At 42.0% G+C, this 69,274-nt stretch overlaps 2 protein-coding genes and 4 long non-coding RNA genes across 6 annotated transcripts; 1 reads left to right on the forward strand and 5 right to left on the reverse strand.

The window, feature by feature from the left end:
* Positions 1-3,593: 3,593 nt before the first annotated feature.
* Positions 3,594-4,019, forward strand: LOC117490988. The gene is made up of 3 exons (XR_004556721.1): positions 3,594-3,615; positions 3,807-3,876; positions 3,961-4,019. It is a non-coding gene; the product is annotated as an uncharacterized LOC117490988 (long non-coding RNA).
* Positions 4,020-5,903: 1,884 nt separating this feature from the next.
* On the reverse strand, positions 5,904-6,804 carry LOC117490950. The gene is made up of 2 exons (XM_034140735.1): positions 6,592-6,804; positions 5,904-6,488 (listed from the first exon to the last, which is right to left on the reverse strand). The coding sequence occupies exons 1-2, from the start codon at positions 6,736-6,738 to the stop codon at positions 5,904-5,906; spliced, it is 732 nt and encodes a 243-aa protein (XP_033996626.1). The 5' UTR covers positions 6,739-6,804.
* Positions 6,805-8,140: 1,336 nt separating this feature from the next.
* Positions 8,141-13,682, reverse strand: LOC117490951. Its single transcript, XM_034140736.1, has 8 exons — positions 13,658-13,682; positions 12,972-13,249; positions 12,425-12,873; positions 12,008-12,332; positions 11,600-11,845; positions 10,851-11,412; positions 9,483-9,643; positions 8,141-8,998 (listed from the first exon to the last, which is right to left on the reverse strand). Exons 1-8 carry the CDS (start codon positions 13,680-13,682, stop codon positions 8,141-8,143), a joined length of 2,904 nt encoding a protein of 967 aa, XP_033996627.1.
* A 6,190-nt stretch (positions 13,683-19,872) lies between these two features.
* On the reverse strand, positions 19,873-21,318 carry LOC117490989. Its single transcript, XR_004556722.1, has 2 exons — positions 21,128-21,318; positions 19,873-20,178 (listed from the first exon to the last, which is right to left on the reverse strand). It is a non-coding gene; the product is annotated as an uncharacterized LOC117490989 (long non-coding RNA).
* A 9,550-nt stretch (positions 21,319-30,868) lies between these two features.
* On the reverse strand, positions 30,869-33,653 carry LOC117490998. The gene is made up of 3 exons (XR_004556724.1): positions 32,933-33,653; positions 32,788-32,853; positions 30,869-32,703 (listed from the first exon to the last, which is right to left on the reverse strand). It is a non-coding gene; the product is annotated as an uncharacterized LOC117490998 (long non-coding RNA).
* A 2,033-nt stretch (positions 33,654-35,686) lies between these two features.
* On the reverse strand, positions 35,687-37,722 carry LOC117490975. Its single transcript, XR_004556717.1, has 3 exons — positions 37,519-37,722; positions 37,257-37,324; positions 35,687-36,868 (listed from the first exon to the last, which is right to left on the reverse strand). It is a non-coding gene; the product is annotated as an uncharacterized LOC117490975 (long non-coding RNA).
* Positions 37,723-69,274: the final 31,552 nt, after the last annotated feature.

Genomic DNA, 69,274 nt, shown 5'->3' on the forward strand with positions numbered 1-69,274 from the left:
GACTGGTCATTAGGGGCAGGTGGGGCACAGCCCCACCTAGTGTCAGCAGAAAGTATTACAAATAATGATTACAAAAATGCAAAAAAAAAAAATAAAAAATATATAAAATATATTTTAAGATCATGTTTAATCATCTGATTCGTCTGCACATTTCTGTTTTAGTCTGTGTTCTTCTAATTAGTGTGTCTACAGTCACAGTGTGTGCCTATTGAGCTGTTTAGAGCCATGTGGGACAAAACCTGATTATGCCCCTTCCTCTCGCTGTGAAGTCAACGGTGACAGTAAAAACTTCACTGCGCATGCTCAGAGTATTTTGTAATGTAATGTGTGTGTCAAAAAAATAATGACCAGAGGGGCACGGAGCTACCATCCCCACCATACGTCATCTCAAATCATTCAGAGCTGATTGGCTGTAAGTACGTGTGCCGCGAAAAGTGTGCTGTGTGAAGAGGAGACGAGAGAGCTGCAGTGACGCGTCCTAAAACCAGGAAGTAAGCACAAAAAAGCAATGAATTTCTCCAGAGGATTTTAGAAAATAGCTCGAAATAAGATCTGTGGGAAACGTACCTGTTAGATAAATGCACGTTTTGATTAGCCGGATAACATCCACATGTCTACCCTACTTTTATAATTTTTTTATCATAAATCTATGGATTAGATTTATGATAGACTTTTGAAACTACAAGAAGATAAGGAGGACTTTTACAAAAAAGTAATAGAAATGTTTGTCCAGAAGGATAGGAAAATGGACTTCATCTTCAAGTCAAGGTAAGACCGCCATTTTATTGAAAATGGGATCTTACTAAGAGAGAACAATTCAATATTTAAATGATAAAATTACATTTTTTGGGTATCCTTTTGTTGAACTGTCTGTTTAAAATTAATCGAAGCATCAGACAAAAAAAGCTTTTGAAAATAATATTATATTTTGGTTTAGGTCAAAATATAATTTGTAAACCTGAAGAGTCAGTGCCAGTGCCTCACCAGCCATGAACCTCACTGCACGTCACTGCAGAAGCTTATATATAGACATCTAAGTTTTTGTGCCCCACCACTTTTGTACATATAAAAACGCCACTGCGAATGGTGCATATAAATGTTAACGTCATAAACGTTAGCGCACAGTAATAAGCATTACATGACAAGTATTTACGGATTCAAACGGCCGGAAAACTCCCGTGTGTTTCTGGCTTAGCGGCAACTTTTTACCAATGCAAATATGCGCGAACGTTAAAAGACAACACATTGGCATTCATCTACTTTTATACTACATTATAAGGGACTGTCTTGTTAAGAGTAATAGCAGAGTTTTCTTACCTTTTCAAAAGCCGGTCTGAGTACTAGAACTAAGTCGGACAACCAATGGGTGGACCACAAGATGAAAACCAAAATGCCATAGAAATGAACGGGAGGGGCGGGACTCTAAGTAAGACTAAGTGAGAGTGATCAGGCCTGCCGCATTCATCATACAGTGATCCCCAGTGGATCTTCTGGGTTGAGAAGGTCTCAGTTGGGGGGCCGGAGCCTGTCATCCAATCAGATCAGAGCCCCTTAGATCGATTAAAGCCAGTGTACCAACCACCCAGATCCCCCCACCCCAAATACTCTTTGACACCCCCTGCATGCTTGATATGAAGGTAAAGAGATGTTATGAACTTGTCAAAGCAAGGAATAAGCAGTCAGAGATATTCAAGTTTAAAAATACCTGTTCATTTATTTATTTACAAGTTTTACAAATTAAAATTAGGACATCTCAGTCATTGAGCACCTCTCCCTCCAAGGACATTATGACTAATTACTCGTTTATGTATTATGTGTATTTTCAATGCAGTGTTTTTATATGTATTGTTCAAACTATTTAAATAAAGTTTTCTAAAAAAGCAAAAGGACATCTCCTTCCTTTTTGAAACCTGCTGAACTTCAATTGAAGTGCAACAACAGCAGAGGAAGACAGCACGAGTGTTGGAAACTACAGGAAGTAAATCCAAACAGATATTTAAGTTTGAACTCTTTATTTGAAAAATATATTTACATTATATACAGCATCTTATCGCATCTCTTGGTAGAGGGCGCTTGCCAGGGCCAGGCAGGGGCTCCTCTGCTCGGGCTCCTCTCCTTCGGCTCGGCAATTTCCTTCTCTGGAAGAAGGGCCTCCTCTGCCGCCCGGGGGGGCCTGCAGCACATGGATCCCAGCGGTGAGGATGATGTTCTCCTGGGCCGATGTCCACCTCTTGTGCCTGCAGAGTGAACACAGAGGATTAATAAGAGATGTTGTCGGGGCCTCAGAAGATTGTCCTGTGCGAATGAACAGACTCACCACTGAGAGAGGGTCTGCTGGTTCACCCCAAACAGCTGGAGGGTCGTACCTGGCTACGAGCGCTGGACTTCTGGAGACCACACATCTGATCCGGTCGTACTCCAGAATCACCAGAGCCCAGCGGCTCAGGTGGTGCCCCCACTTCATTCTGCTGCTGGGGTTCAGCTGGCAGAGGAGGATGAAGATGGCCTCCACCAACCGGCTGGTGTCGGGCCACGTGGCGGCGGCCTGTTCCCACCATGCAGCTGGAACCAGAGGAGAGAGGTGAGTGGATATAAAACCTGTAAGAGAGCATACACTGCAGGGGGCGCTTCACCTACCGTTTCATGCTCTCCAACTCGGGGACGGCCTCTTTGTTGGCTGTGGAGGTCTTTGACTTCTTGAACCCCCCCCTTGTCAGCTGGGCCCTGTAGCGTGACGGATATCACTACACGGCTCTTATCCACATCCAGGAGGTTCTCCCAAGACCCACGAGCACCTCCAACTCCTCCTGGGTGATGGCTTCCCTTTCCGCAGAGCTCCACCAGACCCTGGGCCAGCTGATCAACCTGCTGGTTGCCGGGGGCTCCAACAGTACCAACAGTGGCCTGATGTGAAGGCCCAGGAAGAGGTGGAGGATGCTGCAGCAGCTGACGAGCGGACCGCGGAGCAGGAGGAGGAGGAGTTGCTGTGCACAGCAGTAAAACACCACTTGACATACCAAATAGATGTTATTATATAAATCTTAATAACTACACGAAAGCAAAGACTTACCTAAAGCAGCCTCCCCCAACAGATGGTCCAATCAGAGTACTAGAACTAAGTGGGACAACCAATGGGTGGACAACAAGAGGAAACCAGAATGCCATAGAAATGAACGGGAGGGGCGGGACTCTAAGTGAGATTTAAAGTGGACCTATCATGCTATATTTAAATGATATATTGTAGGGCCACACCTATATAAGGTATATTTATACGTTTCTTTTTTCAAAATACCAAACAGATCATGCATTTTAGCCATGCTTCATTTCGCTCTATTTGCTGTTCTCCAGGCCTGTTTTTGCAAGGGGCTGATTCTGTGACTTAGCTTGAGCTGCAGCTGACCACGCCCCCCTGCAGAAGAGGGGGGCGACGGCCCCAGCACGAGCGTCATGTTCCCATGATTGTTTTGAAAACTAGACGAGAAGAAACATGTCCTCCCTGAGAAATGCATGCGTTCAAGCGTATTTTGATGAGTATGATCCAGAATCGGTCATTGAAGGAGACGAGGTTTCGGTGGAAGTGCAAATATCTCGGTTGCAGCAGGACCTTTCTGAATGGTTAGTTGACACACTTTTGTCCCTATTTATTTTACGTTAACTCTGTTTGTTGTTACGATGCTTGCTACTTATTCCGTTCATATTTTGGCTAATTAGCAAGAATGAAATGTGTAGTTTGTAACGCAAAAACAGCGGTAGACTACATATATCATACAATAAACATTTATTCATTTATTGACTTCTTTATACAGGTGTACATGTGGAAATTGCGCCACAATGCCTTCGGAACCTGAGAATGTGTGCTGCATTGAGATACCACAGGTAACATTTGTGATAGCTTCACTAAGTTCTCTGTTTAGAGAATACATTTTTCACATGTCATTCAATATATGTTTATCTCACTAGGTGTCAAGACGGATGCAGGAACTTGAGGACTCGGTGCGTTGTATGGTGGACCATCCTGGATTAGAGCCTGTATGCCTAAATGTGTTCTCCCTGCAGAATGCATTGAATATATACAGAGCTGAATATGGGAGACTACAGATGAGGCAAATACAGCAGTGAGTGGTTTGTTTCTTTTGACTGAATTTGTAAAACGTATGCTAATATTGTTCATGAAAATAAATACTGGTGTATATGGTTTTATGCAATCTTTCATTTCATTCTGTCATTGTACATGGCGTTACTATTATGATATACTACACAGCAATGGCATAACATACCCATTTGTTGATGACAAAAAAAGTCCACACACAACCTTATGCTTTTGAAATCAGCATATACTTTACCCATCCAACATGAATAATCATGACACATTTGATATAAACTGTCGGAACTTTATTGTTAAAAGCAAAGGTTCTTTGAACCCATAAAAATAAAGTAAATGTACTTGTATTTTACATAAATGACATAGGCTTTTCACTAAATATTATTTGAAATGATTTCAGGCGTCACATGTATCTAGCCTACAGAACTTTTGTGAGCTGGTGTTGGGGCTTCCTTGGACGCAGGATCAGAGTGGTGATTCCGGCCTGCGTTGTCCTCAGGATTCGCAGGGAGTTTCCTGATCCGCAAAATGTCTATGTTGGGTTCAGACAGTCAAATTGAACCGTGTAGCATAACCTGCGATGACCTCCTCCCTGTCAGGTCGCTCATATTGGGAACACAGGTCCTCTGGGATGGGTATCTTCAAAAGCTCCTGTATGAATGGTGCAGGGTCCACAAAGACTTGGTCGAAGATGAGGTCCATCAAGTTGGCAACGTAGCCTGTGCAATATTAAAAAAAGCAAAACAAATATTTGGTTTAGATTTGTGTATGCATGTGAAAAAACTGAGTGTACTCTTTTACTTCTGCCATTGTTGTTGTAACGCTACAGTTTTTTTGAAAGAGATTTGAAATGTGAAATATCCAATGTAAGGTGTACATTTTGTTGTGTAAATAGTTGTATAATAAATATTTTAAACACTTACGGAATGTGGGGTCAGTCTTTATGGGTTTTGCTCTGCATTCTCCCTTCCTGGCCTTGGGAACTGCAGTTTATACAGAGGGTTTCCAGTGGATGTAGTGGCTTGTGCACGATCAGCGTTTTCATTGTAGCGCAGGGCTGCCAGGTAGTCTTTAATTTCCGTAATGAGAAAAAAAAATGTAAATAATAGCAAAGGATGTACAAATTGTCACTAATTATAAGTAACTATGGTTTATTTTACCTGCACAACATTCCAAGAAATGGAAACACAACATTCTTTGGAGCAACCCCCGAGGATACTGCCCATTCTTCTCTGCGAAAGCAGGGGGGCAAGGAGAGGAAAGGGGGCCCCGCTCCGCGGTTCGATCCCCAGCTGTGGCGGAGATGAGGAAGAGCTCCCCTCTCAGCCATGAGAGCCAGCACTGACTGACACATAGTGACTCTGAAACAGGGGTTTTTGGTAAATGATGATCATTGTAATAAACTACAAAGACTACGGTATACTATCTGTAAAGTGCTGTGAGATAACATCTGAATCAATAAAACTGATTTGATTAAAGAAAGGTTTGTACTACAGAGCTGTATTATGATGCACGTTATATTTATATTTATATATATATATATATATATATATATATATATATATATATGTGTGTGTGTATCATCCCATCATCTCTACTGTGCTTATTTATGTACCATGTTGTGTTTTATTGACCCGTGTTGCAGTGAAATATCAGACGTTGTGTAATGAATTCTAAATAAAGTTTCCACACAAAGTTCAGTTCAGAGTTTTATTTTAAAATAGATTGAAATAAATAAAGACAAAAGACAATTAAAGAAAAAAGTGGCATCATTCCCCCCCTCGGTCCCTTTTGAGTCTTTTCATCTCCACCCGCCATTACTCCACAGTTCTCCCACCGGCAGCCGCGCAGTGAGACACACCTGCAATGCGAGTGTGGCCAGTGTCGATCCTCTTGGCCTGGCCACACTTGCTGCAGGTGTATTGACCTGTCTGCTGGCGGGCTTTGCTCCAGGGCGACGGCCCACCCCTTGCAGCATCAGCCTCCGCCGCCTTCCTCTTCCTGTAGGCCGTTGTCCTGGGCACACGAAGAGGAGGAGGCTGAGCAGCAGGGGCAGCCGTGAGAGGGCCAGCCGGGAGCAGTAATCGAAGAGGAGGAGGAGGAGGGGGGGGAGGAGGAGGGGCAGCCATGAGAGGGACACACCTGGGTGAGTCAGACGGATCACTCGACCGGGCTGCTGTGCCGGTGGAGGGGGTATCTGGCTGGAAGACGGTCGGGGTATCTGGCTGGAAGACGGTCGGGTCCTCCACGTCTTCCTCGATACCCTCGTCCACCTCCTCCAGCGACTGGATGGCAGCAGCCTCGTCCGGAATGTCGGGGTCCAAGCTGACGTCCTCAAGCACTTTGCCTGTCTGCCTGTACAGGAACTCCACCCCGATGAGCTCCCCTGTCACGCGGCAAAAGACAGGAAGCAAAGGATTTGCAAAATGCTCCTTTTCCTCACAGTTCTGATGTCTGAATAAAGTGAATAGGGTTTTCACATCACCCACCTGTGTACTCGACAGGCTTGGTGAAGTCCTTAACCAGCTGACGGCCAAGCACCCTTTGGCTCTTCTGGTTAAGGACGTGCTTGAGGTGGCCACTGTAGGAGTGCAGAGGCTCCACCTCTCCCGCAGCTGCCGCTGCACGGTCCTCATTCCACCTCACCAGTCCATCGACCAGTCCATCGACCAGGAACGCCTGGAAGTGCTTGGCACTCGCCTGCGTCCAGGGGCGGACTGGGACACAAATTCAGCCCGGGATGTTCAGACGCACCGGCCCACGCACCGGCCCACGCACCGGCCCACACACCGGCCCGCCGCCCACGCATGCGGGCCACCCTTGTAGCCTACAGATAAATTATACATCTACTATGCTCATATATACTGTTATGGCTAGATTCCCCAGAGTCAAGCCATAACATAAAAGAGATGGACAACAAGAGTAAGGTGCAAAATGAAACCTTCCTTTATTTAAGGTTTCTTAAAAATGTCCGTGTCATGTGTGAAGTGTGTCAAAGTGGATATGTAGGAGTCAGTAACGTGTGAATGTACGGGATTAAGGACAAGTACAGCAAATGGGTATAGTCAAAAATGGTTGCCTGTGCCTGGCTGTAAACAAAAAGAAGTGCCAATGCACAAGCAGCTCAGATATTCAATCAATGCCATGTGGTCTAACCAACAAATGATTCTAATAGTCATTATGAGAGCACTTGTCCAGTATTAAATAACCAACTTCAAGGAATACAACAGGCACATACCCTCTCAGAAACCCCAAAACAAAGAGACTGTTCTACCTTACATCACCAGCAGGTGTCGCAGCAGCTCACTTGTCTCTGCGACCCTGTCAATCACTCCATCAGTGTCCAGAGCCATCAGAATCTCCTTCTCTGTGCACATGAGCATGAATGCCTCCATATGCTCCTGGGTCAGGGTGGTCCTCAGTCGATTCTTCACATATTTCAGTGTGGAGAAGGTCCTCTCACAGGCAACTTGACTGAATGACAGTGTTAGGAGGAACTTGTAGCCCAATCCAATGACATGATAGGCATCAGTCAGCAAGTTGTACTGTGACAAGACATGATGCACACAAATAGCACAGTTTTTGCAGTAGTTGCAACTGTTCTCTAGCTCCAGGTCTTCTTCTCTTCCATCCTCCCCTTCGGTTGTCCTGACATTGTATGCATCCAAATGGGGCATCTTAAGTCTTTCCCAACAGTTGGCTAGGCTTGACAGCTCAGCCTGCAGTATTCCAGCAGTGGCTCTTTCATCATACTTCTGCAAGCATTCGCTCAGCTTTTGCAATGCTTCTGTTGGAAGGCCCATTTCCTTTATTTTAGGGAAATTCCGAGGATCAAGACATGCAAAGTCTGCGCAGAGTGGTCCATTTGCAGCATAGCGACTCTGAATGCTCTCTGTGACTGTGTCCAGAATTACATTGTGGACCTTGATCCTGTAGTCTGCCTCAGCGTCTGACACAGGCTCATCTTCAGCCAACTCACCTGGCATGGCCTTCTTTCTCCTGACCCGTTTCTCTGGGAGCACAGCTTGGACCACAACTTCAGTCCTCCTTCTCCTGCAGCTTGGCATTGGCCCACTCCACAAATGCATCTGCTGCTCTTTTCACCTCATCAAAACCCCTGACACACTTGTTGAGGCTCTCTTGGGTCCCTATTACTAACCGATGGGCAGTCAGTAAGTCCATGCCGCTGGTTTGGAGATACTTGGAGAGGGGTGACGTGATTTCAAATATTCGGAGAAAGATCTGAGCGGTCAGTATTGTCTCGAACCTTAGGAGAGACTCTGTGTACCCCCTGGCTTTTGCTCTGACATGTGGCTTCATGGAGTCATCTTCTTCAATCCTTGTTAATGTTGACACCAAGTCAATAAACAAGGCACGATTGCCAAAACACCCAAATATCTTGCTCAGAGCCTGATCCTTGGCCCACCACCTTGTCTCCCCGATTGGAGACAGCCGTCTGTGTCGTGTGTCTTCACTCACTTCCTCCCACATGTTCATACGCTTGTATGACTCTCTGATGAATACAGCAACATCATTCAGAAGTGAGAAGAGCGATGCACTGGCTATCACAACACCTGTGGTGTCTCCTAGCACAAGGTTCAGGACGTGTGCGTAGCACCAGATGTGCACTTGGTTGGGAGACTCTGCGGAGAGCAAGGTGGAGAACCCCTTGTATTGGCCCTGCATGTTTGCCGCTCCATCGGTTGAGTTTCCCACACAATTCCGAAGATCAATGTCCACCTTTGCCAGAGTTTTCTTCAGTAGCTCTACAAAATATTGTCCAGTTGATGACTCACAGTCAACCACAGCTATGAGCCTCTCGTGGACCACATCTGTCACATACCTGAGGATAACAGCACACTGGTCTGTAGATGTAACATCCTGTGTGGTGTCGATCTGCACAGAAAACATGCCTGCCACCCTTACTTCCCTAGATATGGTTTCTTGGATTAAGTGGCTGATGACATTGATCACTTTGTTCACTGTAGTTTTTGAGAGCAGAGTGACAAAGGACCCTCTGCCTTTAGACCCAGTCTCATGCAGCTTCTTGCTTTTTTCAACACATTGGGTGACATGTTCCTGCAGGCAGACATCGTATTTGGTTTTTCTCGTGCTCTTCTATTCTTTGATGTACATGCTTCCAAGATGTCATTCCTCCTTTGATGAATGAGCTGTCATTTGCAGATGGCTTTGCATACGCTAAACATACTGTACAGTAGAGTGAGTTGGATTTCTCACAATATGTAAGCCACTTTCTATTGATTCCATCTTTATTGTTGTAGATATTTTTAACTGTTTGTTTTGGGGGTTGTTGAGGGTGGTATGCGAAAAATGTATTTATATCTTTAGCCTGAGGCCGGGCAAAGTAATCAAAGCTCACTTCATCAGTCTGCATCTCCCTGTCTTTTGGTTCTCCTGTGCTGGACCCTGCAGCTGTCTCACTTTCCTCAGGGTCAACTGTACTTGACCCTGCAGCTGTCTCCCTTTCCTCAGGATGAACTGTACTTGACCCTGCAGCTGTCTCACTTTCCTCAGGGTCAACTGCATAAGAAGAACATCAGCAATCAATTAAATTACCAATATTATATCAATATCATGCACAGTAATGTCAATCACTAAAATGAATGCAATAGTGAATTGGCCACAAATCTCTGTGTCCTTATTATTTAATATTAATATTATTAAATATTAATATTATTTAATATAATTATTTAAAATTATAATATTAATATTATATAATTTAACTTGGAATATCATGAGCATATGACTCTATCCTAATGCATCTAACCTTATGCACAATATAATAGTCTGGCCAGCCCTGCAGCCCATTCTAGGTTCTGATAGGCTCTCTAGGTTGGCATTCTAGCTTCTGACTGGCTGTCCAGGTTGTCAATCACAGCCGTGGGCATTTTATACTAGTCGTAACATTGCTAAACTTTTTTCATGACGGTTTTCTCAGTTAACTAATGCTATTGCTAACAGTAACATACATTAACACAGCCCTGCACACTGCACACTGCACCTGCTGTCATTATATGCCGGGTCTGTGGTTCATCATCTTCCTTCTCATTCTCCTCCTCATTACTGCGACAGGGAGCGGGAGCCCTTCTACTAAACAGCTCTGTGATTTTCGAAAATTGTCCAGCTTCTTCCTGTAGCAATTTTCGTTTTTTCATTCTGGCTTTTTCAGCCCCACCCTTTCTTTTTTTACTGTTCTCCATCTTTTCTTTCTCAATTTTGCTAGCTAACTTACTGATCAATCATCAAACGAAGCTAGGGAGCTTGTCTGATGAGTGCGGACCTCTGACGCGGGCCTCGCCCTCTTTCCAATTGGAAGAGACGACTCATCTCTCCCGGCCCAGCCCCTTCAGTTCATTCAGCCTACTTTCAAAAACATAAGATTGACAAGTTTGACAACCTATCAATAGCCCCGTTTACATGGAATGTTTTTCCGGTCGTATCCGATCACTAAATAAAGCGATCCACGTTCACTCGTGGGCCAAGCATTAAGCTGATTACAATTTCACCGGTACCGAAGTGGGCCGATCGGAGTGGGGCAGTGGGCCGCGTCGAGTGGTCCGACCGGCCCACTTCGGTACCGGGCTACCGGCCCATCGGGATTCGTCCCGAACGTCCCGATGGCCAGTCCGCCCCTGCCTGCGTCCCTGAGGAAGCAGGTATCAGATCAGAAATGAATTGACATTTGCGTGAAATGTGAATACATGATAGACTTTATCACAAGCTGTACCTGGGATGAACCGGTTGAGGTGGAGGCGGAAGGACTCCAAAGATGTGGAGCCCCTCGCGCAGCGATAGACCGGCAGGATGACTCCGCCCTTTGTCAGCCTGCCGGTCTGCGTGTACAGCTGCACGCCAGGTGGGTCCTGTATGCAGCTGAGGTGGGGCCTCTGCGTACTCCATATGTCCTGGATGCGGAGAGGGTCAAGCAACGGGATGTCCAGGTTGTTGCGTCCTGCCGTACCGCCGAAGGTTTGGAGGAGGTCCTGGATCAGGAGCGCCGTCTCCTCCGCCCCACGCGTCCGACGACGGCAGTGGAGCCTCCACTCCTCCCTGGTGATCTTCTGGATCACCTCGGCGTCGGTCAGGCCGACCATCCCGTGCTTCCCCTCCAGCTGGGACCGCTTGGCTTCAGTGAGACGGCGGGCATCTCCGGGTTCCACCTCGAAGATGCACAGAGACAGCTGCCTCATGAAGGCGGGGTACAGCTCGTGGCTCCCTGTGGTGACACCTGCTGCGAAACGTCGCATCAGGTGCCAGATGTCCAGTCTCACCACAAGCTGTCCCCACTCCTGTGAAAAGGAAACAAAAGTCTGTCTGATTATTAGAGTACAATTTTTCTCAAATACTGTTTTTATGATGTTGTAATTATCTTGAACAACACCTAGCGTGGCTTTGGTCAATAGTCATTTAGTGTAAGATAAATAATATTGCGATAATTCTACTATGATTATCAGTACTAGTATTGACAGGCCAGACCTGAAACAAGGCAGCTGTCTTTGACATGCCGTCTCTGTTGCAGCAGTCCCGATCCACGTAGATCAGCTGGGGGGGTGGTACCTCGGCGAGTCGGTACCGCCTCATCAGTCCGGCCGCCATACTGGACAGGCCCTCGGCGCCCTCGGAGCAGGTGAGGACGCTGATGAGGACCTGCCCGTATTCGTTACCAACGTTGGTAACCCAGGCGGCCGTGTCGAAAGCGATACCGGCGAGCTTCTTCGTCACCTGGACACAAAGAGAGAAAGAGAGAAAGAGAGAGGAGAAAGAGAGAAAGAGACAGAGAGAGAGAGACAGAGACAGAGAGAGAGAGAGAGAGATTTCAAATGTGAGTGCATAAACACACGGCGGCTGTAAAAAAAAAATGAAATTGTGACCAACTATACTGACCTTCTTGGTGGAATCCATCTTAAGGATGGATCCGAAGGTGGACGTGATCCTGGCCTTGTACTCATCCAGCCGCGTCATTATGTCATAGCCGTAGACTGTCAGCAGCCAGATGGGTGAGGGCAGAGTGGGCATTTGGGGTGGTGGTGGAAACTGCCCCCTCACGCTGCACAAGGCCAGGAACTGCTCGCACACGCCGAGGTACTGGATCGCTCTCCGCATCCAGGCGTCCGAGTGCTGCTCCCGCAGGGTGTTGCACAGCTGAGTGGCACTGTTGCCCAGAGTGCGGGACTTCAGCTGTGTAACCACCCTATGGTCACAGGACAGCCTGCAGAAACACAAAACAAGCATTATATACAGCTCCGGCATCACATTCATTGCATTTATTTATATATACGGTATGTTGTCAATTCCTCTCACTTGTACGTAAGTACTGCTGGGAACTGGCAGCTGTAGGTGGGGGCCAGCTGCCTGATGATGCCCTGTGACCACCCGCCGACCTTCTTCTTGCATCGACGGCACTCCAGGTACTCAGTGGCCATGAGATACCAGCCGTCGATGTCCAGGACCCTCCGGATGGTCCTGTACAGCCCAGCCTTCACCATGGACCCGGTGCATGAAGGCTGGGGGCATGTCAGCTGCAGACGCCAGATCCGGTGTGGCATCCAGAGAAACAGCCGACATGCAAAGAAGGGGTCGGGGGACGCGGGAGGCTGGTGGTAGATCGGCCGGGATTGGGGGGGGCTCCACCACAGATTCAAGTCTGTGATGAGGCTCGGCCTCCCCCACTGGTCCCTGGTGAACAGCACCCGACCGATCCACTGCTGCTGCTCTGCAGTGAGAGCTGCCCGCCATGACTCGGGCAGCAGCTGGAGAGAGAACCAGAGGAACGTAAAGGGCACTTATATCTGAGGACATCGCTCCAGGGCAGCAGATGAGCAGCGTTTACTTTGACAGACAGTCTTACCTCATGTGGCGGAGGAGGGAGGAAGGCTGGCCCCGGCAGCTCCTCCTGTCCGGGAGTAGCAGCACCGGGGGCTGCCGTGGCTGCGGGCGGCGGTGGCGAGGAGGGAGCTGGTGACTCTGCAGGCTGGACTCCTGCTGGAGGTCGCAGGGGGTGGTGTTGTTCCTGCGTGGCCTCCAGTAGCTCCTCGTCCGTGGGCTCGACAGAGACACCAGCCCCCTTGTGTGGTGCGGAGGAGGAGGTGGCGGGAGGTGGATGGAATGAGAGAGGGGCCTGTACATCTGAGGCTTAAAGATAAATCAAACTCAACTTTATGTCAATCTCAAAATATGTTTGTACCCACAGAAAGATTGAAATACTGTTTCCCACAGTCCCGAGGTATAAAAAAGACACACAAATGTTTAATTAACATGAAAGAATTAGATGTTAGTTGTGTTGTGTTAATATTGAGCCACAGAAAACTAAAACCTAGTGGAGCACAGAAGGTTGTTTAAAGAGAGAAAGTGACGACGAGACAAAACAACGACACCAGATTTGACTTGTTGAGGGAGCGATGCAGGCAGCGAGCGGTTGGAGGGGTTACACGGGTTTACGAGGGAGAGGATGATGAGCTTACTCTACATCTACAAGCACTCGTTAGTGATGATTTGACAGGCGATTGGTCGGCGTGAAGCTTGGTGATTTGAGACTTGCAAAAGGCGGATAGTTTTTCATTAAAGCAAAATTACCTGCCAGGTCATATCCTTCTGAATACGGACATATTTATAGAGCAAAATAAAGGGAGAAGGGTCAAAAATGAAGTCAAACTTTCAGTTATCAACAACATGTTGCATGAATGCTACTTCAGTTTTTACTTACACTCCTCCATGTCAACTACCGCCCTGATCAGCTCTTCATCGGAAGGCTCCTCCGATGGCTTGGAGGGAAGAGCTGATCTGAGGGAGGCTGTAATTGCAACGTGAGTGAGAAGAAAATATACAGTGAACATGAGAAATACAAATAGGGTTAAACTGTGCATTTCATTTAGGCTGGACTTGCCTGGAAATGCAGGCTTAGGGTCAACCAGCTTATTGATCTGTGCCTGCATTTCCACGGCAGGCAGAGAACGCCGCCCGGACACGAAGGCCGCAAACGCTGAAGCAGGCCTATGAGACAGAACAACATCTAGAATGCACAGCATGAAAAACACCAACGTGTCTTCAGAAAGGTCATCCAGGTACGTCAAACTCAGACAGCTTTAAAATAAGACACGTACTTTGATGTAGTCCTCACTCTCTGGCCAGAGACTGTGCTGCTGCTGGTTCTGCTGCTGGTGGTGCTGGTGGATGGAGCAGCAGCAGCAGCAGCAGCAGCAGCAGCAGCAGCAGAACCAGCAGCAGCAGCAGGTCTCTGTCTGTCTCGGCTCTTCGTGTAGCGGACGGCGTTCTCCATCTGCTGGCGGGTGTGGGAATCTTCCTCCGGAGGTAGTTGACAAATCTACAAAAATCAGACAATTTGTCACGTGATTCTTATCAACCGAATTAGAATCCACATGTATGTATATATATATATATATATATAAATAGAGAGATAATACGACATACCGGATTTTTTTTGGGGTCTACAGAGTTGTACAGGCCGTCCAGGGTCTCAAATTTAAAGTCCCCGAAGCCAACAAGGGCCTGTCCCTCCTGACCAGGCAGGAGGGACTTTGCCCGCGCCTCCTCAAACGCCCGGTGGAACCTGACTGCCTCCACAAAGTCAGGGTACGCTGAGGAGTAGCGGGTGAAGGCGTCCTGTAAATTCACAAATAAGGTTAAAACTGTTGTCACTCTTTTAATGGTATTGTGAATCAGACTGAAGGACTCCACCTTGTTGACCATCAGCGGAGACTGAGACCCTGTCCTCTCTCGCTCCTTCTGGTGGGAGGCGACCAGATTGACGGCGTAGCCCACGTCGTTCTCCAGGAGCCAGTGGAAGATCTTTCCCTGGTACTGGCCGAACTGGACCTTCCACCGGCTCAGGACGAGGGTGGCGTTGTCGGTGGAGCCACCCTCGGAGGAGACGTGGGCCCAGGCCTCCGCGTCCACCTCCTCTTCTTTGCCCTGTATGGGGCTTGGCCGGCTGCTCGCCGGGGGGCGAGGGCGCTGGCTTCGGCCGTGGCCTTCAAGAAGAGGGTCCCGTTAGGTGCCCTTCTAAATTCTGGGTGTTCCATCTACACAGAGTTGGACTCAGTTAGACCACTACCACAAATACAATGAAGTACTTTACTGTAGGCTACTATGAAGTAATTTTACTGTGTACTTTTTCAGTTATTCTCTGTCAAACTCCTGTGGCAGAAAATCATTTTATCTCTCTCATCTGAGCTCCGTTACACACACACAGGAGCGGGACATCCTCCTCAACCTGTCCGCCATAAATGCCTCAGAGGACAGATACCTGAACCGTAGCGTCCAGCTAGCTTAGCCGCTAGCTTAGCGATAAATACACACAGCGTTGTATTGTCCTCCCCCTGTCGGCCCTAACAGCTTCAGAGGGTGGATACCTGAGCTCCGTAGCGTCCCGCTAGCTTAGCCGCTAGCTAAAGGTAAACACACACAGCAGTTCATCAGCGGTTCACAAAGTACCGTACAAACACTACGGTTAACTCAGTATGACTAATCTCGGACATAGAAGTGCGTTTGTAACAGTGTTTAAACGCGTATTTGCTAATAATGAATGCACATTTTACTCACAGTGTCGCTTGGTTGAAGTGTCAGTGTGAAAAAACAATGGCGGACGGAGGAGCGCTTGCTGAGAATTATGGAACAAATCCGCCTCACCGATTGGACGCCAAAAGCCCCAAAAGTTTGATTCTCTCTTATGGAACATATCCGGCCTCCCTATTGGGCGAGATATGGAACTAAGCCTGGACAGCCATTGGTCAGAAATTGGAACATTGGAACAGAGAATAACAGCTCACCGGTAGCGCAAGGATGACACGCAAATTCGTGAAGCGTTCCTTATTGTTTCCTTCCTGTAGCTCTTTTCTATGATTTAATATAATTTTTTAAAGATTTGATATGATTTGGGATGATTTGGGGTGAAACAGCGCCCCCATGGCCGCATGTGGTACTGCGGCTGCAGAGCCTGCTCTGATCTCCTCTGCACTCTGCTCCTCTTCACTCCTCTGCCTTTCTTTATAACACTTAAACATTTAGTTCACTAGTTTCACTTCGAGTAGTGGATTATGCTTTTAACTTGTGGAGGAGAGACACCACCTCTGAGCTCTGTGCCTTCATGACTTCTTCTGTTTGCATCTCACATTTCTGTTATTACAATAAGCAGGATTTCATCTAACAGGAGTCATCTGTGCATGTAAACAGAGCAGCATCTGATCACAGTAAATACAGACCTGAGAGGTTTAGAAATCTGGATGCTGCACAGAGTCTAAAGTGCCACTTTAGCGGGACGTTACGGAGCTCAGGAGACCTCCGCCCTCTGATGCATTTAGGGCTGACAGGTTGAGGAGGATGTCCCGCTCCGCTGTGCATCAGAGGGCGGATACCTGAGCTCCGTAACGTCCCGCTCACATGGCTGTCTGCAGCATCCAGGGAAACACACACAGCGGAGCGGGACATCCTCCTCACCCTGTCAGCACTAAATGCATCAGAGGGCGGACTCCTGAGCACCAGCATGACCCCTTAAACACTTCCACCTCCGTGACCTGGCACAGTCCAAGTGTTTCCAAGTGTAGAGCTCGTAAAGCTCCGTTGTACTAACATCGATTACTTCATCAGCGTTTCACAAAGTACCGTACACACAGCACGGTTAGCTCAGAAGTAGGCCTATGACTAATGTCGGACATAAAAGTGCGTTTGTAACAGTTTTTACACGCGTATTTGCTAACAATTAATGCACATTTGACTCACAGTAGGATAGGCCTACTGCCCATTCTTCTCTGTGAAAGCAGGGGGGCAAGGAGAGGAAAGTGGGCCCAAAAAGTGAAAATAAAAAATAAAAAAGTGAAAGTGGGTCCGCGGTTCGATCCCCAGCTGTGGCTCCCCTCTCAGCCATGACAGCCAGCACTGACTGACACATAGTGACTCTAAAACAGGGGGTTTAAATTAAAGGGTATAAATTATAAATGTATAATCTGTGAAAAATTCACAAATTTCTCACAAACTGAGCAGCCAAAGGGTTTCTCTCCTGTGTGGATTTAGATCTCTTCTATATCTAAAAGCTTTCTTACAGACTGAGCAGCTGAATGGTTTCTTTTCAGCACTACGTCGTGGATCACTGACAGATTCTTGTCTATTTTTCAGTGAGTTTGAGCCTGAGGCAGGTTCTCTGGTCTCCTTCCAATCAGCACTGTGTTCAGAAGAGTCTCCAGTGTCGTCCTCAGTCTTTGGTTGTAAACTGCTCTCTGGATCTGAGTTCGAGGAGGAGGAGGGGCAGCCATGACAGCCAGCACTGACTGACACATAGTGACTCTGAAACAGGGGGTTTTGGTAAATGAGGATGATTGTAATAAACTACAAAGACTACGGTATACTATCTGTAAAGTGCTGTGAGATAACATCTGAATCAATAAAAAACTGATTTGATTAAAGAAAGGTTTGTACTACAGAGCTGTATTATGATGCACGTTATATATATTTATTACATGGTTTAGTTGAATACTCGATTCTGATTGGTCAATTCAGAACACGTGACACGTTGTTAATCCAGAACAGACAGACCGCTGTCAAGGATTTATGACCGTTGTTAAGGACGCTCAAATCTGCAGAAAGAAGTCCGGTCGATTGAACTGTATACAGTTTGGCTCGAACTGACAAGACAAGAGACGCTCAGAAAGAAGTTCGGTCATTTAACTGTTTTTCAAATTTAACAGTTTGAAAAGCAAGCAAACTGTCTGCTTGTCTTTAGTTTTCCGCTGTCGTGTGATAGCAACATGGAGGATTTTAACATTAATTTTAATATATTTGGAGAGCACAGTAATTTGGAGGAATGGTTAGTGGCTGATGAGTCCCCAGTGAAGAAAAGAAAAAGACAAGAGGGACAAGAAAACAGCGGAGGAGTAAGAGAGGCGAAAAGACACCGAGATTTGAATGACAGAGAAATCGACCAAATTGAAGAGGACAGGCATGAATTGAATACAAAACGGAACACATTATGGGCTATGAAACTATTTAAAGACTGGTTGATTGAAAAAAAAGAACCAACAGAGTTTGACAGCTATGGAGCAGAAACCCTGAACACGCAGCTGCGGTCCTTTTATGCAACGGTCCAGACCTCAAACGGCAAAACCTATTCAGTTGCCAGTTACTTGGGCATTAGGGCAGGGATATCAAGAAACTTTCCAAGGTTTGACATTATGAACTGCGCTACGTTTAAAGCAAGCAACGATGTTTTCACATCTGTTGTAAAAAAGCTCCGCAAAAACGGGAAAGACGTCAGCCAGCACCACCCGCCTATCTCAGCTGCGGATTTGCGGCTGCTCAGGGCTTCACAGGCGCTGTCTGTGAACACAGCCGGCGGACTGGTCCGGAAAGTGTGGATGGATGTCCAACTGCATCTTGCCAGAAGAGGCAGAGAGGGATATCGACATTTGAATCAAAACTCTTTTATTTTGAAACTTGATGATCACGGATGCGAATATATATCTCTTGCCCACAACGCCGATACCAAAAAATCATAAAGATCCAAAAGACACGAATAAAGAGAATGACAGAGGTTTTATTTTCGCCGAGCCTGAAAACCAAAATTGCCCCGTTGCCAGCTTCAAAAAGTATGTTTCCCTGTGCCCATCTGACGCCAAAGCCTTCTACCTTCACCCACTAAAAAAGGACCAACAGCTTCTCAACGGTGAATCAGTGTGGTATTCACGTGAGCCCATGGGACATAATTTCCTTGGGCAAATGCTATCCACAATAAGCCAGGCAGCCCAGCTTTCAAAGCGCTACACAAACCATAGCTTGAGAAGCACGGCTGTACAACTGCTCTCTCAGGCTGGTCTTGGATCAAAAGAGATCATGTCTGTGACTGGGCACAGGTGCGAGAGCAGCCTGAAGAGTTACTGGGCTCCAACAATAACCGAAAGGGAGAAATGGAGCAACATCCTGTCCTCCAACCCAGGAAATAGCACCACATCGGGTCAGTGCCTTTCCATGTTGTCTGTCCTTACACACACATTAGCGGTAGCGATACAACTGTGGCAATATTGTTTCCCGTTTTTTTACATGTTGGGAATTGTGCTTTCAGATGTGTCATCTGCGAAACCCCCGCAAGGAGAGAGGATCGAGGACAGAAACGTCGATCTCAATATCCCTAAAGATTTCCCATTCACCATGTCACATTGTACTATTAATGGAAACGTTCAGGTTAATGTTAATTACAGCTAAGGCTAACATGCTAACATGCACAGAGTTAGTTGCTATCGAAGCAGTTCCTGCCGTTGCAACAGCCTAGTTCAAACATCAACAACGGACTATTTTTCGTAGCGGATGAATGTCATTTTAAATCAGTTACAACTATGTTTTTAATCATTAAAAACATTTTCTAAAACAATAAAAGCATTTAAATTAATATTGGGAGTCATATCGTTACTTTGTTGAGAATGTGGCCATGTAATAAGTGGGATAATGTGCAGCGACTTGGTCATTATGGGTAAAAGAACACCTTCATGCCGATCTAGATCCCTCCGCTTCGCGTCGGGCTCCTGATCAGCCTGTCGGTGTTCTTTTACCCATAATGACCGCGTCGCTGCACATTATCCCTTACATATATATATATATATATATATATATGTATATATATGTGTGTGTGTATCATCCCATCATCTCTACTGTGCTTATTTATGCACCATGTTGTGTTTTATTGACCCGTGTTGCAGTGAAATATCAGACGTTGTGTAATGAATTCTAAATAAAGTTTCCACACAAAGTTCAGTTCAGAGTTTTATTTTAAAAATAGATTCAAATAAATAAAGATAAAAGACAATTAAATAAAAAAGTGCTATCATTCCCAGGACAGGAGGTGTTCTTCCCCTTCGCTGTCTTGAACCGCCCCTTCAGCTGCCTCTCCCGGTGTCTGGGAGGGTAGACGGCTCGGGCAGGCGTTGCCAGAGGGCCATGAGTTCGTCCACCCTCTTGTCAGAAAGCCCCTGAAGGCTCCTGGCTTCCAGCAGGGCCTTGGCCAGCTTCAGGACATGCTGGTATCCTGGCTGGCCATCAGGACCCTGCATCTCCTCCTGAGGAGAAAAGGAAGGAGGGAGGAAGAGAGAAGTGCTGCTGTGAGCAAAGAGTCTTGAATACATATTATTATTATCATTATCATTATTGATGCCCTGTGACCACCCGCCGACCTTCTTCTTGCATAGACGGCACTCCAGGTACTCAGTGGCCATGAGTTATTTTACTGTGTACTTTTTCAGTTATTCTCTGTCAAACTCCTGTGGCAGAAAATCATTTTATCTCTCATCAAATATGGCAGAAAACATTTATTATTGTACTCAGGAGGGGAGTTTGACAGAGGATTACTTTAAAAGTACACAGTAAAAGTACTTCATTGTAGGCTACTTGTGGTAGAAGTCCAACGAGTACTGAGTCCAACAGTACCAATGTCATTAAGAACTTATGGCAGAAAATCATTTTATCTCTCATCAAATATGGCAGAAAACATGCAGTTTGACAGAGGATTAAAACTGTAATCAGAGCCCTCTCATCTGAGCTCCGTTACACACACACAGGAGCGGGACATCCTCCTCAACCTGTCCGCCATAAATGCCTCAGAGGACGGATACCTGAACCGTAGCGTCCAGCTAGCTTAGCCGCTAGCTTAGCGATAAATACACACAGCGTTGTATTCTCCTCCCCCTGTCGGCCCTAAAAGCTTCAGAGTGCGGATACCTGAGCTCCGTAGCGTTCCGCTAATGTGAAACACACACACACAGCGTTAGCGGGACATTGTCCTCCCCCTGTCGGCCCTAAAAGCTTCAGAGGGCGGATAGCTGGGCTCCGTAGCGTCCCGCTAGCTTAGCCGCTAGCTAAAGGTAAACACACACAGCAGTTCATCAGCGGTTCACAAAGTACCGTACAAACACCACGGTTAACTCAGTATGACTAATCTCGGACATAGAAGTGCGTTTGTAACAGTGTTTACACGCGTATTTGCTAATAATTAATGCACATTGTACTCACAGTGTCGCTTGGTTGAAGTCAGTCAGTGTGAAAAAACAATGGCGGACGGAGGAGAGATTGCTGAGAATTATGGAACAAATCCGCCTCACCGATTGGACGCCAAAAGCCCCAAAAGTTTGATTCTCTCTTATGGAACATATCCGGCCTCCCTATTGGGCGAGATATGGAACCAAGCCTGGACAGCCATTGGTCAGAAATTGGAACATTGGAACAGAGAAGAACAGAGGATACTGCCCATTCTTCTCTATGAAAGCAGGGGGGCAAGGAGAGGAAAGGGGGCCTAAAAATTGAAAAAATAAAATAAAAAAGTGAAAGTGGGTCTGCGGTTCGATCCCCAGCTGTGGCAGAGATGAGGAAGAGCTCCCCTCTCAGCCATGACAGCCAGCACTGACTGACACATAGTGACTCTAAAACAGGGGTTTTTGGTAAATGATGATCATTGTAATAAACTACAAAGAGTACGGTATAGTATATGTAAAGTGCTGTGAGATAACATCTGAATAAATAAAACTGATTTGATTAAAGAAAGATTTGTACTCAGTGGCGAGCCGTCAGGGCCCTCTAGGCCCTCTATGAGGGCCTAAGATATTCCAAAAAATAATATTTAAAAACATTAAAAAAATATATATATATTTTAAATATATATTTTTTTAATATTATTTTTGTTATATTTTTCATTAGTTTTACCGAAAAAAAACTTGATTTAATTGTATTTAAAATAACATTTCCAAAGAAATAAATCCTTCGAATCTGCCTGTTCATTCTCTGTTTGAATGTAGGGGTTACATGAAAGAAGTTCGTCTGGCCCTCTCTGCGATTCACAGAGGGCCCGCTATGGAGCTAATTTCCTGCCATAACTCCACAAACAAACTAAACAGGTTTTACAAATGCCTTATGATTCACTAACAAACACAATGTGGTTTGCAAATACAAAACACCATCTACAAACTAATGAATTTAGTTTTGCAAAGAAAAAACATATCTATCAAACAAACACATAACATTTTTCTAATAAATCATGTTTCAGAGACAAATTCAGCTTAGGTTTTACAAGTACACAACTTTTTTTTACAAGTGCACAAATTTGTTTTACAACTACAACACTTTGTTTTACAACTACAAAACTTTTTTTTACAAGTGCACAAATTTGTTTTACAACTACAACACTTTGTTTTACAACTACAAAACTTTTTTTTACAAGTACAAAACTTTTTCTTCTCACGGCGGAATATTACTGCCAAAAGTCACGTGACTGAGTCACGTGACTTTTGGCAGTAATATTCCGCCGTGGTTGTGCTCATACACACTCACACATGCTCACTCACACATGCTCCACGGCAGCAGGGGGCACTACTGAGTCCATTGGGAAGGCGGGAGGTTGAGCAGAGCATGGAACAGCTCTTGCCAGCCTGATCATGACAGCGGTGTTTCTAGCGATCCAGCATCTGAATTTAGCGATCACAACGAAAACAGCCAAGACACATATTGAGCCCAGAAAATGAATGTTCTTAGGGCTGTAAATATAATAAGCCTTTGTCTAAAATAGACAACATTGTAACTAAGGAGATTTAAACTATACAGCGATTCTGCACTCGGTCAATCAGCTGCTCTTCATTTTCTTTCCTGCTATATTCAATGAGTGATACAAATATTTTTTACCATACGTTCTGAATAAAACTGATACTGTTGGACTCGGTACTAGTTGACTGCTACCAGAAATAAAAGGAAGTACTTTACTGTGTACTTTGTGAGTAATCCTCTGTCAGAGTCCCCTCCATAGTACATAATGCATGTTTTTTGCTATCTTTGATGAATGATAAAAGGGTCATTCCAGAATTGGAGGACAATTTAGACACCAACATTTTTGAAAAATGAACCTTTCATTTGATTATTTTTTGTTATGTATTTAGGAAAAACAGATAATAAACCATAAAAAAAAGTGATTTGCCCAGCTAAGGCATCAAATGTATATTTTCCAATGAAGAATTAACCCTGTTACTCTAATTATAGTAACAGGGTTTGAAGTAAGAAGATATGATTCTACACTGTATTGAAGTAAACATGTATTGTTTGAACTGTTTTATGTAATCACAACGGTTTGGGTAATTATATATAGAATAGGAATGTTATTCTCACTTTTAAATTCACTGGCTCAGAGATTCTGTGTTTCAATACACCAACATCCTTCTTATCATCCCTAAAAGCCAGATGCGGCTGTTAAGTCGTTAAAGACACATCGTTAAATAGGTGAGGAAGAGTTTAAATGTCTGAAGGAGGATAGTTTAGGTGAAAATATCCCCTGGGAAAGGAATGTAGAGTAAGATAAGGTAAAGATAAACATTGACTTTTGACCTTATGGAACTTTATGGTCCGAACTCTGATTGAACCAGACCAGAAGCGAATCCAGCCAGTCAGGGCACTTGGGGGAGGTGGTCAGTTTAAACAGCTCCTCCCCAGGGGCTCTCTAATTCGCTTGGGAGAAAAGTGGGAAGGAAGAATCGACAAATCTCCGCCCCAAAGACAGATAGAAATACTGATGTTTGTGTGTGTAAAAATGCTTTTTTGGTTTGGTGAGTGGCAGGTCCTGATAACTGTGTCCGTATCGCATCACAAACCTGAAGTCCAATTTCTTTTTGGTTTGATGAGTTGGCGGGTCCCGACGCATTTATCCGCATCGCATCACAAATCTGAAAGTCCGGAGTACTCGAGTACTCTGTATAACTTGTATATGTGTTTGGTTTCCTACTAGAAGTAAACTCAGATAATTTGTTATAACTTTGATTCCGGTGTTTTCAATTCCTTTCTTAATTTAATAGAGATCCAGCCTCATCCAACGAACGGCGCGTAGCAGAAGTGTTCTACTCCAACAGGTTGCAAGTAACAGGGTTGAAAATCAATGCTAATTTTAGCTTTTACCTCAGGAATTAATGCTAGCTGCACAATGTAATGCTATTGTCAAGGAATGGACACACTTTATATTATATTTATATTTATATATATTTAACAAAAGAAAGATACATTTGAAATTAATTTGTTTTTGTTTCATAATTTGAGTAACAGGGTTGCGTTTGTATGAGTGCCACACTCCTTCAAGAGTGACAAGATTGGAAATATATTACAAATAAAAGAGAGGACTTAGTTTTGGTCTACCCATGGTAGTAGCACATGGCTTGCTGATGTCCTTTCCACTGTGTCATGCGACAAACAGTTTTTTCACTTCCTCTGCCAAGCTAAAAAGGTTTCGGTAACAGGGTTGCGCGCATGTTGAGGGACACACCTTCTGTGCAAAATTACTGTTATTTAAAATGTGTTTATGATTTAACAAATTGATTTTACCATTACAAGACACATATATCAATAGAATAATACCAAAAAAGTAAATAAAAACCCTATTTTAAATGTTATAGTTGACATGCAAGTTGGTCACCAAGAAGCTGGGACAAGAGAAAAGGGCAATTTTAGGGGGTGTTCGAGAGCTATTTGATATTTTAAATAATATTTTGAAACCACTTTTTCTACAACTTTATATGCATCTTGTCTCAAGACAAGTATATTTAACACAACAAGTGCATGTCTTAGCTTTTTGGGCATGGATTATTAGATTTTTTATATGGGGGACATGAAATGTCCTCCAATTCTGGAATGACCCAAAAATAAAATGTTACCATTAGTTCTTAATGAAATTGATACGGTTTGACTTTGTATTAGTAAGCCTACTACTAACAATACATTGAAGTACTTTTACTGTGTATTTTTTTGAGAAATACTCTGTCAAAGTCCCCTCTTGAGAACAAAATCAAGCCACTTCTTCTAAGTTTGATGAGGGAAAAAAATATTTTTTGGGTGATTTAATGGGTGATGTAACATTAATGACAGACATAATATGAGGTCCTTGGCACTCTAGAGGGGTCATTTTGTGATCATGGGGCATCACCCTTACAGCATCAGGACAATATCATATGGAGTCAGATACTGGAAGTGGGCTGGAGGCGTTAACTGGGACTGATGGAAGGATGAGGCTGATGAGACTGAAGAATCTGCGAGGAACGAACTAGCGGCAGAGGAATAATTATATATTAAAAGACAGCAGCATCATAAGAGGGCAACCATGTGACAGAGTGTGTTACTTTACTGAAGGATATTTGTGAACAGCTATCCATTCCAGGCCAGACTCTAAAGACTTTCCAAGGTGTGAAAATGCTGCTGCCGGAGTACTGACTGGAAGTATTGCTGATATCATGTCTACCATCCTCTTAAAATACTCTGTCCAACAATATCAGTCTCAGGAAGAAATGTTTTTTAACGCTTATTAAAAGAAAAACATGCATTCTTGTACTCAGGAGGGGACATTGACAGAGGATTACTGGAAAAGTACACAATAAGTACTTCATAGTACTTGTGGGGGTAGTATCAGTAGTACTGAGTCCAACAGGATCAATCTCACGAAGAACTAATGGCAACAAAAAAGAATTCCCTCATCAAACTTAGCAGAAGTGGCTTGATTTTGTTCACAGGAGGGGACTTTGACAGAGTATTTCTCAAAAAATACACAGTAAAAGTACTTCAATGTATTGTTAGTAGTAGGCTTACTAATATAAAGTCAAACCGTATCAATTTCATTAAGAACTAATGGTAACATTTTATTTTTATCATTCATCAAAGATAGCAAAAAACATGCATTATGTACTATGGAGGGGACTCTGACAGAGGATTACTCACAAAGTACACAGTAAAGTACTTCATTTTATTTCTGGTTGCAGTCAACTAGTACCAAGTCCAACAGTGTCAGTTTTATTAAGAACTTGTGGTAAAAAATATTTGTATCACTCATTGAATATAGCAGGAATAAAAATGAAAAGCAGCTGATTGACCGAGTGCAGAATCGCTGTATCCAGGGGCGGACTGGGACAACAAATCAGCCCGGGACTCTCGACCGGCCCACTTCGGTACCGCCGGCCCACCTCGGTACCGCAAGTAAGCGGCCCACCTCGGTGGTGCCGCAAGTAAATACCGCGAGGAAATTGTCGACGGGGGGAAAGGGGGGGTGAGCAGTGACTTATCCGACCGGCCCACTTCAGTACCGGCCCATCGGGATTCGTCCCGAACGTCCCCTGGCTGTATATATAGTTTAAATCTCTTTAGTTACAATGTTGTCCATTTTAGACAAAGGCTTATTATATTTACAGCCCCTAATAACATTTATTTTCTGGGCTCAATATGTGTCTTGGCTGTTTTCGTTGTGATCGCTAAATTCACCTTGTTTATAATATTATCACTATAACACCTGTCATCAGACTGGCAAGAGCTGTTCCATGCTCTGCTCAACCTCCCGTCTTCCCAATGGACTCAGTAGCGCCCCCTGCTGCCGTGTAGCATGTGTGAGTGAGCATGTGTGACTGTGTATGAGCCAGCCACGGCGGAATATTACTGCCAAAAGTCACGTGACTCACTCACGTGACTTTTGGCAGTAATATTCCGCCGTGAGAAGAAAAAGTTTTGTACTTGTAAAAAAAAGTTTTGTACTTGTAAAACAAAGTGTTGTAGTTGTAAAACAAATTTGTGCACTTGTAAAAAAAAGTTTTGTAGTTGTAAAACAAAGTGTTGTAGTTGTAAAACAAATTTGTGCACTTGTAAAAAAAAGTTGTGTACTTGTAAAACCTAAGCTGAATTTGTCTTTGAAACATGATTTATTAGAAAAATGTTATGTGTTTGTTTGATAGATACGTTTTTTCTTTGCAAAACTAAATTCATTAGTTTGTAGATGGTGTTTTGTATTTGCAAACCACATTGTGTTTGTTAGTGAATCATAAGGCATTTGTAAAACCTGTTTAGTTTGTTTGTGGAGTTATGGCAGGAAATTAGCTCCATAGCCCGCTATAGTAACTGAACGAGAGAGTAATGTCAAATGACAGTACAATTGACCAATCATATCTTCCCTCTAAATGGGTGGGTTTTATTATCGCGGACATTATGACAAGTTCCGCCCGCTGTGAAACTTTTCTTGTTTCCATAGCAACAACAACTTCCTGTCAACAGCGTGAACTCGCCTTCAAAATAAAAGCATGCCAAATTACACTTAAGACATACAACGGCAACGAAAGTAACAAACACAATGCAATATCATTTTCAATGTCAAAGAACACAAATTGGGTTCACAGGTGTTGTTTTGTGTGGTAGAGGGTCGCTGTCATTGATGCGTTTTGCACCCTGGGCCGATGTTTTGATATTCCGCTGAAGTATACGCTGTGACGTAATAACTCTTTTTTTTTCTTTTTTCGAGGGAAGGGGTGGGGGTCAGAGGGCCTAGGTATAAAGCTCACGGCTCGCCACTGTTTGTACTACAGAGCTGTATTATGATGCATGTTATATTTTATATATATATGTCTGTATCATTTCATCATCTCTACTGTGCTTATTTATGCACCATGTTGTGTTTTATTGACCCGTGTTGCAGTGAAATATCAGACGTTGTGTAATGAATTATAAATAAAGTTTCCACACAAAGTTCAGTCCAGAGTTTTTATTTTAACAACAAAAATAATAACCATAATAATACAATATTTTGAAAAGAAATGTGCATAACGAGTACTTTTACTTATTGTACATTTAGCTGATAATACTTCTGTAGTTTGTTATTCTGAAATGGGTCATATTGCAGAGTACTTTCTACATTATGTACTTTAATTTATCCTGACACATTTTTACTTTTACTTAAAGGTAGGGTAGGTAAGTTTGGGAAACCGGCTCGAGATACACTTTTTGTTATATTCCATGGAATGCTCTTAACATCCCGATAGCAATGAATATCTTAAGTGCTTTGACAAAAAATCCATTAAAAAATGTCATCTGTGGAAGCCGTAGTACTGTAAAAAGTACGACCAATCATTTTAGCCGGCCCGGCTAAAATAACTGGATGGCCTACCTGCCTGTCAGCCTTCCATCTGTGCACAAACTTATCTCGTGCCCTCATTGGTCATGTGCGCATTCGCGTGTGTTGGAGGAGGGGCTCTGTAAGGAAGTGGCAGATTTTCTCCGGTTGTGTATTTTCAAATTCTAGCGATCTCGAGCCGGTTTCTCAAACTTACCTACCCTACCTTTAAGTAATATTTTAAAAACAGGGCGGTAACCCATTAAATAATATACATATACAAGCACATGACATACAACACATTGGGCAAATAGTAAAAAACAATATCATAACTCCGTTCACAGTGTTGATGGAACATTTTAATCTGAATAAATCCCTCTTCCTCTCCTATATGCAATTACAATCAAATATTAAAAACTTAACATCAAAAGGTATAAAGATAGGTTGTCATGAACACCTTGATATGAACCTAAAAAGACTTGCAAACAAGAAAGGAATGATTTCAGGTATATATAAACTTCTCCTCACCTCAACCGCCAATACTAATCTGCAGTCACAGAAAAGATGGGAGCAGGATTTAGGCATCACCCTTACACCAGTTGAGTGGGACAGAATCTGGTCGAACTCAACATCAATCTCCAAGTGTGTCCGGTTTAGAGTAATACAGTTAAAAATCCTTCACAGAGCATACATCACACCCTGTAGACTCAAAAAGATGGATCAAACACTCGCGGGCCTATGCTGGCATGGTTGTGCGGAAGTGGGTACCCTTTTACATTGTCTTTGGTCCTGTCCGGCTGTAAAATCTCTATGGGACGTAGTTGGAGATACTCTCGCTGAGATTCTGAACATAGAGATACTCTTAACTCCAGCTATGCTTGCTGGGATCCCCGCTCAATGGCATAACATCAACATTTGCAAGTAAACTTATGACGCGTTTCCACTACAGCGCGGAGCACGGTTTAAGAGGGCTGTGACGTCAGCGGCCCGTTTTTAGTTGCGTTTCCACTTGGCCTAGTACCGGCCGGCGGGTCCTAATTCACAGTTTTTCTGGCCTCATAAAATCGTGGTTCTAGGGCCAGAGACAACGAGGCTGAGTCGGGCTGAGTATGCTAAACTAGAGAGAGAATCGCTGGCAAGGGGGCTACAACTACAACAAGATGGACATATTTGACCGTGATTTAATTGTAATACACGTTTCAAAATGATGCCGAAGTAACAACATACTGATACCGGTTAGTAAAAACCATGAATTAATGCTTTGTCAAGTCTGCAGACAGACGGCAGGCGAAAAACCTTTTAAAATGCGTGTTGTCTAAATGGAGATTGGCTAAGCTAACGCAGTATATGCTCCGACCGTCCACACTCACAACAACGGCCTATACAGACATAAATAAAGCAGCGACTGTATTCACCATGACACAGGCAGTCTGTGGTTTGTACTTGTTTAACTTTTGTCTAGTTTCTGAACATATATGAGGAGCTGTGAGCTCTGAGTGCTAACAGCTAACGGCTGTGTTGTTTTTCTGGGGTTCTCATTGAAGATGACGTCACGGCTCCGCCTACACTGCGTTACTATAGATACTACCCCAGTTCCTAAACTGTAATGGAAATGCGCCATAAAGTGAGCCAGTCCTAACGAGGCCTAGCCATACCGAGCGAGGCCGAGCGAGGCCGTGTAGTGGAAATGCGCCATTATAGCCCTAGCATGCCTTTCAACTAAACGCCTCGTTCTTATGAACTGGAAAGTCAGAAAGCCCAACTGCTTCAATTTCAATAGATGGCTGGAGGACTTCCTAAACATCTGAAGTATGGAAGAAGCTGCTTTCTCCCTGTTATATTTGGTTAAGCCAGACAACAGGCTTTGGGATAAGATAAGGGCTTTCCTGGACTCAAACCATCTCGGCTGCCAACAATAAATATAATAATATTAATTAATAATATTAATAAATAAATATAAATAAAGAGAAATAAGCTATGAATAAACAGTAACGGTAATAATAATGAAAGAAGCGAAATTAAATGGGAAATGGATGAATAGGTGAATTAATCATAAAAGGAAGAGGTGTGTGTATATGTACATATGTGTGCATATATATATATATATATATGTATTTATTTATTTGACTATTTATCTATTTATTTACCTATTAAACAATGAAGTATACCTATATTATGAAGCAAATCATGTATAAATACAACGCCATATGCATACATCAAATGTAACTGACACTGTAATCCCCCTACCCCCCACCCTTCATGTTATGTCCTGTCCAACTTGTAATGTGTGTGAGCCATGTCCTTGTCCGTGTGCTTTTGTCTTTTGAAAATGTTTAATAAAATATAAATGTTGACAAATATGACATGTTTGTATTATAATTATTATTGCATTATTGTCAATGTTGTACTTGGTAAATTAAATGTCTTGATAATCAGAGCAGTGATTTGGGGTTTGGTTGTGTTGGGGATTTGTTTGAAAAATTATTTAAGCTGTTTTCAGGCATGGAAGATTAATATGTTTTTCTCTCAAGTTTTCTATTGTCAGATTGGACACATCCCAAATCGCTTGATGGTTTCAGACCTGCACTGCACACTGTAATAGTACTGGTAGAATATTTAAGCTTGGGTAAATTCATTTTTGAAAAAAACAATTGAAAGGGCAAAGTATTATATTTATTACAGGTTTCCAATTTACCCATTGAAAAAGGGTGAAAAACAAGTACATGCTCCTTTAACTGTACGCTGCAGAGATCACCTCACATAACAGAGAAAGATTAACATTATGTCCATATTAGTGTTTTTCAATGCTAAAACACATTTTTTAAAAGCAGGGCTTATTTTCTCAAAACACTAAACACAATTCACAAAACCATACACACAAAGTGCAAAACACCCAAAACTACATAAACACTTACCAAAACCAAACTTTTGCACCAAATGGCACACACTTCATTCATAGTACAAGACATTTTGTAAAACCAACTACACACCATCGTGCTCAAGCACACTGATCTTTTATGGCGTTTGATATAGAGAATTCAGCAAGTAAAGATTGTTCAAGTCGACAAAAAAATATGTGCAGAAACTTTTCAAAAGGTGGAAAGTAGAATTGCAAATTGGGTGCAGAGCTGAAAATGTGTTAAGAGTTTTGGAGATTTGAGCTGAGGTTTTGCTCTTTGAGTGTCAGTTTAAATAATGATGCTTTTTGTGTCATTTTAGTGTGCACAACTTTTTTTGATTGTTACACTTACATGTTCTTTATATAGATTTGATGTAAAAGAAACATGTTGAATCAAATAAATAAACACACTGTCATTCAGATCGATTAGTAGCCTACTTCTGTTTCTTTTGAGAGGGGGCATACTGATGACATTTGTCACAATACCAGCTTCCTTTGGGGGCAACTGTTATACCAACACGTTCAAAATGAAACCAGGTAGTTTCACAATTTGTGTTATCACATTCTATCATGGGAAGCTTTTCCTCTCCACGACAAAGGCACCATTTGGGTATCAGTGGTTGGGTATCGGTTGGCTGAGTCAGACTGGAGCGGGGTCTGGTATCAGGCACAGAGGCCTTTTTGGTGCAGTAATGGAGACTGGTGTAGTTGCACTGGAAATTCTGGTGAAGAATTGCCCACTCAACTCGAGGAGAATGACCTTCTGAAAAAATTCATGAGCTTTGGGGTATACCTTCTCCCAAAAGTCAATATCTGGGGTTATGCGTTCAAGATGAATCTTTCCATTCACCCACAGAACAAAGTCAGCATATTCAACATCACATAGAAATAACTGGGTCTGCACTTGACAAAAATAGGCATGGGTCTTCTTCAGCCTGTCCTGTCCATCACGTGATTCCAGGCATGTATGGTCTAACGGTGCAGCAACACAGTAGGGGCATTTAATTTCCAAAACACCTACACCACAGCACTTGCAGGACACAACACCATCTGGAGTAGCACCTAAATATGGAAATGTTGGCGATAACACGAGCCCAGAGTCCTGGCAAATGAAACCGCCATGTCGGTTCATAATTGCAATGTAATCTTCACGTGCTGATTTCTCGTGATTATATCCCCATTCAGTAGCTGCAGTTTTAAATGTTGTGGCTTCCGGGTAACAAATAGCTTTAATCAAGCTAAGCGATGGTTTAGTTGCACTTGTTGAACATGCTGCCTTCATACGAGATGCTGTAATCCGCCCAGCTCTGTATCGATACCAGAGTTTGGATTTGGCCTGTGTTTTAGTGGCCTTCTCAATGACATCCGCCTCCGGCTTGGTGATAGCTGCATTGATCCCTTGGCAATGTTCTGTAAGGGCTTTATGGTCCATTTCTAGGCAGTGAACGGCACTCGCTGGGAGTACTTCGGCCAGGGGCCGGGGGGGTGGTGCCACAGCTGGAACTCCGGGGACAGGACGGGCCTCCCTTCTTTGTCAGCCACAAACAGAGCCCTGCTGACCCACTCGTGCTGCTCTGCAGGGAGGGCTGCTCATCCAGGCTGCCGGCAGGAGCAGCTGCAACACACACACAGGTCACTGAGCTGCAGCTTTAAACTACACACTGATACTAGATGTTTATAACAACATTATTACAGGGGGGTAGCCCTGAGGGGTAGGAGCGACTTGTCGTAGTGGAAGTGGTGGAGTTGGCAGAGCTCTCTGCTGGTGGGCAGGACGAGGAGGAGGAGGAGGAGGAGGAGGAGGAGATGCTGTGCACAGCAGAAAAACACACTTGACATACCAAATAGATTTGATTATACAAAGCTTAATAATGACTCGAAGCACAGACTTACCTAAATCAGCCTCCACCTGAGCCGCTGCCCCCACCATCAGATGGTCGTCTTCGTCCTCTGAGGAAGCTGCAGACACAATTTAAAAAATGTTCACTCATCACACATCACCTGACTGACAGTAACACTCCACTGACATGATACACACACAGGACCACTGCCTTTCTCTTCCTCCGCTCTTTGGGGGAGATGTAGTGGAGGGGGAGACAGCTGAGGAGGTGGCAACTGCTGATGCAGCTGAGGAGGCGACAGACTGCTTCTCCTGGTCCCTTCTCTCTATGTATTCTTTAAGCTGCGCCAGTTGGGACCCGGGGCTCCAGACGGACTGCCTCCTGATCCAGTTCCTGTAACTGACATTGAGATTGAGAGGCAACAGTTAGATTAATATCACATCAAGTGTTTCTACAGTTAGTCACACATGGCCTTACGTGAATATGAAATAAGAATAAACATGTAGTAACAGTCTGAATAGAAATAAGAAAAATAACATGAGTAAAAGTTGGTTCTGATTTAAAAGATAATGCTAGCCAACACTTTTCCAACAGCTCAACATTAACCTTAACCTCAGAGGTCTGACTTTAAAAAATGAATGATACTTATTATATTATAATAATAATATTCGCCCTATGGTAGCCTTCATATACATGTTAACTTTAGTACACTACCACATAGTAAATACGAATTACATTTAAAGTTATTACAGTACTTCATTAAATAGCCAAGTGTCTATGACCGTTAACCCTCCGTCCACATCTGTGAACGGATGTGAGCATTAACTTCATGAACATTTACGTTAGTGCAAAGTAAAACAGCATAACGTGTTTGCGTCTAGTAAAGTACGGGAGAAATGCATGTTGACGTAGCCTATCAATCAATCAATCAATCAATCAATCAATAAATATCCCCGTGTCCTTGTTAAAGAAATCAGATCTGGCCCCGGTAATGGTACAAATCTCAACCTGTCGTACAATGGACAGCTTCCCCCCCCCCCCCCCCCCATCTATGTATATACTCGCATTTTAGACTCTGTTACTAACTGTATATCTGTAGACTTGGTATGTCTTAAATGTCCGGTTAGGATGTATTAGAACGAAATCTAAAATGAAAATTGTAAATAAGCCATCTGTATGTAAAAAACCAACTGTATGTAAATTGTAAATAAGCCATCTGTATCTCAAATATGTCTTATATGTCTTAAATGATATGATGAATTGGAAATGGGGGACCCTGATGTAAACAAGACGAAAGTCTTTCTCTGGTCTGCATCCCCTTAACAATTGTATGTTTTGAGCTGTACTGTACTGTACCCAATATACAAGCTGTTAATAAACTTTTCAATCAATCAATCAATCAAGCCTACTGCAAGACTGTACATGGCGGAGTGGCAACTTTTAATCACGAATGGTGCATATAAATGTTAACGTCATAAACGTTAGCGCACAGTAATAAGCATTACATGACAAGTATTTACGGATTCAAACGGCCGGAAAACTCCCGTGTGTTTCTGGCTTAGCGGCAACTTTTTACCAATGCAAATATGCGCGAACGTTAAAAGACAACACATTGGCATTCATCTACTGTTATACTACATTATAAGGGACTGTCTTGTTAAGAGTAATAGCAGAGTTTATCTTACCTTTTCAAAAGCCGGTCTGAGTACTAGAACTAAGTCGGACAACCAATGGGTGGACCACAAGATGAAAACCAAAATGCCATAGAAATGAACGGGAGGGGCGGGACTCTAAGTAAGACTAAGTGAGAGTGATCAGGCCTGCCGCATTCATCATACAGTGACCCCCAGTGGATCTTCTGGGTTGAGAAGGTCTCAGTTGGGGGCCGGAGCCTGTCATCCAATCAGATCAGAGCCCCTTAGATCGATTAAAGCCAGTGTACCAACCACCCAGATCCCCCCACCCCAAATACTCTTTGACACCCCCTGCATGCTTGATATGAAGGTAAAGAGATGTTATGAACTTGTCAAAAGCAAGGAATAAGCAGTCCAGTGGCGTCGCCTGGGGTAGGCATCCGGGGCTTTAGCCCCGGATGTTTTTTCTTTAGCCCCGGACAAATTCTCCCTCAATATAATACATTAACCGTACTTCTTTACCTATAGGACGGCAGATTTGTAATTTCCCGTGTTCAGTGAATGCAACATAGGCAAGCCAAGACACCACCAGACCAATCAGAGAGTTGCATGGAAATAAACGTGTTTTATTGGCTGACAGGTACGTACCTCTCCTCTGTGACAATGTTTAAACTTTAAACTGTCAGCCCCGGACGCGGAGATTCTGAAGATGGACATTAGACATGTTTTCAATAAAAAAGACGGCAATACTCAAGTGGTGGCTCACACAACAACCCCAGAGCCACCACCTGAGCCAGGTGAATGTATGTACATGTCAGTAAACTTACAAGTTATGCGAACATGTAAGCAAAGCATAAATTACAGCTACGTTGACGTTACTTTGAATCGCACGGGTAATCTAAACCGTTAGCAAGTAGCTATAGCGAGCCAGATATATTAAATAAACACTTTGTCATACAATATAAATGTTGTGTTTTTTAGTGTTACCTGGTGATTTCAAAGAAAGCTCTCTGGGAAATGTTGACTTACTGTTCGACAGGAAGCTAGAAGCTACCTTACAGTACACAGTTGATCCTGAGTCCTGTCAGTTAAAGTGTTTCATAGTTAGCTTAGCTAAGCATCAAACTAGCACTGAAATATATGGATGTTATGTGACAGTATTTCTGAGAAAAGTCAGTTTAAATGGTGGCCTAGTTGCCACTGCTTTACTGTCGACAGCACGTTTGAACGTATTTGCAGCAGTAAATGTGGCTGTTTGGCCACTGACGTTGCCATAACACCTGAATTTAAATGTGCAACCTCTTTTTGTGACAGATTTTTGCATGAAATTATAATTCTGATTGATATTTCCTATTGATAGCTAGTTTCTATGTGAACATTATGAGATGGACAGCCAGCTAACAAGCTTTTTATATACAAAGATTTCAGATCAAAGCTAATCCAGTAGGGCTCCTGAAAGGGGACAAGGGACACTATGCTCCCAAATATTAAGCCTCAACCCCCATCTTAAAATTGATATGATCAAAAAATCTGCATTGTCGGAGGCCTTTTTTCCTCATTATCATGTCAAATTGTACAGCTTTCCTTAGTTTTGAATGCAGAAAGATGACTATTCGAGTATTACGTGAAAATGACTATATTTAAGTGTTAAGTAAATATATTAAGTGAATTACTCAAACTGCATTTGTATAGGAATGATTCTCTCCTATTGGCAGATAACTACTAACAGTGATATCTACTGTACAAGAGGTTTCCAATGTCAATTTAACTATTTTCAATTGGTTAGTATTATATTTTGTGACAGTGTGGTGACACACATTTTAATGAAGACAAATTTGTGTATCTTGAAATTCATTTATTTGACAGAGCTGGAAACTGATTTTAAATACTTGTTTGTGTTTACCTACACAGTCATCACAGATGAGCCAAAAATAGTAGAGGATGAAGAAAGGAGAACAGGAGAAAGGGACACACAAGAAGGAGATACAACAGATAAGAACAACAATGAACAGGAACATCAGAACAGACAAGAGTCAATGGGTAACTGGGTAACTGATTTAGGGACTGCAGATACAGGGCCAAGGCAAGTGAGACATCACTGTTTTCCATCCGGCATGTTTGGCCAGCAAAAGAGATCATTTCAACCAAGTTGGTTTGATACTTTTAAATGGGTTGAATATTCTACCACTGCCAATGCAGCATTCTGCTTTAGTTGTAGACTATATGGCAAAGCAATCAAGGGATCAAAGGGACACCCTCACCACCTCAGGATACACAAACTGGAAGCGTGCATTGGATTCTTTTCGAGAACATGAAAATTCAAACATACACAAGGCTCTTCTTTCCAGTTCTCGACAGAATGCTGGAGGAGCTTCAAAACAGGTTTTCTGGAGTTGGGGAAAAAATATTAATTGGCATACAGGCATGTCACCCTCCATGGGGAGGTCGTCGACCGATTTGCGAAGGTCAAACCAAGGCGATTTAGCCTAACACTTCCACCTACAAAACAATAAAGAGTGTGAAGACAGCGAGTGATGATGGGGAGAAAAAACGAAGCAAATGAAAGGTAATGTGATGAAGGAAGCAGCAAGTGAGGAAGGAAGCAAGTGATGAGGGATTATTATTTCCTCCTTCCATCCCTTTTTTCAGTTTAATCTCATTACTAACAACTTCTAATAATTTGACATAGTTTATGATTTAATTGGAAAATCAAGTGTTTTTAAATAATAAACCTGTTTCTGATTCTGAGATTTTTTTTGACATATGGGTGTTGAGAGATGTATAGATCTCTTAATGTTGCTCTCAAAGTGCACCAGATTGATGCTTTTAACTTCAATATTTAAAAAAAATCTTCCTGGGGGAGTTCCCCCCAAAAATAGTACTTTACCTCTGCTTATGTAACTCCGGTGTAGTGTTCCCTCGGCAACAGATCACTCACAGTTGGTGATTACTTTCCTGCATTTCAATGGACAGCATATAAAAAGGACACGTGAGCTTCATTGCTTAAGAGATCCTCACATGCCATCTCCTTAAAAAAACAAGTGTCCAGTCAACAACAAAACATCAGTGATCGTATAGTGGTAGTATATTTTTCATAAGCAATGTGAAACATTAAACTTAAAAAAAACTGGTGTACAAAACTCGCATACCTGCGTTGATCTCCTGGAGTGTCTCTACTCTTTCTTCTCCACCATTAGAGATTGCAAACATTTCAGAAACAGCTAGAGGTAGGGGACAAATAACTTGTTCGCTGGGCATGTCAAAAACCTCCCTGCTTTGATCAAGACTTTAGGGAGCCTTTCAGCCCCTCTGGCAAAGGGGCTGGAAAGCAAGTTTTGCAAATGCAGTACCATCTACATCAGGGGTGGGCAATTATTTTTTACAAGGGGCCACTTCAGAAACTCGAGCTGTGTTGGGGGGCCGAATCAAAAATAAGTTGAACTTAATTCTGCTCAATATACCAATACTGAAAAGGTGTTTTACAGTATGTTAAAGATAAGAAATGAATCAGCTTTATACAAAAAGAAATTAGTGCTTTTGATTTTTGTTTTTCAGTTAATTTGACTTGTTCAGTGAGAAAAATCCAGTCTGTCTTGGGCTTGAACAAGTGCACGGAAATCTGGTTCAATGTCTGAGGTGGATATGCGAAGGACAGCTGAGAGGTGATCATCAGTGATAGAGGATCTGTATCTGGATTTGTTGAACTTCATCACTGAGAATGTCTGTTCACATATGTAGGTAGATCCAAAGAGGACCATCATCTTCTGAGCACGTCTCCTGATGTGTGGAAAGTTCTCCTCTTTCAGGGAAGCGTAAAACTCAGGCAGTGAGACTGACCTAAAGTGCTCTGACAGAAGTGTGTCAGACTGCAGGTCAATGAGTTCAAGATGAACATCACTGGGAGCATCATCCGCATGGCATGTAAATGAGGAAAAGATCATGTTCATTTCATTCTCAACTGTTTTGAAGTCTTTAAATCGCCTTGAAAACTCACCATGCAGTGCTTCTAACATGGATGAGTACCTCTGGAGGTGATCAGCTGATGGTGTGGCTTCCTTCAGTGTTGGCAAGTGCGTGAGAATGTTGTCCTCCATTTGGCTTGAGAGAAGCTGCAGCTTTCTTATGAAAGCCTTCACTGCACTGTACATGTCATGCACAAAAAGGCCCTTGCCTTGCAGTTTGACATTTAGTTCACTCATTAGTGCAGTCACATCTACAGCAAAACCAAGGTCTGGCATCCAGTCTGCATCTGAAAGCTGTGGGATGTCGTTTCCTTTCTTCACACAGAAGTCTTGAATCTCTTCTCTCAGGTCCCATACTCTTTTCAGCACTTTGCCCAGGCTGAGCCACCTGACAGCTGCATGGTAGGGTATGTCACGATGTTCAGTCTCACTTTCCTCCAAAAGTGCAACAAACTGTCTGTGATTCAATGCTCTTGCCCTGATGAAGTTAACTATTTTAGTTACAACATCAACAACATGGTTAATTTTTAACACTGACTTACACAACACTTCCTGATGTATAATACAATGCAAAAATACCTATTTCTGCTCAGGGTTAATTTCTGTCACTTTATCCTGCATTCTCTTCAATAGTCCAACATCTTTCCCTGTCAGATTTGGACAACCATCCGTTGTCACGCCTGCCAGCTTGTCCCATTTCAGTCCCAACTTTTCCACACATGCATTTACCTCCGTGAACAAATCACTCCCTGTTGTTGTACCTTTCATTGACTGCATGGCTGCCAGCTCCTCCGTGATTTTGAAGTCTGTAGTTATCCCACGTAGGAAGATGAGTAGCTGGGCAGTGTCACGTACATCGCAGCTCTCATCCAAAGCCAAGGAAAAAAAGTCAAAGTTGACCGCTCTGTTCTGCAGCTGAAGCTCCAGATTTCCCGCGATGTCCTCAATTCTCCTCGTAACAGTGCGTCGGGAGAGCGGCACTTTCTCAAATGCCTCCTTTTTCTCCGGGCATATTAGTGTCCAACAAACACTCCTTAATGAACTCTTCGTCCGAAAACGGTTAACTTTTAAGACATAACTCGTCTTGACAGCTGCATCTCTGGATGTGGAATGTTTTGTGGAAATGTGTTGTTGGCTTTGCAGCTTAGCAAGCAAAGCATCCCCGACTTTGCCCGCTCTTCCTCAGACAGGTTCTTGTATTTATCTGCGTGTTTGGTAGCATAGTGGCGACTCAAATTGTACTCCTTGAACACAGCGACCTGCGCACCACAAACTAAACACACAGCTTTACCTTTCACTTCTGTAAATAAATACTTAGCGGTCCATGTCTTGTTGAAAACGCGGCATTCAGTATCGATCTTTCTTTTTTTGCCCTTAGCGGACATTGAGGACTAGCCGGCCAGCATCACTCGTAGCTGTTACGGCATGCGCGTTTACGTAAATAAATAAAAAAAACAGCAGCTTCCTTTTCAAAATAAAAGCAACACAGTTAGAAAAGTATTTACGCCATGCAAGCAATACAGCTGTGTTGCTTTTATTTTGAAAAGGTTGCTGTTTTTTTTCATTATGTTATAATTTATGATCAACCTCACACGGGCCGGCCAAGGCCGGCCAACGGGCCGGATGTGGCCCGCGGGCCGTAAAATGCCCACCCCTGATCTACATGCTTGTCCTGTTCCAGACACTGCTCTCAACCACTCAGGGCCTGCACAAATACCTGCAGAAAGAAACAATTGACTTGGTGCAGGCAGTAAATTACAAAACAGCAGTTGAGAACACACTGAAAAGTTACAGAAGTGACGAGAAAGCAAGACCAAGGCCCTGTGCAATGATCTTGATATTCCCGAAACTGTGACACAGAGGAAGAAGCGTAGAAACATGGAAGACTTTGTAGTCGAGGCATCGTGTGGAGCAGCTCTCCCATTAGCTTATTAGCTCAGATTAGCTATTGATGATCACGTTGATAAATCATATAAAACCAATAGCCAAACACACAAAAAACATGCTGCTGTGTGAGCATTAAACGATTAACATTAAACTAAACAAACACAACAAAACGTTATAGTCATTATAAAATAAAAACATACATTTTGTCCACCAAAATAATACAGGCACCTTACCCTCGAGAGATCCTCACATGTTATGAGAATCTCCCACAATCCATTGCCGTAACAAAGCTAATGCAGGCACACGTTTGTTTGTGACACCAGATGGCGTAATTCTTCTTCTTCTTCTTTTATTTAATGGCGAATCTTCTTCTTCTTCTCTTCGTTTTTTGGCGGATTGCAAACAACTTAAAAGGTGCACACCGCCACCTACTGTACATGAGTATGAATCATCATATCATACCAACTCTTTAACCTATGATCTAATCAAAATAAATAAATAAATCAACAAAAAACAAAAAACAAAACATGAAATAAATAAAACAAAAATAAAAATCTATGTTCTTTCTTGACCTAATGTTAAATTCTTTTTCCTACCCCAGTTTCACTCAAGAATGTAAACAGTGCCTTTCTGGTAGCTCTTACTCCCTCTCCTTTTGTTCCCAAAACACCAACCACACTCCATTCCCTCTCTGCCTCTAAAACTTTAGCCTTTAGTTTTTCTCTTTCCGCTTTATATATGTCACAATGTATCAAGATATGTTCTACATCTTCTTTTACTCCACAGTTCCCACACTTGTCACTGTCACTTTTCCCCATGACATACAGCGTACCATTCAATGCTGTGTGATTTATTCTGAGTCTAGCGATCGTGATTTCCTCCCTTCTGTTTCTTTCTTTATAAATATGAATTGTAATTGTCTTTTGTACTTTGTGATATTCTTTGCCTTTCTGGTCTTTCTCCCACCTTTTCTGCCAAATCTCCATCCCTTTCTTCTTAATTACTGCTTTTCCTTCTCCTTTTCCAAGTTGAACTGGTAATGTTATTTCCTTTTGTAGTGCACTTTTTGCTAATTTATCAGCACACTCGTTCCCTTTCACCCCCTCATGTGCAGGCACCCAGCAGAACTGCAGATCTATGCCGCCTCTGTGCAGTCTTAACAGGCTATGATTCAGTTCTATGAGAATGTCTTCTCTGGCAGTTGTTGTTGATTGTATGCTTTGTAATATGGACAATGAATCTGTGCACATCACCACCCTATCTGGTCTGACCTCTTCAACCCACTGTAATCCTATTATTACTGCCAGCATTTCTGCTGTGTACACTGATAATTGATCAGACGCTCTTTTTGCAATAGATATTTTAAATTCTGGGATGTATATACCAATTCCAACACACTCTTCCTTGTTCTTAGAACCATCTGTGTAAATTTGTAGGCAATTGTAATACTTTTCATTCAGATACATACTTGTTTTAATTCCCACTTCATTTACTTGCCACTCTTTTTTCCTTTCTACAATACTCATATCTATTTTAGCTTCTGGGAAAAGCCATGGGGGAACACTGCTAAATGGGGTTGCTTTAGCAAACGTGATATTGTCCACTCCATATGCCCTCGTTCTCTCTTTACTCGTCCAGCCAAACCCACGTCCCTGGAATTTTGCATATTCCCAGCAATCCTGTAATATTCTGTTTGAAATATTTTCTTCTCCACTTCCTTGTAGCCTGACCCAGTATGACAGAGCAAGTTTCTCTCTTCTGATCTCCAGAGGTGTCTCTCCTGCTTCTATCAGAACTGCATTGATAGGGGATGACTTTATCGCTCCAATACACAACCGCAATGCTTTATATTGTATTCTATTAATTTTTAAAAGCGATGTTTTTGCTGCTGCTCCATACACTATACAACCATAGTCTATTGTGGACCTCATAATTGATCTGTAAATGTCTATTAATGCTTGTTTGTCTGCGCCCCAGTTGCATCCAGTTACAGCTCGCAATAAATTTAATACTTTTTTGCATTTTGTTTCCACTTGTTTAATATGCATTTTCCATGTATATTTGCTATCAAACCACAGTCCTAGGTATTTGAACTCATTCACCTTTGTCATTGGACGATCATATAGTGTTAGCTGTTGGCCATCAATCTTGCGTTTGTTTGTGAATACCATGTAGCATGACTTGCTTTCTGACATTTTGAATCCCCAGTTATATGACCACCTATCCACTTGTTTAATCGCTCTAGCTATATTCTCCATTACGTATGGGGCATTTCTTCCCCTCATCCAAATAGCCCCATCATCTGCGTATAGAGCCGATTGAATGCATGTGTCTAAACATGTAAATATATCATTGATCATGATGTTAAATAATATTGGACTGACTGCACTCCCTTGGGGGATACCATTTTCTATTTCAAAATAGTTGGAAATATCTGCTCCAACCTTTACTCTAAATGTCCTGTCTGTTAAAAAGGCCCTTACCCAATTGTACATTCTCCCTCCAATACCCATTCTACTCAATTTGATCAGTAACCCATCCCTCCACATACAGTCATACGCCTTTTCAATGTCAAAGTACACTATTGCCATTATCTCTTTCATTTTCAATGTTTTTTCCACATCATTACTCACTCTTACTAAAGCATCCATTGTGGACCGCCCTTTACGAAATCCGCTCTGAAAACTACTCAGCAGCCCTTTCTGCTCCAGTACATGTGAGAGCCTACGGACAATGATCTTTTCCATCCATTTACATAGGTGTGATGTAAGAGCTATTGGTCTGTAGTTACTAGGGTTAGCTGTATCTTTCCCTGGCTTATTGAATGGTAGCACGACTGCTGTTTTCCACAAACTTGGCATATCTCCTTCTCTCCAGATTTTATTGAAAAGACTCAGCACCATTGTCATAGTTTCCATAGGCAACTGTCTAAACATAGCATAACATAGCTGGTCTTGTCCTGGGGCTGTATAACCTGTACCTTGTAAGGCTATTTTGAGTTCTGACATTGTAAATTCCACATCAAGAGCTGACCTATTATCCTGTCTCTTCTCCTTCACGTTTTCATTCTCTGCTAGTAACTGCTGTTTTTGCTGCCTATGAATATCACTGAGATGTTCCCCGCTATGTACTGCTGCAAGTGTCCTTCCTAACATGTCTGCCTTCTCTTTATCTGTCACTGCCAGCCTCTCCCCATCAACCAAAGCTGGAATTTTAATGGATTTCCTTTTCCCACTCATCCGCTTAAACATGGACCAGACATCACCTAATTTTACTCCTCTGCCAATGGTAGAACAAAATTCTCTCCATGTTCTTTTTTTTGTGTATTTGATTGTCCTTCGAGCAGCTGCCCTTTTCCTTTGAAACTCTATAACATTATTTTGTGTCATGTTTTTCTTTAATTCTCTAAATGCATTATTTCGCTCTTTAATAGCCCTGCTGCATTCCTCATTCCACCATGGCACCACTTTCTTCCTACCCTTGGTTGTTGTTTTGGGTATACTGTTCTCTGCTGCATTTAGAATATGTTGCGTTATTTGGCTTGTAATGACCTCTATGCTTCCCTCTGATGTTAGCAGGTGTACCGACTCCTCACACCATATCCTAAATTTCCCCCAATCAGCTTTAGCAAAGCACCACCTGGTTATTGCACCTCCTTCCTGTATATATACATTAGTATTCATTTTAGTAAGCACTGGATAATGGTCACTTCCTACTGTGGATTTATTCAAAACAAACCATTCGCATGTATGAACCAAACAGTTTGACACTAATGTCAGATCCAGGCATGAGACTTTCCCCCTGTGTACATCTACTCTTGTGCCATGTCCATCATTAAGGCATACTAGTGTTCTTTCCTCCAGCATTTCTTCCACTATATTTCCGTTACTGTCTGTATGGTTGCTGCCCCATAGACTGTTGTGTGCATTGAAATCACCACACCAAACTTCCTTCCTATGTTTATTGCCTGCTATTTCTTTAAATATATCAGTGGTTAGATTTTTACATGGGTTGTATAAATTGATTATCCTAATGTTATCTTGTTTCCTAGGGTTGCAGATTTCCACTATAATACACTCTATATCATCAGGAGATTGCACCTCCCTATGCCACACCATCTTTGAGAAACGTGGCACACCCTCCACCATTTTGATTATTATCTCTATCATGCCTTATACAGCTAAATCCTGGAATGACAAAGTCTAATTGAGGTCGTAACCAGGTTTCTTGCACACATATTACCTCAGGGACTACCTCTAGATCATATATATATTTCTTGAATTCTTGACCATTAGCTATGAGGCTTCTTGCGTTCCACTGTAGTATGTGCAGCACCATGATTAAGGATCTAACCCTCATCCTGATTTTCATTTTCCCCAGCTCCATTTATAGTTAGCATTGCATGTATCTGATCTGCTTTAATATCTTTCATGTCAAGGAATTTTCCAGCTGCCTCCACAATGGCTTTGATTCTATCACTTTTCTTTTTTAACTGCAATGCAACATTTACAGTATGGCATATAAATACCACAAAATTCACCTTTTTCACTCCTAAAACATCATCATCCTCTTTACTCTTGGTGGCGCTGTGGGGTTGGATTTGAAGATTACTTTTTGGTGTGTTCCTGACATTTTGTATTGTAATGCTCTGCTCCATTCCACTAGGGTTCTTATTGATTGTTACTGTTCCCCTTACTTTCTTTATTGCTTCTGCGTATGAAACTTTGTTTGTAATCTTAACTCTCTGCACCTCTCTGGCCTCTCTCTGCACTTCACAACCTCCAAACGCAGCACTGTGATCTCCTCCGCAGTTACAACATTTAACCTTTGCATCCTTTTCACATTTTCCATACTCATGTTTTCCTCCGCATCTCGCACACCTTAGCTGTCCTTTACACTGCTGCGCTGTGTGCCCCATTCGTTGACATGCGTAGCACCTGAGAGGTTTGGGGATGTACTCCCTAACCATGAAGTTCAAATATCCCATTTGTACTGCCTTAGGTAAGATTCTCTCAAACTGAATGAGAACTGATAATGTTTCTTTGAGTGTACCATCCCGTTTGCTTTTAAGCCTTGTGACTTCCACTATTTTACCTCCTTTTAATTCACTTTTCACATCTTCCATTGACATGTCCAATGGTACTCCTGAGATTACTCCTCTCAGTTTCGCCATTGCTCCTGGAACATGCGCCTTCATTTTCTCCCCATTCAGTGAGTTCATTCCCAGAATCTTTTCCTGCTGCTGTTTGTTATTGGCATGTATCAATACCCGCTTATTGTTCATGAATTTAGCAAATTTAATTTTTCCAATCTCTTTTTCAATTGCTTTGGTAAGTTTAATCGGGTGGTAGTGCCCACCATCCTGATTGAATTCTATTACCACTTTCCACTCGTGTTCTATTTCTTTATTCAACATTGCTTGACTGTCATTTTGACTGACTCTTGATTTTTTGTTTTGCTTAGCCTCGTCTGCTTCACCCGACCAATCCGACCAACTTCGAGCTCTTACTGAACTATCTCTGTCTCTCAAAGATCTTTTCTTCTTCGCAGCTTTGGCTATCATCCATTCCATATTGTGTCTTTGGCTACCATCTGAGCTGGTTGACATGATGAAACACTCAATGTACAGTTTATGCAAATCCGCCAAAATAACAGTCCAATGCTACCGTTTCTGTATGTATCCGAATTTCCGATTCTCTGTGAACTTTCTGCCACGCGTCTCCAACTTCACTTCCTTCTTCCGGCCGATCCCGGAACAGTCCACCCCACACCAATTGTCTTAATGGCGAATCGCTTCCACTTGGAGCATATATCGCCACCTCTGGCGTAACCCGAATTAATTCTCCGATTTAACAAGGATTTTATACCAACCTTTATAACTCTGTACACACACGACACACCTATATGTCGTGAGCTGATTATCGAGCCTTCATTGTAACAGATCTGGTAGGCCACCACGTTATTCTTTACTTTCTACGTCTTTATATGGAGAAGATATTACTTTTTTCTCCGTCATGTTGTTTCCATAGCAACAACAACTTCCTGTCAACAGCCAACGAAAAGTAACAAAAAACACTGTAATATCCTTTTCAGTTTCACAGAACACAAATTGGGTTATTTACATAATGTTTACAGTACTGTTTATTGTTATTTTGTAATATTCTTTGCGGAATTTGGCCATGTAAAATGTCCTATTGGGTTGCTGTACAGCCAATGCGTGACGTCATTGGTAAGCGGCGTAACGAACCCCGAACAGATTCTGGTACCTACACCGCCACTGTGGGCTCAGCCCCGAATGTTTCCAGGTCCAGGCGACGCCCCTGAAGCAGTCAGAGATATTCAAGTTTAAAAATACCTGTTCATTTATTTATTTACAAGTTTTACAAATTAAAATTAGGACATCTCAGTCATTGAGCACCTCTCCCTCCAAGGACATTATGACTAATTACTCATTTATGTATTATGTGTATTTTCAATGCAGTGTTTTTATATGTATTGTTCAAACTATTTAAAATAAAGTTTTCTAAAAAAGCAAAAGGACATCTCCTTCCTTTTTGAAACCTGCTGAACTTCAATTGAAGTGAGGGGAGTTTGACAGGAGATTACTCAAACACTTGATTGTACTTGTGGGAGTAGCCCAAGTAGTACTGACTCCAACAGTATCAATTTCATTTAGAACTTGTTGCAAAAAATCATTTTATCCCTCATCAAATATAGCAGAATACATGAATTATTGTACTCAGGAGGGGAGTTTGACAAAGGATTACTCAAGAAATACACAGTAAAAATAGGCTACTTCATTGTATTTGTGGTAGTAGTCTAACAAGTACTGAGTCCAACACTACCAATTTTATTAAGAACTTATGGATACAAATCATTTTATCTCATCAAATATAGCAGAAGTGGCATGAGTTTGTTCTCAGGGACTTTGAGAGAGTATTACCCAAAAAGTACACAGTAAAAGTAGCCTACTTCATTTTATTGTAGCAGTCAAACTAGGACTGAGTCAAACAGTGCCAGTTTTATTAAGAACTTATGGTACAAATGACTTGTATTGCAAATAAAGCAGAAAAAAACATGCATTATTTTACTCTTGTACAGCGATTACCGTAAAGGCGATATTAATTGCGCACTCAAAAATGAATAGCTATTATCTATTTATTTAATTTTGGCTTAAATGGCATTCCATATCTGTGAGTCTGCCTTCTAATGTCAACAAAGCAGCTTTAGGAAAGCAATCTGTGAATAATGTTCCTGTTTCAAAATCATAACATCTATTATAAAGATGTCTGCAGTTCAGGTCCAAATTGTTCCAGATCCCATACAGTCGTGATATTATCTGTGGTCGGCTCTGTGACAGACGTCATGTGTTACCTTGGCTACTTATTGGCTTGTGATGAATTTAATGGAGCAACAAGCTAAAGAGCAGAGGCCTGTACTACGAAGCTGGTTCAACCTAACCTGGATATGTTTGAGTTAGCCGGTTGGCCCAATCCAAAACATACGCGCTCTCGCTAAGCTGTACTACGACGCAGGTTATCAAGTGGATCGCTCAAGCCAGCCGTGTCCTATCTAGTTAGGTGCGCGTTCACATGAAAGGGGTGGTATTTGGAGCATTCGACCAATCACAAACATGGACAAGCGTACTGACAGCGCAGCGTCATACTTCCTGAATGAAAAGTGAACTTTAATATTATTCAAATATGAAGAAGTTAAACTTTAAACATCCATGACTTAAACACTTTATCCAGGATAAAAGCCACATAGCTGCACCTGCAAGGTGAATACAGCTGGTAAAAGAAAAAGCGTTTGAATGCGTTCATTAAAGCTCCCATGTCATGCTTTTCCGGTTATTACCCGTCCCCTTGTGTGTTATGAAGGTTTTTATGCATGTAAACGGTGTGCAGAGTCAAAACCCTCAAAGTACACCCTGTAGCAAGTAAAACTCTAACACAGAAAATACCTCCCCAAAATGCCTCGTTGGAGATACGTCACTGCCCATTTGAGTCTTCCATTTAGTTCCGGGTACGGCATGATGTCATGCGGTACCCGGAACGAAATGGACCAATCCCGAAGAGCTATGGCCACACCCAGCGGCGCTGGCCGCACCCTCTGCCAGCCTAACATTTACTGTTGGAAGCTCTGGTTCAGTTCACAATCGATCCAGTCATGCCAATGCCAAGGACCTGTTTCCTGAAATGTGAGGAGAAATCTGAGCTGTTTGTCCTACCGACGGAAGAACCACAACGAAGTCAGTGGTTGAAATTTCTTTTTAACACTGTTCCTTCAGAGGTTCGAAGAACCGGCATTTCACAGACGAAAGCTTCCAAAACATTGCCCAGTTTGAGGCCGGATATGCACAGCATTTGAAACTGAAGGACGATGCTATTCCTAGTTTGTTTGGACCGTTTGGAGCAGGGGAAGATTCGGGTACACAACCTGTAAGTTTGCATTGTTATTTGTGTATTTATCAAACAAGACTGTTTAAATGTATAAACTGTGTCGGACTGCTAAGCCAATGACACAGTGCTAACTGTGCTAACTAAGTTGCTAGCATTTCCATATATCAACTCTAATATCAGCAGACGGCCTTGCATACAGTACATGTATCTCATAGCAGGAGAATGTCTGCATTCACACACGAAATACTCATAGACAGTATACTCCGGGTGATTTGCCGTACGGTCAGTCGCGAAACCTAATTACATTATAGCTGGCGCAGCGTGTATGCTACCGAGCTAACCAACGGAGCTAGACATGGGTTTGCTCGGGAAAACACGTTCTTGCTAGCCTAATATGAATCGCTAGCTTTTGTTCATAGTGGTTTTATTACACTAAACAAGCCCAGCTCATACAGTATACTCCGGGTGATTTACCGTACATTGTGACAGTACATGTACATACTGCATGTATAGCTAACGAGGCTAGCTATACATGCTAGCGCAAAAACAATGTATTCATGACCGTTACAATGAATGACCGAACGTAGCAGTTATTGCTAGCCTAATATGAACCACTAGCTTTTGTTCATAGTAGTTTTATTACTCTACATTATAGTTGCCGTTCCTCCGAGCTAGCGTTCATATCATGTTAGCTACCAAGGTAAACAAAGCTAGGTTAGCATATTAGCTGGCAAGCTGTTCATTAGATGGATTAGATAGATCCACACTCCTAATGTGTCGGTCGCGAACAAGCCGGCTCCAAGAGCCGGCTCTTTTAAGTGAACGACGGGAGCCGGCTCGCGTCCGCGAACGAGCCGTTTTTTTTTGTTAAGTAATACATGACATCATTATATGATGATCTCCGCGCTACAGCTGCTCCGTGCATGCATGCAGTGACATGTAATATCCAAGGATTAGAGACTGTTGGATGCTGCTGTACTGAGCATTGCAATATATTTATTTTCACTATGTTATTTATTTATGATTATCCTTAGGCTCAGCAAAGATTTGATGTCAGCTGTTGCTGTCTTTTTTTCTATAGTTAATACTGAAATAGAGCCCTGCTGTTTTGTCAGGGCCTTTTCTTTAAATATAATTTTAAAATGTCGATACAGTAGCCCCTTTTTTTAAATGTCTATGCTTAAGTTTTTATAGGTGTTGCTATCTGCTTTGTGTAGCGTGGTTCTACAAGCAAGTCAGTGCATTCATTGGGTGGTATCAGAGAGATACAAGCGTCTGTAAATGCAATGAAAACAATTGGCCACAGCAAATAATTGATATTAAACATGTAATTTTTACTTTTGAATACTTCAGTACAAAGGATGTATTGAATAATTTAAGTGATATGTGTACACATATAAATCATTAGTCAAAACAGGGCTATTTGATTGAATTATAAAAGGTATAATATGTGGTAAACTGAAGAGCCGTTTGGGAGCCGAAAGAGCCGGCTCTTCTTGGTGAGCCGAGCCAAATGATCCGGCTCACCAAGAAGAGCCGGAATTCCCATCACTAACTCCTACCACAACTACTACTAACGAATCTAAAACAACTAAGTTTCTCTAATATTTTGTGATTTGCATTTGATTTCGTCCAGCCAGATCCTGCCGGACAATACATGACGGGACTACCACACTGATGCATCGTCCTAAAAAGCCCCGGCTGCTATAGGCAAGATGCCGACAACGGGGAGTAATTGATGATATACCGTGTATATATGTATATTTACGTTCATTTTGTACATTTCTAAAAATAAAGTTTAATGGAAATACTTAGTAGGCCTATCCTTTCTTCCCTGAATTATTTGCTCCTATAACATATCATTCATATATAGCAAACCAAGAGCTCCAACGAGTCGTTTAGTGGAGAGAGTGAATACTGCTGAATACACATACTTGACAGAGATGCTGTATGCGAAACCAATGTGAGTTTGGAAAATTGCACAGTATAAATCTATTTTAGTATACCTCAACAATGTAATTATGATCAGTGGAAATGGCCATGACATGGGCCCTTTAACAGTTTTATGATATCACTGCTGCCCCGTCTAAGACACGAGTGGATCTGACTTTAATTACATTTGACTCGAGTGTTTCGTCAACTTAATGTGTTGCTTAAAATAATACTTCTGCATACCTGCCAACCCTACCGATTTGGGCGGTAGTCTACCGCTTTTGACATGTTTCTACCGCCTACCGATTTAGCTGGCTTTCCCTACCGATTTCAATCTTCCCAAATTATAAAAAAAAAAAATGCCCCTTGGCGCACTGACAAGCTGCTCGACTTTGGCTCCTATCCAATGAAATTGGATTTGCTCGTCACGTGATTAGTGTTTGGTTTTGGCGCCCCAGTGTTGTTTATTCACATGACACACTGACAGCGACACACTGACAGCGACAGCGACACACTGACAGCGACACACAGCGACAGGTTTTGATGGTTGTGATATGGAAATTCCCGCGAAGAAGAAGCCCACCAAGCGGTGGGACAATGTATTTAAAGCCAAGTGGACAGCAGGTCACCCGTTCATCAAGGTATCGCGGAGAGGAGAGAAGCACGCATTCTGCGAATTGTGTAGGTCCGACTTCTCGATTTGCCATGGCGGACATAACGATGTAGATAAACCAAGCGGCAAACTCTGGGGAAGAGCCGGGACGCCAATACGGAAGTGCCACAAACTGCAGTTCATATATTGGCCGATAGGCGATGACTGCAGAAAGGAGCAATTTCCATAGACCCCAATGTTAAAATGCCCAATTTTACAGCAGAAAAAAACATGTTTCTAGCCCTGGATGCAATAAATATTATTATTGATATAGTTAGATTCCACCTTCATGATTATGAATCTGTGAGTGAATTGTTTTCTAACATGACCCTTTTATTTATATTAGGTCTTAAGGTTTTTGCATAAATTAGGGCGTGGTCACATTGAGTGACAGCTCTGTCAAGTGACTGCTGCTGTTAGCTTCTTGTCTCTCTGCTAGCTGCTCCGTCTCCGTGAAGCTACAGGGACTCTGCCTGCTCAGTTCATCCAGGGAACACAACTTGACCCCGGCCGTGTTTGTTTGTTCTTCATGCTTATATATCGGACTATTGTGACTCGCTCTGCGGTTAAAACAGACGGTGCATGAATGCCGTTTTGCGGTAAGTGAAATTCGAGTACTTTATTTATGTGTTTATGATTTCAATCAGCTACATAATGAATGTTAAGGCTTGGGTTAGCGTGTAAGCGAGTGGTAGCTACATCGGTGCTAACGATGCTAATCGTAGCCTGCAAGTTAAAACCATAGACTGTATATATAAAGGTTAAAACGAAATAGACAAGTGTTAAGCGTTAAGTGAGATAGTACTGTAGAACAAACGGCTTCTGTTTGAGGTTGGTAAAATAAGGTCATCCTTGTAACTTAGAGAGATATTTTATTATGTAGGTAGGAACTGTATGCATCGCTAAGGTTAATTTAAATTGGCTATGCTCAAGTATGTAGACAAGCTAACGTCGAAGTAGTGTATGTGAAATCAACCTCACAATAAGATGTGTGTATATTACAATTATTAATGTCATATTTCAAGATGATTACTTAGATATTAAAATATGGATGGTTGAGCTGGAGTTCATTATTGAGCTTACACGTTAACGTCACAGTCATCTGAAGAACGAACCCAAACCTTGTTGTTTTTATTAATTGCATTACCAAATTGGTATCAAATAAACAGTAAGCATTGGTGACACAACTTCCAAAGTTACAGTAAAATAAAAAGGACCCTGACTCGGAAAATACACAATCCAACATGTTCAACAGAAGAAAATAAGTTATATTGTTTGTACACATGGTACTTTACATATATATCTGTTTGTTTAAAGTGTGCAGGTGATGCAGACAGGCTGGACCAGAGAGTGAGAGACAGAACTGGACTCCTCACAGCAGTGAACTTCAGCACAGGTACAAATACTCTTTTTTCATACTGTACAAAGAATCAAGAAAGATATTGGTTTAAATAAATGAAGTATTGACTTTAATAGACTGATATACATTCCATTAAACAATACTAAATACTAGATCACCTACACATCAGTGAAGTTGAGGGGTTTTTCCATGCAAAGGGTTACATTTAGATGTTAACAAGCAATATGACTGTCAGCTTTCTAATTTAATGTATTGAAGGCAAAGATATTTAACGCATAGTGACATCTGCTATTTATCTCTCAATATTGTCTGTAAAAACGTGGTAAAAGTTATTCTTTCAGTGAGACAACAGAGCAAGCTTGTTTTAATAACAGTTCAATATTATTTTGATAATAAAATACATTTCAATGTTGATGAATTTCATACTGTTCATTCATAATCTGATTGTCTTTGTAGCTCACTGTTGAAATAAAAAAAAACATTACAATTACAAAATAATTATATCTACAGCCCCTAAAAACACAAACACACATCTTTCATAAATAACACACTTGTTCTGCAATAATATGTTTTATGTTTCCTGTCATTTTTGTTAGGAAAGGACATGCCTGAAAGACACGACTCAGCATCTCCTCTTTCTCCGAGGGTCAAGAAAAACATCCAATAGGAAAATTAAAAGCTGATGTTATGAGATGTTAAGAGCAGTACAGGACATTCACTAAGAAACTATTTTTATTGTGAAAACACAGTCAGCTGATCGAATGCACCTATTTCCACATCTACACTCCATCAGCTGATTATTTCTATTTGCCTCACTTCATGAGCTTCACATCACTTGTGCCTTGTACCGCAGAGTTTGCAACGCAAATAAATTGGGCCAATCTTCAGTCAGATGTGAATGTGTAATCTAACATTTTCAGTAAGAATAATGGACAAAAGGAGTGCAAATACAAATTCAATTTATTGAAATGTGAACCAAAAGTTAATCAAACATGTTTTAAATAAAAAGCACATATGGACAGAAGGTGTAAACCTATTAAATGTATAAGTAAACACATTTAGTCAAATAAAGTGACAGACTAGGCCTGATCAGGTGGTATCAGCTATGCATGGGCTCCTCCATCAGGCCTGGTCCTCCTCACAGAGGAAAGACCCTCAGTCCTCTCCAAACCAACAGACAGGACGTCCATCACACGGAGGTTTCTCCCTGAAGTCTCTGCAGCTCTCTGGACACCATGCTGTCTCAATCCATCCACACTGAATATGAGGGGAGAAAAATGAAAATAATAAATGCTTAGTTTAGACAATAAGAAATATAAAGTTGACTGTTGAGTTGCTCAGTTTTTTTAGATTGTCAATACTATTACTGTATAACTAATATCTCAGGTTAAGAGGCACCTTCAAATAAAGATTGGTCTTTAAATACATTTTGTCTTTTGAATTGTTTGTCTAAAGTCAAGGATCTAGAACTGGTACTTATAGTTTGAATGATACAGTCTGGTTATAATGCTGTTTGGAGGAAGCCTCACAGGTAAGAGCACTAACTAGCTACCATCACATGTACCTTAGCTTAACTTAAATGTATTAAACGTATAATTAAGTGATGGCAAAATATAAATAACTAATGTCATGCAAACATATTAATATTTGCTTGATTCCAGTGTTGAATTTAGCACAATTGCACACAAACGTTAAGGGATTTTAAGATTCTGAAGTATTATGCTAAAAACTCAATAACTTAGATTATTATTTATAGTTTTGCTGAATAGTCTCATGTCCGCTTACTTTAGAAACGTAAAATGCGACGGCAGTGTGCAGATGGGGAGCATGTTAGCTTAGCTTGGTAGCTTCAGCTAGCTCTGGAACTTCCAGCCCAGTGGCAGCAGGTCCCGCCTCGGCTCCGCCTCTTTGACCTTATAGAGTGGCGAAGTCCCTCCCCTTCCGGTGGACCTCCATGGGACCTTATTTCGGAAAAATTATGTATTGAAGTCAATGGAGAGAGAAAGATTATCTTTCGATCCCGTTTGAATTGTGCCACGAATTACACATATGATGTTTGTCAATTTAAAAGATAATTTTGCAAGTAAAAAAAAAAAAAAATGTGTCGTAAAACTGTGAAGTAACACATTTGTTTGTGTGAAACGCTCAATGAACTACATCTCTGGTCTCACAGAACAACACACGTCACCAAGATGGCCGTCACTACTGTCAACAAAACAATTGACTACCCTCACTATCACCACAATGAAACACGTCCTGAAGAATGTCATGCAAAGCTGCCTGCCTGCCTTCCTTTGATTCTCTCTGAACTGCCTGGTCGTTTTAATGTTTAATGTCAACCATTTGTGCAGATAGCATGAAGTAGAGAAGATCGCTAGCGTTAGCGTTAGCATTTCTCCCCCGGGGCTTAAATTGTGAATTATAGAATGATCACACCGGTGACAGTACTATTCAAAGGGTTCACGAAATATGACTACTACTCTTACGGGCCGTCTCCACGGCAGCGTTAAAAAATCTTGAAACGCTTCTGCCCATTCACTTTGAATGGGGTGACATCACTTTTTTTCGCTTTCGCCGAAATGCATTGTGGGCAGGCGAGCGGAGATTCTCAGGATTTTCAAGATCCAAAGTTGAACAATGTTCAACTTTTGAAGCTGAGGAGGAAGCGTCAGCCAATCAAATCCCGTGTACGCAAATCTGACAGTTCAAGCTCTAGCCAATCAAACGGCGTGTATGCTGGGAGAGCCAGACCGCAGGTCATTTCCTCATATTCCAAAAAATGGAGGAGAAATTAGCGGTAGCGAATCAATCACCCGGTGCTTTATGACCAGACCTACCGGGATATAAACCGGAGGAGCCAGGCATGGAGGGAGGTGGCAGAGACAGTGGTATGTTTTCGCCTGTTTTGGGGAGTTTATATCCAGTTTACTTCGGGCTTTTTGGCTTCGTATGTCGCGGGCGGGAGATTCATGTGATTGGTTGATCGCAAAAAAATCCCCAAGCCTCAGATACGCCCACCTCCAAGATTTTTTTAACGCTGCTGTGGAGACGGTCCGTTACTGTTTAACATGTTGGGTTACTTCATGTTACTTCATGTTAAGGCTAATAAAAATGACACGGCTGTAATGCTAACTAACGTGCTAGCTACTAGCTAGCTTGATCCAGACACTCCTAGTCCTTTCATCAGACGGGAAGCGAAAGAATGAGCAAGACCCATTGCTGGTATGATAACAACCTGGTACTAAGCACACAGGCATCTTGTTAAAGTTATCTTATCTTAGCCGCGCCATATAGATATATGATATCTATATGGCGCTGATCTTAGCTAGTGGAGGAAAACAATTGTGACATCACTTACGCGACTCTGGGATTTGTAGTCTTTCTAGTTGCGTATTTTTCATAGTCTTATATTTCAACAGTTTTACGACAAACTGTGACTTTTTTGACATGGAAATTATTTTTTAAGATTGACAAACATCATATGTGTAATTCATAGCACAATTCAAACGGGATCGAAAGATAAGTTTTCTCTCTCCATTGACTTCAATACATTATTTTTCCGAAATAAGGTCCCATGGGGCGGAAGTAGATGGGCGTGACTTCGCCACTCTATTTGGAGCAGGCTGGAGCAGGCGGGAGTGGAACTCTGACGCCACTGTCGAGCCGTTAGTGGCCGACTCCGCCTACTAAGGGCTTCTCGGCAACTCTGCAGAATCCTATGGGTGACGTCACGGACCCTACGTCCATTTATATATACAGTCTATGAGATAAACACATAGCCACCGAAAAACACAAAAGTAATGCGATGGCAGTCAAAGGTACTACTTTATCTGTCATGAATATGTTTGTTAAGAAGAACCAGTCAACTGCTGTGATTAATGCCGAACTGTTATTCCAAGGAATGGTGATCGAGCACAATTTACCACTCGCCCTGAATGATCACTACTCAAAGCTGGTGTCTCGGATGTTTCCGGATAGTGAAATTGCCCGGCAATATGCATGTGGACGTACCAAAGCAACACATATAGCGTACAGTGTGGCAAGCCACTCGGTTGACGGACTGAAAAAGGCTGTGGGTTTGAAGAAGGCGCCGTACAGTTTGGCAACTGATGGGAGTAGCGATGAAGAAGATAAGTTCTTCCCAGTACTTATCACTCATGTGGATGAAGAAACTGGCCTGATCACAACTTTATTCCTTGACATGCCAGTCGTAAATGAAGCGACTGGTGAGAACATCGCATCGGCCCTCAAGGCGTCCCTTAAACAAGGTGGATTAGATGTTGAACAGTGTGTGGCTTTCTCGTCAGACAACGCGTCTGTATTGACTGGACAGCATCGTGGTGTGATGAGCTACCTCCGCAAGGGCAACAAAGACATCCATTTAGTGGGATGCCCATGCCACCTTAGTGCACTGGCAGCCAAGACTGGTGGGAAAGCGCTGCGAAGTTTCGATGTGGAGGATTTCATCATAGACCTCTACTATCATTTTGATAAAAGGTGGGCAAAGTTATTACTGAACACTTCATATAAAATTCAGGGAATATATTTGCATGCTTTACAATTTAAATGAGTGTTTTATCCTTTTAACCTTAATTTGTTATATTTCATTACTAGACAAATGGCCAGTGGCGACTGGTCATTAGGGGCACAGCCCCACCTAGTGTCAGCAGAAAGTATTACAAATAATGATTACAAAAAAATACAAAAAAATATATATATATATATAAAATATATTTTAAGATCATGTTTAATCATCTGATTCGTCTGTACATTGCTGTTTTAGTCTGTGTTCTTCTAATTTCTTCCATTTGAAATGGCACATAAATTATGATATTAAACTTATATTCAAGTTCATTATATTAAACTATTTTACATTTCTGTTTCTTAGTGCCAAGAGGAAGCATTAACTGAGGGAGTTTCTCGTCTTCAACGATGTGGTCGTGAGGAAGATCCTGAAGCACGTTTCCACAAGATGGCTCAGCCTACACAAGTGCATCGAGAGGACGCTCAATCTCTGGGAAGACTTGAGGTCCTACATCTTGTCAACCTTCGATGCTGATGAAGATGACATGGAGCCTCCGTCGAAGAGACAGAGGTAAGCTCAGCATTGGTATTTATTTTGAGAACCATATACAAATATTTAGTAAAAATGTTTAGGCATAGCGTTAATGCTATCATAAATAAATAGGCTACATTCTGAAAAGAATAATAAGTAATCTTGAATAAAACACCATGATTTAGGTAGCTAATTTATTAATTTAATTAAGTACTATAGAGTAATTATTTACTTATACTCTACATTTTGTGAAAAGTGAAATATATCTCATTAAGAAATATAGACAATGCATGTTTACTTTAAATGTTGTGAAAATAAAATGTTTTGAATGTTCTTCATCAACCAGCATATACCTTATTTTTGTATTAATATTTTAACCACCTATTACCTTTCATTTAGGTTGAAGAAGGGTGGTGCTCGTGAACAGAGGCTTCTGAAAGTATTCAAGAGTCCAACAGCAAAGCTGTACATGTACTTTCTACATGCCATCCTGCCAAACTTCGACAGCTTCAACGTACTCCTGCAGTCTGACGCCCCAATGATTCATCGGCTGTATCCATCAATGCTGAAGATCTATCAGGTATTCTAACTATTGTAGATAGCATAAGATTTCAGTCTTATATGTAAAAAATTACGTTTTATACAATAGAACAATTACACTTGATTATAAATGTAGTACAGGTTTAATGATTCTGGGAACTATTATAAATTGTACATTCTGTGATGAAGCCATATCTTGTTTTGTTAATCCACACAATTACTTTTTTCTCAGAGCTTCCTGTCCTGTTTGGTGAAGCAGGAGGAGAGTGATGTCCTTCAGGTGGACTTCAGAAATCCCTCCAATCAGAAAGACAGCCAGGAGTTGTTCGTGGGGTTTGCAGCAATGCAAATGATCATCAAAGAAGACATGGAGGGCATGCATGAGGTGAAGAAATTCAGGTTGGAGGTCAGGGACTTCTATGTGAATGTGCTGGCCTATATGGCAAAGAAGTTCCCCTTCAATGACAATCTCATCTGCAATGCTGTTGTGGTGGACCCTGCTGTTCGACAGAATCTGTCTATGAGGTCCTTTCTGAAGCTGCTGGATGAACTGCCCGCCTCTGCTGTCCCAACAGATAAACAGGATGCTGTGTGTGTGGAATTCATGCAGTACCAGTCTGCCAAAGACACAGACCTACCCCCTTACACAGATGGAGAGCGGGTTGATGCTTTCTGGGCTGCCATGGCAAAGCTGAGGGATCCTGCAACAAGCCAGCCTTGTTATGAGAATCTCTGCACAGTTGCCCAGCATGTGTTGCTTGTGCCTCACAGCAATGCCTACTGCGAGGCCTTGTTCAGCATGGTGCGCAAGATCACTACTGATCAGCAGAGCCAGCTTGGGCGTGGCAAAGAAGGCCATTCTAAGTCAAGTGTTTACAGTGAAACTTATGGCATCCGAAACACTCTGTGTGGTCTGTTGGCAGGGAAGATAAATATCTTAAAAAAATGCACCTGCTGCAACTGGAAACCAGACCCTGAACTTCTGAAGAAAGCCAAATCCGCCACGTACCAAGCACTAAAATGACTGAACATTCTGTGTAATGATATATTGATGATGTGATGCATGCAATATATTAAATGCATGGTTTATACCAGTAATTCCAACCCGGTATCACGGCAAGACGTGAACATGTGACGATCTACCATGCTGGTTTCGTCCCTTCAAACGTGACAGTTACACGGTATTGTTAACATGGCCCAACCAGTGGAGAAATACCCGGAAGTGCCTAGCAAATGGTCTACCGCGCCTATTGGTCGGTTTTTATTGTCAAAATGAGATGTTTTTAATTTATTTTTTAATCGTCACACTCGATTTTGCCGATTTTCTTGTTGCCCTAGCTGGTCGACACCTCTTTTAGCAGAAACAAAGGCTACATTAATGTATTAAATCGATGTTAATCCATGTGTGTGGAGGTGAGGATGTGGAATTAACGGACGTGACGTTGTGCGATTGCGTTGCCAGGCAACGCAATCTACAACCCTAATTATATTTAAAAACATTTTAGACGGCCTCACGAAATACTTTAATGTAAATTAAAATGTAAATGTGAAGGAATGTGTGTAATGTGGTGATTGACATTATTCACCCACGGATCTATGGGTTGGGGGTATTGTTCCGCACGGACATTGTAGTTAACCGGACTCCTGTTGATGTGAAATCCGAAAACATTAAAAAAATAAATAAAAATACTTTATTCCGAGTTTGCTTGCTTTTCTCTTTGGAGGTCATCACATAACGGCATTGTAATACACGGTTCGGCTGCATTAAATATTACATATCTGCCGTAGTTCTGTATTTATAGAGCCCTGACGAGAAGACTTCTGGACAAACAGGAAGCACTGCCGCCAAAACTGAAAACGTGACGTGGATCATAAATATATCAGCAATTAAACAACATCTTACATTTCTTTACACACAATACGTCTCCTTGCAGTATCAATACTAATTCGGCTGACTTTTATATTTGATCCAATTGGTAGATAGGCTGTATTTACACCATAACGGTGCACAGCTGATAGAAAGGCACATCTAGTGGTTAAAGCACGTTATTGAATTTTATTATTTTATTATTTTTCACAAAAATGAAACCATCAATAGCAGAAACAGACATTAGTAAACCACCCCAAAAAAAAGATCATAAATAGTTTTGTTTTATATATATTTTAAGGATAATAATAGCAATGTAATGGCGCGTTTCCACTACAGCCCGCAGCCCGGTTTAAGAGGGCTGTGACGTCAGCGGCCCGTTTGTGGTTGCGTTTCCACTTGGCCTAGTACCGGCCGGCGGGTCCTAATTCACAGTTTTTCTGGCCTCATAAAATCGTGGGGCCAGGGCCAGAGACAACCGGGCTGAGTTTGTGACGTCAACGCTCTCGGCTGCTGATTGGTCGGAGAGAATCGTCACAATCTGCGCGCTAGATAATCCATTTTTACAAACAGCATTTTTGTTAACAGAGGAGCTACAACAATGGCAAAGAAAAGCATACCATGGTCGGTCGAGGAAGTGACGACGTCCATTATATTGCAGATGATAAGGTCCAGCGGGTGCTCGACGGGACAACTCGCAATATCAAAGTCTTTCAGGAGGTCTCTACACAGACACTGGACTCTCCAACGGCGTTACTGGAGTCTGCATGGTACGTTTTTGCTAACGCTCTGTTATTTGCTTGAAAGCTTTGTGTCCCTGCTTTGTGTCCCTATCTGTTCTAAAGCTCACTTCTAACAAATAAGTCTATTTTATCCTTACATTTATGTTCGACAACCCATGATTTTATGGAGCCCCGAAGGCTAGCTAGGCAGATAGCATTAGCGAGAGCTATTGTTTGCTAACACCATATGTGCCATTGTTTACGTTCAGTTTGTCTTTTCTATAGTTGTTGTTGCTATTTATAGTATTGTGCTGCAGTAGTTTGTGGAATTTACAAGTCATGTTTCTGTTCTAGATGATTACATTGGGACTAGCGAGGAGGAACAGTTCCGAACAACGTCCTCTGCATCAACAGCACAAACCGAGGAGGAGACGATCTGGCCCTGCAGGAACGGCAACTGGCCCAGCAGAATCAATGCCATGTCTTATCTTATTGCTTGTTGATAAATAATTGCACCCACCAGCGATCACACAGAAAGATGGCATCATCTAGGCGTCCCTCTGCAGTCAGAAATATCATAAACACCATCGTCCACAAAGCACTGTACAGGGGTTTATGGATTTAAGAGAATACTTATCACAGTGAAACCTTTATCATCTGTTGCAATTAAAGCAAATAAGAGAATAAATACTTGGTTAAATAATACATTTTAACTCTTTAGCAGGACAACTCTGCATACTGTTTGAAATTGAGTTTGCTAGCTTGAGGTCCTCCTCTAAAACATAACATTACATAATGGTATTAAGAATACATGATAAATACATGTAGTAAAAATTACTCAATTGTAATACCCTCGTTGTGCTAGACTCAAACACATTGCTTATATATTTCAAAGAGAAGAGAACAAAATAAAACACCTATACAAAGAGAGCGGTGCACAGCGCTTAATATTTACTTGCACTATATTTCTGTTGATCTGGGTTATTGTGTTGCACTGTTGGAGGAGCCTGTGACCTAAGATGTTCATTGTCATAACTACACTAGCTATGTTCGTATGACAAAATAAAAAACCTTGAACCTTGAGGCTGTGTCTTTCAGACAAACCATCATAATCATATTATTTTATGCTGTGGATACTTTAGCCTCCATCCATGTTAACAATTTTTTACACTTGCATTTATGAATATAGTTCTGTTGTGTTTTACACTTTTGTATTTATGTTTATAGTTTGCTTTGATATTTGCTTAATTTATTAGATTATTATTATTATGGGGGCAGTACTGGTGCTTGAAATTCAAATATTTACTAAATAGTCAATTCTGATAACATTTTTTTGGTTTAAATAATTTGACAAACACATGTATGTGAAAAAGAAAAGATGTATTTATGTTCAATACAATGAATATTTAGGTATTACATTATACATTCTAGGTATTCAGGTAGCGCATCAGACCCAAGTAACATGTAATGTAATGTTGACTAACTTATAACGAGCAAAACATTCCGGTTAACAACATATATTATACAATTCCGCCTTTTCATTTTATACACAAATGTCGCTTTCTCACAATGTCCTCAGTATTTATTGCTTTTATCAATGAATAAACATGTATTACATTTTGCAAACATGAAAAAACACATCAGTTTTACACATTTTTAAACACCTTAATTCCTGAATGACAACTTCGCTGTTTTCTGTTCATAATGCCCTCTTTTGAATTCATGTAATGAACGTAGGTTTTCCTCAGGCATCCTGAAGTTCTCCACCCACTGAGTGTGTGAAAGATGGAACAATCACATTCCACCACTCGGTAGCTCGGTCGGTAACTTCTGAAATACACAAACAAAAGCATACATATTTTAATACGTAAAAGTGGTAGCTACAATTAATTAAATACTTGAAATACTTTGGTCGTATAGGGAGCGTGAGCCTAAACACATTGCTAGTTAGCGAACGTTAGCTTACCAAGTAGCATTGTAGTTTGTAGTGATTCGAGTCGTCCTGTAGTCTCTGCGGCGTAGGAGGACTGCCCGAACTCTCGCGTCAGCTTCTTCTATACGTCGCCTCTTTCGAAACAACTCTTGTCTATTTCTTGTGATAATAAACCACACAGCAAAAAACAAGCAAACGATCGCTTTCACATCTTCACATCTTCACATCCTCCATTGTTGTGTCGCATTGAAGATGACGTCACGGCAGTTTTAAGCAGCGTCGCTCCGCCTATACTGCGTTACTATAGATACTACCCCAGTTCCTAAACTGTAATGGAAACGCGCCATAAAGTGAGCTGGTCCTAACGAGGCCAATCGCGGCCCAGCCATACCGAGCGGGGCCGAGCGAGGCCGTATAGTGGAAACGCGGCATAACACTGTCTATGACACTTGGCCTACTGTCAGTGGCGGCGCCAGGGTATTTTTGTTGGGTAATCTATGGTAGGGCTAACCCATACAGTGGTGGTGCTCAAGTCAGTATTTGCAATTGAATTACATACACGCTATATCGCCCCCCGTGAAACAGTGAAATGCCACACGTGAGGTTTAGATTATTTCCCTTTCTCAATCAAAATGGAACTGTATGAAATAAAACGGCACATCTGTAAATAAAAAGGGATCACTGTGAACGTGACGTATGATAGTACACGTTGAAGATCCAATAGGGATACTGAATGGCGGTTTCGATTGATCTCAATCAGTAAGGCATGACGCAGACAACGTTGAATTGCTCTGATTGGCTGTAGGTCTATTCAAATTGCATTCGGAGGCATTTTGATCTGACCGCGGCCGCACTTAACGCCAGAGAATTTCCACACCTTTCGTGTTTAAAACTCCCCCACTACTTAGACTATTCCTTGCACCCCTCTTCTATAAGCCCGAATGGTCTCAACCATATTGCATCAGTAACGTGCACTTGTTGTTACAGCAGGATCAGTTTGTGTGTTGTGGACACGACCCGTATATTTTCGCAATCCATGTTCTCAACATTTTGCATTTTGCTTATTATTTAATTGAATTTGCTTACTTTAACATCACTTTTCATGGTGGGGCTAAGGTGGGGCTAAGCCATTTCTTGGTATGGCTGTAGCCTACCCCAGCCATACCCTGGCGCCGCCACTGCCTACTGTATAACACTGATTTGAAAAACATACAGAAAAAACGAATTCACTACCCTTAATAAAGTATTTAAATATACATTTCAGGTGTGCTGTTTTGTTTAGATCATTGACATCTAGAGCTCTTGTAATGTCCTTTTTGATTATTGTTACACCAGGTCTTGTCAAAACCTTTATTCCATATTCAATATCCATTACTAAACAAAACAGCAATTCTACTCCACTACAATTCAGAGGTTAACCTGGTATTTTTACTCCACTACATTTATTTTAGTTACTTTGCAGATTCTGATTAATGATGTGAAATATAAACAACCCTTAAATCAGGCTTTAGTTACACCTGAGTAAAATTCAGGGAAAGGTGATTGTCAAGTGCCAACAATCAGGAGAGATATTTGATAGTTGCTGCTTGAGAAGACTAAACATTTATCTGCAGATCCCTATAAAGTATATTCATTACTCGTTATTCTCTACTAATAGTTAATTAAAGACTGTATATAATGGCTATTTTGCATATCCCTTTCAAGATTTCAAGATTTTCTAAGGTTCATTGACATATCATATACACAACTAATTCAATAACGTGCTTTAACCACTAGGCGGTGCACACAAGGTACACACAGCCATAATAACTTTGTATTATTAGTGTAGGACACTTGTGTATGTATAACATCTGAAGATGTGTAGTTTTATTCATGTTTTCACATAATTGTACAGGATATTGCTATATTATTTCACATGTTTTACTTATAATATCTGATTTGGAAAACATCACAGACAGAAAGGTATATCCGTCATTTAACAGTAAGCTATTGAAATTCTGAATCCATAGATGTGTCTCCCATCACCCAAATCCCCTGACTATTCTCTCAACTCAGTATTTACATTCTTATATTCAAAGAAATCAGTAAAATCTTTAAAAACGACAAGTCCTTTTATATCAGCTATAACGTATTTTTTTTCGGATTTCACATCAACAGTAAGTCCGTTTAACTAAAATGTCCGTGCGGAACAATACCCCCAACCCATAGATCCGTGGGTGAATAATGTCAATCACCACATTACACACACCCCTTCACATTTACATTTTAATTTACATTAAAGTATTTCGTGAGGCCTTCTAAAATGTTTTTAAATATAATTAGGGTTGTAGTTGAAGAGTTTGTAAATTGCGTTGCCTGGCAACGCAATCGCACAACGTCACGTCCGTTAATTCCACATCCTCACCTCCACACACATGGATTAACATCGATTTAATACATTAATGTAGCCTTTGTTTCTGCTAAAAGAGGTGTCGATCAGCTAGGGCAACAAGAAAATCGGCGAAATCAAGTGTGACGATTAAAAAATAAATTAAAAACATCTCATTTTGACAATAAAAACCGACCAATAGGCGCGGTAGAGCATTTGCTTGGCACTTCCGGGTATTTCTCCACTGGTTGGGCCATGTTAACAATACCGTGTAACTGTCACGTCTGAAGGGACGAAACCGTGACATATTCACGTCTCCCAGCATGGTAGATCGTCACATGTTCACGTCTTGCCGTCAGGGCTGGACTGGCCATCTGGCATACCGGGCATTTTCCCGGTGGGCCGACGTGCCTTTTGGGCCGACACGTCATTTTTTTTCTTTTTCTGAAGTCCCGGCCCATAAGACGGGTAGATTGGCCCTCTGTTTAAATGTTTTTAGTAATTGACACTGGGCCGGCCCAATCAAATCTTTAATCACCTCCCCCTTTGGGCCGCTTGGTGTGCATCATTAAATCACGCCCCCAGGAGGTGAGCCGGCCGTTGAAGCCAAACTGCCTTTTTTTTCGAGAAAAAAAAAATTCGAGTTAGAAATGGAGAAGGCGAAGGCGAAGACGAAGGCCAAGCGAAAAGGGGGAGCAGAAAAATTGCGGGCAAGAAAAAAGCAGGCCCTTCGTGCTGATGCTGCCGCTTGTGTCAAAATAACCGACATGTTTAGCACAGGTGCAGGTCCATCTTCAGCACCCGTGGCCGATATTGGTGGTGAGGAAGATGATGAGAGGGAGAGAGATCAGCGCGAGTGGGGAGAGGGAGGAGAACTCGCGGTAAGCAGAAGCTAAGAAAATTAGGAAAAGATTATTATTAAGGTTATGATACTCTGTAGTTCTGGAACCCATTAATATCCCCTTGATGAAGCACTAATAAGACAAATATTAGAAGAGAAACATTCGTTAGCCTACAAGCTCATGAATGATGTGGATGTGGATGAATGTGGATGAATGATGAATGATGTGAATTCGTTAGCCTACAAGCTAGTAAGCTGGCTTTTTTAGGTTTTCCCTGGCAAGTTAAAATATAGCTTAATGGGACTCTGATACGTTGTCTCATTGAAAGAATGTCATTATTTTGTTAACCACCATTCATGAACAATTACTGTCAGCTGGCAACTTGTTTTGTTTAGTTTATTTACTTATTTGGTTATAAGGGCAACAGTGGTCTTTTGGGACCTGAAAAAAAATGTTTATAGTCAGCTTTTTGTGATAGTTTTGATTGACAATATATAGAATGAATAATATAGAAATAGATATTAAATTGAGGCACACATGTAGTTTTGACCATTAACTGTGTGGTATTGTTATGTCAATGCCTATTTGTATGGACCTCTATCAGGGAATCCATTAATTCTGTATCATTGTGTTGAGCCAGGTAGCATCCCCAGAAGAGGAGAGTGTCAGCGAGAGTGAGGAGAGCAAAGAGCAGGAGGACATAGATTACTTTGCCCGCCCCGAGCCATCTATGTTACAGATGTTTTTAGAACAGCACCCACAACAACATACCAGAAATCCAGTTGTGCAGAAGGTATTCACCTGTAAAGATGGCACCAGCAGAAAGTGGCTTACATATTGCAAGGGACGTCATATGTTGTTTTGTTTTGTATGTCTGGCATTTGGGAAGAGGACTGACACTGGCACATTTATAACTGGAATGTCAGATTGGAGGCACGCACACCAGCGTACAGAGGAGCACGAAAAGAGCATTACACATTCAACCTGTGCTGAAGCTTTTTTCTTACGGTGCTCTAAAGCAGACATCGAAAGCATGTTTGCTGGCAGTCAGATGTCTGCTCATAGGGAACAAGTCCGAACGAGACGTCAGGTTTTGGAGCGTGTGGTGGATGTGGTGAAAGTGCTTGGGAAGAGGGGGCTAAGCTACAGGCAGGTGGAGAATGAGGGAGCATATATGCTAGCTGACAACACCGTGGACCACGGTAACTTTTTGGAGCTCATCCTTTTATTAGGAAAGTATGATGTCTGCTTAAAAGTTCATAAAGAGCCGACTCAGCAGTCTGTCAGAGAACTAGCTGGAGACTTTTCTGTTGATGGCCACTGAGAAAGACATCCTCATGGCATTGGACTCCGACGTGGTCATTGATAGGGTTGCTGAGAAGAGTGACTTATTGAGAAAGATGCTTTTGTAGCTTAATACGGTGAGATTAAGTAAATAAAATGATTAAGAAAATTCTCATTGTAATTAGCCAGCTCTGTTTTCTTAAATCCTGAACTTCACCCTCTCTTTGACAGGATGCCATCACTTGCCTTTTAAAGGATTCATCCAAAGAGGTCACCTGCATCCTTTTTGACTCTCCCAAAGCCCCCCAACTACACTCACACACACACACACACACACACACACACACACACACACACACACACACACACACACACACACACACACACACACACACACACACACACACACACACACACACACACACACACACACACACACACACACACCCCGAGGAATGGACGCTGGACATAGTGCCCCTCTCCACAACAAGCATTCATTTTAGTTATTTCAATCTAGTATATAAGTTACTTTGTGTGTACAGTATATATATATACAGTATATATATCTTGCTAGTTGTGTACTTTTGTAATTTATGTGGGATTTCTGTCAAATGTTGCTTCAACTCTCTTTGTACATTTAAATCTGTCTCTTTCAAACCTATTCTCAGGAAAAAAAATAAAGACAGTGGATAGTATTTTTGGTTAAGCCTGTGTTCCTTCAGTTCTGTGTGCTCTGTGAGGTTCTGAGAAACCAGCCGCCTAAGACTTGCACTATAGCCCCTTGCGTGCGTCAATCAATCAAACACATTTGATTTATATAGCCCAATATCACAAATTACAATTTGTCTCAGAGGGCTTCACAGTGTGTACAGGTACGACATCCTCTGTCCTTAGACCCTTGCAGCGCTCAAGGAAAAACTCCCCAAAACAGACCCCACAATTAACAGTGGAAAGTAGGAAGAAACCTCTGTGAGAGCAACAGAAGAGGGATCCCTCTCCCAGGACGGACAGACGTGCAATAGGTGTCGTGTGTACAGATGAAAAAGGCAATACAATTACAGCGATTAAAAAAAGGATGGAAAAATTAAATGAAAGCGTCAATGTATATAAAAAAGATGCCGTCAAATCATCCTGTAGACTCATCTGGTCCTATCTCTATTGTGTTGTCATAGAAAGGGGAGGCAGGGCACTATAGTGTCCCCCCCCCCCTAAATTCACTAGAAGTCATCATTTAAGGGGTTATTTTTAAAACTTTTCTTCTGGGGGGAGCATACCCCACCAGACCCCCCTATTAGTGCTCGGTCACTGTTCGCTTTGTGAGAGGGTTTGAAGGTCTAATTTCTAATGATTGATAGTTACACATACTTGTGGTATGTATTAGTTTTGTTTGCCCCTGGTACGTAAAAAGGATAATAATAGCGTTTTTTTTAATTATACTGAGTTATTCTTCTTGTCAGGAACCGCTACTATTCGTTTGTTTTATGGATTTGGGCCGGTCTGGGTCTAAATGCCAGGGCCGATTTGCTGTCCCAGTCCAGCCCTGCTTGCCGTGATACCGGGTTGGTAATTCATGTGGTTCCATTTCTTCTGATCACCTAATTTGGGCGTGCACATTTGCCACGCGCAAACCTACCTCTTTTGGATTTGGAAAGGTTGGCATGTATGCTTCTGCATACAGTATGTGACACTGTGAGTGTTGCACGGCCAGATACGGCTCAAGAAGCTGACTCAGATAAGGAAATATATGATACATTATGATGTGATATCATGTGATATGAATGATAATGGGACACATCGACGTCTGCACTCACAGTGCCGCGGACTGTAGGCTACGTAATGTTACTTTGATCCGGTTACTTATGTTGTGGCAGATATTTAAGTAAGCTTTCTTAACGCTAATGTTATAATAGTCAGATTGCCTTGAAGATGGGAGGTGATATTCTATTCATTTTCACGTTCACATAGTCGGTGATTTTGGCCGGCCGTCTTTCCTGGAACGGCAGTTTAAACTGTATTTCCTTTTTCCTCCTGTCATATGAATTGATCGCTTTAAACTCCGCACACTGAGCTCTGATTGGTCAGCAGGCAGTGCTTTTAT

Source organism: Trematomus bernacchii, unplaced genomic scaffold (genome assembly GCF_902827165.1).
Source record: "Trematomus bernacchii unplaced genomic scaffold, fTreBer1.1, whole genome shotgun sequence".
NCBI lineage: Eukaryota > Metazoa > Chordata > Actinopteri > Perciformes > Nototheniidae > Trematomus > Trematomus bernacchii.

Coding starts and splice junctions, on each gene's coding strand:
- LOC117490951 (XM_034140736.1), bottom strand. CDS start 13,682: ATGAAAAACTATCCGCCTTTTGCAA. Junction 12,333..12,424: donor CCAGCAGTACTTACGTACAA/GTGAGAGGAATT, acceptor GTGTTTCTGCAG/GCTGTCCTGTGACCATAGGG. Junction 8,999..9,482: donor GGGAGATGCAGACTGATGAA/GTGAGCTTTGAT, acceptor TTTTCTGTGCAG/ATCGACACCACACAGGATGT.
- LOC117490950 (XM_034140735.1), bottom strand. CDS start 6,738: ATGAGGACCGTGCAGCGGCAGCTGCGGGAGAGGTGGAGCCTCTGCACT. Junction 6,489..6,591: donor CAAGCCTGTCGAGTACACAG/GTGGGTGATGTG, acceptor GCCGCGTGACAG/GGGAGCTCATCGGGGTGGAG.